The 72,089-nt window shown below is 47.1% G+C and overlaps 1 protein-coding gene and 1 long non-coding RNA gene across 5 annotated transcripts; one reads left to right on the top strand and one right to left on the bottom strand.

Annotated features, from left to right (window-relative positions):
• Positions 1–38,813: 38,813 nt before the first annotated feature.
• KCNA6 (potassium voltage-gated channel subfamily A member 6) lies at positions 38,814–71,855 on the bottom strand. Of its 3 annotated transcripts, XM_049693860.1 has the most exons (3): positions 67,127–71,855; positions 65,849–66,021; positions 38,814–39,979 (listed from the first exon to the last, which is right to left on the bottom strand). In XM_049693860.1, exon 1 carries the CDS (start codon positions 71,820–71,822, stop codon positions 70,236–70,238), a length of 1,587 nt encoding a protein of 528 aa, XP_049549817.1. In that variant the 5' UTR covers positions 71,823–71,855; the 3' UTR covers positions 38,814–39,979; positions 65,849–66,021; positions 67,127–70,235. The 3 variants fall into 3 exon arrangements, with proteins under 3 accessions (XP_049549817.1, XP_033260163.1, XP_049549818.1); XM_033404272.2 differs by lacking the exon at positions 65,849–66,021; XM_049693861.1 differs by lacking the exons at positions 38,814–39,979; positions 65,849–66,021 and adding an exon at positions 56,355–60,218.
• Positions 53,170–66,283, top strand: LOC125960374 (uncharacterized). 2 transcript variants are annotated; one of them, XR_007469942.1, is made up of 3 exons: positions 53,170–53,337; positions 60,858–60,929; positions 63,367–66,283. It is a non-coding gene; the product is annotated as an uncharacterized LOC125960374 (long non-coding RNA). The 2 variants fall into 2 exon arrangements; XR_007469943.1 differs by having other exon boundaries at positions 53,170–53,445.
• Positions 71,856–72,089: the final 234 nt, after the last annotated feature.

The following is a 72,089-nucleotide window of genomic DNA, read 5'->3' as shown; positions in this document are numbered from 1 at the left end:
GCTGTTACTGGCAGTAATAGGCAGAGCAAAGGTCTAGCCTGCATTGTGGCAACTGAAATGGTTTCCAGTGTGGTTTTATAAATATGTGTGTTTTTTAATCCCAGTCATATAGAAGCAAAATGCCTTTGCTCTGACTTCATACAATGGAGCCTCTAACATGCTGCTCTCACTGATGACATGACATACATCTTACAGTCTGTTAAGCCACAAATAAACACCATGCTTAATTATCCAGTCTAGAGATGGATAGGGATGCCATAGAAAAGCTGTATTCAGAATTTCCAAGCCAGTTTTGCTCCTTTTCACAAGAAAAAAAAACAAAACAAACATTCTGAAAGCTTTGCACTTTTTTTCCTTTTATTCTTCATATGAATTCACTCTTTACAGTACCGCATACTTACTAGGAGCATGTTTTTTCAAGATGGAAAAGGCAAAAAATGCATTGTCCATACCCTTGATAAATGTATTGTCTTCTTTGTTGAGGAGACAAAACTTATAGGAATGTAAAACGACAGCTTCCTAAGGCAGTCCACTGAGCAGCGCGATCTCACACGTTCTAGCGGGAGTTTGGGATGGAAGGACAGGGGCCCATCAGGACAGCCACTGGGCAGCTTGCTGGAGAAGTGATCTTTGGAGGACCTGCAGAGGGGCAGAGAAGGGGGCCCTTCATGAGGGAGGGAAGGCTAGAGCAAAGATGCGGTCATGGGAATGTACAGACCTTTCAGGGGACAAGAAGCAGGTCAGTCTGGCAGCAACACACCCAGGAGGAGATGCTAATGATCGGCGGAGTGACGAACCGGGCTAGAGCGGGGCAGGGGCAGACCAAGCAGAGGACTTGCTAGATTATGTTTCCTTCAAAAACTTGCTATATATAATCCTAACAGATTTAAGTGGGAAAGTAATGTTTCTTCTCATGTTCTATCACGGAAAAACATAAATTTGGGATTCAGATCTAGAGAAAGAAATTTAAGGTAATAAAACTCCGATTGCACAAATTTCCCCATGTAATTACCTTTGTAGAACTGATACACCACTTCCTATCCCTCATTCCAAACCCCTGCACGTTCAGGAATTCACTCTTGAACAACCAAACGTCGTCCGTCAATACTACATCAATTGTGGCCTCGGAAGGAAAAATAAGAGCCAGTTTGCAGCCAATGTTCAGTGAGAGTGAAAGAAGGTGGACTCATGACAGCAGCTATTATCCAACACATGGTAATGAATTGTTTTAAATTTTATCTTTGTACCATACTTTATGCTTTTCAAAGCTCTTTCTTGTGCATCGTTTTTTAGTCCTGTGACAAAACCTTGGAGATGGGGGGAGCAAGCATTTATTATCCTAATATGATAAAGTCACTGACCAGGAAAAACTGATTGGGGCTTGAACCCTCCATGCTCACGTGGGCATCAGTGGACCCAGGCAGCAAACACAGGTCTTCCGCCTCCCATTTCCCTGCTAGCACCACACTGCCTGAAATTGCTGCTACTTCATTTTCAGACATTTGCAGCTCGGAGTCCATTGTCACTGACTTGGGGGATTTTCTCTTTAAACAACACGTTCCAAGAAACACACTAATTACAGTAGGAGGAGGGTGGGTTATTCAGAACTTTCTTATTTTGAGGGAAATGGTGGCGCGATGGTTGAGAGTCTGCCTGCCGATGCAGGGGACGCGGGTTCGTGCCCCGGTGTGGGAAGATCCCACATGCCGCGGAGCGGCTGGGCCCGTGAGCCATGGCCGCTGAGCCTGCGCGTGCGACGGGAGGGGCCACAACGGTGAGAGGCCCGCGTACGGCAAAAAAAAAAAAAAAAAAAGAAAGGTTGGTCATTCCATCTTCCTGGATTTTTCAAGTCTAGGAAACATGCCTCTTTATCAGGCCGGTTTGGATTCTATCCTGCCTGGAGACAAAAGATGGACTGTTTGATGTCCCGGGGGCTCTGTAAGCTGCAATCATTCTGTGATTCTTTCCTCTAACGGTTGTCTTGGTATTGTCAGGAGTCCAAATCTCTTATTTAAGTGCATCAGAGAGAGATGCAGCTGGATGTGAGCAATGTGTGTATGTAGGATAATAGTGTAAATATTTTATAGACTGCAGGACAACAGGATGAAATACTTCTGCTTGGACAAATGAATCCCATCTTCAAAGCCACTGCAAAGAAGCTTATGTATTGGGCACAGTAATTTTGCAAATAACTGAACACACTGTCCTATTCACAGAACTCAGCACTTCTCCAAAGTCTTAGCACCTTCTCAGCAGTGTTGGGAGCAGCCCTACCTATTGTTCTGAGGAGGAAATCTTCTCTCTTGGCAGTCTGATAGATTATGCAACTCTATTTCAGTAATTAACTAATTGAGTCACATGTGTTTGTTCTTTCTGAGCTGTTAAGCCTCCTTCCTGCCTTTACTCTCAGAGCAGCATTCAGCTACTTCCCCACCTCAGAGCAATGACCCATTTGACTGACCCGGTTCTCAAAGGTGTCCTCATCAACACTCTCCCTCTGACTAATACCAGCATCTCTTAGAGGTCACTCTCCAGCCCTCACTGCAGACTTTGACCCATGGTGCTCTCAGATCTCAGATGTCAGACATATCTCAGAGACCAGGAACTAGCAGCAAGTTAAGACTGACTACCAGCATCCTCTCTCATCACTCCTATTCAACATAATCCTGGAAGTCCTAGCCAGAGCAGTCAGGCAAGAAAAAGAAATAAAAGGCATCCAAATCAGAAAGGAAGAAGTAAAATGGTCTCTGTTTGCAGATGACATGATTTATATATATATATATACCCTAGAGACTCCACACACAAAAAAAAACCCATATAAAACTAATAAATAAATTCAGTATCATTGCAGGATACAAAATCAACATACAAAAATCAGTTGCATTTCTATACACTAACAGCAAACTACATGAAAAGGAATAAAGAAAACAATCCCTTGCACAAAACCATCAAAAGCAATAAAATACCCAGGAAAAAATTTAACCAAGGAGGTAAAAGATCCGTACACTGAAAACCCCAAGACATTGATAAAAGAAATTGAAGAAGACACAAATGAATGAAAAGATATACTGCATTCATGGATTGGAATAATTCAGATTGTTAAAATGTCCAAAGCAAAGCAAAGATTTGCTACCCAAAGCAAAGCAAAGATTCACGGTAATCCCTATCAAAATTCCAATGGCATTGTTTTACAGAAATAGAAAAACATCCTAAAATTTGTATGGACCCATAAAAGAGCCAAAAGAGCCAGAGCAATCTTGAGAAAGAAGAACAAACTTGGAGGCATCCTGATTTCAAACTATATTACAAAGCAATAGTAATCAAAACGGTATTGTACTGGCATAAAAGCAGACAAATAGACCAATGCAACAGAATCAAGAGCCCAGAAATAAACCCACACATACACAGTCAACTAATATTTGACAAGGGAGGTAAGACCACTCAGTGGGGAAAAGATAGTCTCTGCAATAAATGGTGCTGGGAAAACTGGGTAACCATGTGCAAAAGAATGAATCTGGATCCCTATCTCACACTACTTACAAAAATTTATTTGAAATGAATTAAAAACTTAAACATAACCATAAAACTCCTAGAAGAAAACATAGGGAAAATCTCCTTGACATTGGTCTCAGTAATGATTTTTTGGATATGGCAACAAAAGCACAAGCAACAGAAGCAAAAATAAACAAGTGAGACTACATCAAACTAAAAAGCTTCTGCACAAAAAAAGAAACAGTCAATAAAATGAAAAGGCAACCTGTGGGATGGGAGAAAATATTCACAAATCATGTATCTAATAAGCGGTTAATAGCCAAAATATATAAGGAACTCATACAACTTGATAGCAAAAAATAAATAAATAATCCAATTTAAAAATGGGCAAAGGACCTGGATAGAGTTTTTTCCAAAGAAGACTTACAAATGGTCAACAATTTCATGAAAAGATGCTCAACATCAGTAATCATCAGGGGAATGAAAATCAAAATCACAATATCACCTCACACCTGTTAGAATGACTATTATCTGAGAGAGAGAGACATAACAAGGACTGGCAAGGATGTGAGTAAAAGGGAACACTGGTGCACTGTTGGTGGGAATGTAAACTGGTGCAGCCACTGTGGAAAACAGTCTGGAGTTTCCTCAGAAAATTAAAAATGAAACCACCACATGATCCACCAATCCCACTTCTGGGTATATATAAGGAAATGAAATCACTGTCTTGAAAAGATATCTGTACTCTCATGTTTATTGCAACATTTTTTAAAATACCCAAGACATGGAAACAATCTAAGTGTTCATCAATGGATAAGTGGATAAAGAAAATGTGAGATTATATATGTATATATATATATATATATATATATATGAATGTATAATACATATAATGGAATATTACTCAGCCATAAAAAAGAATAAAATCTTGCCATTTGCAACAACATGGATAAACCTAGAGGGCATTATGCTAAGTGAACTAAGTCAGACAAAGACGAATACAATATGACCTCACTTATACGTGGAATCTAAAAAACCAAACTCCTAGAAACAGAGGCAGAGTAGAGAGAGGGTTAACAGAGTGGGAGGAGGGGGAAAGGAGGCAGCGGTCGAACAGGGAGATGTTGGTAAAGGGTACAAACCTCCAGTTATAAGATGAGTAAGCTCTGGGGATGTAATGTACAGCATGGTGACTCTAGTGGACAATACTGTACTGACACTTGAAGTTGCTGAGAGAGTAGATCTTAAAAGTTCTCAAAGCAAACCAAAAAATAGGAACTGTGAGGTGATGGATGTGGTAACTAACCTTATTGCGGTAATTACTGTGCAATATATACATATATCAAATTATCACATTGTACACGTTAGACTTACACAATGTTGCATGTCAATTAGACCTCATAAAGCTGGCAAAGGGGGGAACACTGAGAACCCTCCTGTTTGGCGTCCTCTAGGCTTCCCAGTCTCTCCCTCCCATGCTCTTGCCCAGTTTCCCTTTTCTTGCTTCCACATGTTTAATCATTTCTGACATGACCTCCTGTCCTATCCCTCACTATCAGAAGACACCTTTGCTTTTTACTTTACAGAGAGAAACAGAATCTATGGGAGGAAAACCCTCATACCTTACTAACATCCAACACACAGCTGGACTCAGCCACATCTGTACCTTCTCTTACCTGGGCTTTGGATCCTCTGCCCCCTCACCTTCTCAGGAACCTTCACCATGGATTATCTCCTTCTCCCCCTTGTATTTTCAAGTTCCCTCTTAAGTAGATCCTTCTAGAAGGCTTTCCCTCCATAAGTCCTTTTTGAAAAGTCCTTATGTCTCTGTATTTACACAAACGTCCACATAGATGTGGGTTATATAGACATCCACTTGTGCCATAGTTGATTACCTCTTAATATATTGTCCAAAACACCTGTGGGCTGGTGTTGAAAAACGTGTCTCTATTAAATATTGAAAAGAGACTAATTAATATTTATAAAATGTGAGACATAAAAGCTTTTCAGTATAGCTTTACTGCATTTGTTTTCTGCTTTTACACAGTGTATTATGTCATTATATGGGCTTCTGACTTTATATAATAGGATCCCTTTACAGAATATGTGTTGCTTTGTCACTGACCTTTTTTAGTCAACGTTATGTTCCTGGAATTCAATCATGTTTCACTGCTGTGCAGTACTTCATATCACGAATATATAACGATGTACTTATCCATTCCACTCTATATGCACATGTAGGCTATTTTCCATTTGTTTGTTTGTGTTGCTATTATAAACAATGCTGGTATGTCCTAGTGTGCTATGTGCAAGAGTGGCTTTAAGGTCTACCTAGGAATGGAAGAACTGGGCCATCAGCTCTTTCGTTTAACAAGACAATGCCAAATTATTTTCCCAAAGTCACTGCATCAACTTGCACTCCCACAAGCAGTATCTAAGTATGCTGCCCCGCATACTCACCCCCACTTGCTAATGTCCAAACTTTAAATTTTGCCATTCTGATGAAATGCACATAACAAAATTTACCATCTTATTTTTAAGCGTACAGCTCAGTGGCATTGAATATATTCACACTGTTGTACAACCAACACCACTATCTATCTCCAGAACTCTTTTCATCTTGCAAAACTGAAACTCTGTCCCCATTAACCAATAACCCCTCATTCTTCCCTCTACCCAGCCCCTGACAACCACTAGACTTTCTGTCTCTGAATGTGAATACTCTAAGTACTTCCTATAAGTGGAATCAGACAGCATTTGCCTTTTGTGTGGCTTGTTTCACTTAGCATAATTTCCTCAAGCTTCATCCATGCTGTAGCACGTGCCAGAGTTTCCTTCCTTTTTAAGGATGAATAAAATTCTGTTTTACGTAAAATAGATAACTAGCGGGAAGCAGCCACATAGCACAGGGAGATCAGCTAGATGCTCTGTGACCACCTAGAGGGGCGGGATAGGGAGGGTGGGAGGAAGGGAGATGCAAGAGGGAAGAGATATGGGGACATATGTATATGTGTAACTGATTCACTTTGTTATACAGCAGAAACTAACACACCATTGTAAAGCAATTATACTCCAATCAAGATGTTAATTAAAAAAATTCTGTTTTAAGCATAAACCACATTTTGTTTATCTATTCATCTGTTGATGGACACTTGGATTGCTTCCACGTTTTGGCTATTGCAAATAATGCTGCTATGAACAGGAGTATTCAAATATCTCTTTGAGAGTCTGCATTCAGTTCTTCTGCGGATATACTCAGAAGTGGAATTACTGGATCATAAGGTAATTTTATTTTTAATGTTTTAATAAAATACATACTATTTTCCTTTGTGGCGGCAACATTTTACATTCCCACCAACCGTGCACAAGGGTTCCAAATTCTCCACATTCTTACCAGCACTTATTATTTTCTGTATTGGTTGGATTTTGTTTTGTTTTGTTTTCATAGTAGCCATCCCACTGGATAACTCATTGTATTTTAATTTTTATTTCTCTGATTATTAATGAAGCTGCAAGTCTTGTCATATTGACCATTCTCTCAGTGAATACCTGAAATTCTTTGCCCATTTTTATTTTCAGTTTTCCCATGCACATTGATTTGTAAGATTTCTTTATATATGCTGGATATCAATCCAGTTCTATTGTTACAAATTTCTTTTCCCAGCTTGTGGCTTAATTTCACTTTCTTTATACCACATTTTTATAAATAGAAATTCTTAATTTTAAAATAAACAATTTAATGAATATTTTCCTTACAATTTGTAGTTCTTCTGAATTATTTAAGAAAACCTTCCCTAGTCAAGGCAAAAGAAAAAAAAAGTATCTTAAATTATCTTCTAAAAGTTTTATAGTTTAACTTTTACATCTAAGTCTTTGCTCTATCTGTAATGAATTTGTTTATGTTATGAAGTAGAGATCTACTTTGTTTTTTATGCATATGAATATCATACTGCCCAAGTAATCCTTACTGAAAAGACCTTATTGTTCCCCATTGAGCTACTGTGAGACTCTGTTATGCACTAATTGTAAATATATGTGTGGGTTTATTTATTTGGGGGGTTCTATTGTCTTTGTTGGGAAGTCCAATGCTGCTCTTACTGTTGCTCCTTTAAAGGTAATGTGTCTTTTTATTTTTCTCTCTCCTTTCAGACTTTTCTCTTTGTCTTTAGTTCTCTGCAGTTTCCCTCTGATGAGTCCAGGTGTGGATTATTTTTCATCTTGGGTAAGTTATTAGGTATTTTGAATATGGGGACTAGTGTCCTTCATCAGCCTTTTTCTCCTCATATATTATCTATGCCTCATTTGCTCTTTGCTCTTTTTGGAACACTTTTCTCCAAATTTCTTTACTCTCTTCCATATTTCCACCTTTTTTGTCTTACTGTGTTACATTTTGAATAATGTTTTTCAATCCATCTTCTGGTTTACAAATTCTCCCTTCATCTGGATCTTATTTGCTGTAAATTCCAGCTATTTCATTTTAGTTCTAGTTATTATGTTTTTTGATTCTAGAAATTATATTGGACTTTCTTTTCAATCTGCTAGGTTGCTTTTTATGATTTTAACCACTTACAGACAATTGACTGCTTTTGTATTTTTAAGCCCAAATGAGACATAGCTCTTTTATAATTTGAGTCAAATAATTCCAATATCTAAAATCTTCATGGGTCAGTTCCTGCTGTTTGTCATTTTTGCTGGTTCTCATTCATATTACCTTGATCCTTTTTTCCCCTTAATTGTGTTTTATTATGTGTTTTTCATTATCCTTAAAAAAGATATTTGTGGGGGATTCTTTGAGGTGCAGGATAAAGAGTATCTTCATCCAGAAAGTACCTTTGTTTGTTTTTTCCAAAATCTGGGTTGAACTACCATTCTAGATCCACTTCAACCAGGTTCACTGTTTCAGGTTCTCAGGACCACCTAGATGATACCAATCCCAGCTGCAAATCCCTGGTAAGGCATCTCATAACCACAACCTCCCAGGAATAATTGTTGGACCTCTTTCCCTTTGGGCCTCTTTCCCTTCAGCCTCCGTTCAGCTTTCTCTGGGTTGGACTTGTGGTCAAACTTCTCATTCCTCTTACTCTGATGCTTTATCCCTTTGGATCTCAGCTCAATAGAGGGAAGGGTTTCCTATTATACTTCACACCTGAAGTTCCTCACCTCCTTTCCCCTCACCATTTACAGCTGCCGAAACTGAAGCCCAAATTTGCTAGGCTCAAGAATACTCTCAGAGCAACTTTGGAGCTCTGCTTATCTGTTTCTCACTTTTCCTTAGATTTTTCCTAGTGTTGATTATTACCTTGTCAGCAATGTTCGCCGATAAGGACAATTTTATTTAATATTGTAGCTAAACTTCTAATTGTATTTCATGGAAGTGTTGGTTCAAATAACCTAATATGCCTTCGGAATTGGAATCAATCACTATCTCTTTTCTCACTACTGCCTAAAGAACAGAATAAATAAATTCTTAAATGTCCCTTTAGAAATGTTTTTGCTCCTGAAAATCAATTCTGTAGAGAAGATATCTCTCAGTGGAGGAAGGAAGACACTTTGAATGTGTCCTTAGAATTTCTGTGTGGTTAGTAGGTGTCAATGGGAGAGGAGGGAGGAAAGAAGAAAGGAAGGAAGGAGCAAAGGAAGAAAGGAAAATAGATACAACTAGATATATGCAGATCCTATTTTAAAGTCTGATAGAGATTGTAGAATAGAACCAAAGCTATCAAGGCCTTAAGCCATTATTTAGTGATGAAAGTGAAATCACCATGTCCCAATAAACAGACCCTATCATATCACAATTCTTTCCTGGTACTCTGACTAAATATTTGTAACCTGCTTATGTAAAGCTTATTAAATGTGCTTGCGAATCTAAGACATTGACTTAAGTTACAACAATGGAATGCAAGGAAGGTAGATGGAAGAATTTCATGGAAGTGAGTATTGTTAAACCAGGAAATACAAACATTGGGTGGAATCTCCTTCACAGATGGTATTTAAGTTTTCCCATGATTCTTTGATTCTCTCTGTATCTATAATAAAATCATGTTCTCCTGCAGAAAGAATGGGAATGGGCAAGATGCCCTTGGAGTTTCCTTCCAACCTAACGATTATAGTAATCTAACTCTTTAAAAATCAATGGCTGAACCTCAATTTGGATCAAAAGGAAATCTTCCTAAGAGGCCATGAGACAGTTTTTAATAGCTATGGGCAATGGAGGAAACCCTGACATTGTCCTCAGCTCAAATTTCATTGTCACTAAGGCTGCTGCACCAAAATGGCATTTTAAAGAGTCTTAAAATAAGTGCCGATCTGAACAAGTGGCCAGAATCAGCCTACATTCCGAGATTCTCTGAGCTCCTTGGGTCTCTGAGTTTATTATAATAGCATAGTGTCTGTTTTGCATATTTTTGCTGGCATTTCCTTTGGGCAACATCTTCTTCATCCATCACGGCTTGGTCTGCCGCAGTTGGTGGGAAGGATTTTGGCTTCGATCAATGGGTTCTCTCTGCAAAAGGGTCGTGGTTGGTTAGTGTTTTTGGACACCCAGAACATATCCTTTCTCTGGAGACCAGTAGACTTTACCAGCATGCTAGAATTTTTCAGTGTTATAGGTAGTCTTCAAAAAACTTTGGGTTTGAGAGACTTTGCATGAACCCATGAAATCTGCATTCACCCCAAGACCTTGAAACCTTCTCTAGGATTGGTAACATCTACTGTATAGGTGTCCCTACCTTCCATGTCTCTTTTAACTAATCTGTCTGGCAGGCCACAGTCAGATGAATGTTCCTGGAGATATTCTAGGCATGTTTTTTTCTTAATTAAGAATATCTCTTCATTGGGAATTCCCTGGAATCTGGTGGTTAAGCCCCCATGCTTCCACTGCAGGGGCATGGGTTCAATCCCTGGTGGGGGAATTAAGATCCTGCAAGCCACGTGGCATGGTCAAAAAAAAAAAGAATATCTCTTCATTATCTTTCATTTTTTTGAGGTTCCATCCATCCAATCTTGTTCCCCACATCTGCTGTTCAGCTCCACCAGCCACTTCGCTCAGGTAGGTTCCCCCACTCTCCCACTCCCATGCCACGTTTATCGTCATTTCTCACCTTTGCTCTTGTGTTTAGAAAGGGATGGACATTGATCCAGGACCTCCTTGCTTCCTTCTTCCCTCCACCTCCCCTCTACCTCCCACACTGACCCCCGTCACCCGCTTCATCAGAACCAGACTTGCTCTCTTTGATTCTTTGTCATCATCTTGATCGGTGCCTGGAAAACACCGGTCTGCAGACGAATGGGGTAAATACTGACCACATCCTGCCTTCTCTCTTCTATACCCATTCTTCAGATAGAATAACAATAACAGCAACTAGTAAGCGTTTGAATGATGTCTTTTAATCCTTGCCACATCTCACTTTACTGATGAAGAAAGCAAGGTTCGGGGAAGATACCTTTTTTCAGTTACTCAGCTGCGGAGCTGAGACTCAGATCCAGAAAAGTCTGGCTCCAAATCAACTACCCTTCAAGCCTTGTGATGACCAGAGAATTTTAGTCCCCTCCATCTCCTCTGTTTTCCTTCTTTCCAAGATTCCCGAGTAGATAATTAGGTTATTTAAGAGGCAGTGCAGGGCTTCCCTGGTGGCGCAGTGGTTGAGAATCTGCCTGCCGATGCAGGGGACGCGGGTTCGTGCCCCGGTCCGCGAGGTTCCCACGTGCGGCCGAGCGGCTGGGCCCGTGAGCCATGGCCGCTGAGCCTGCGCGTCCGGAGCCTGTGCTCTGCAACGAGAGAGGCCACGGCAGTGAGAGGTCCGCGTGCCGCAAAAAAAAAAAAAAAAGAGTTAGTGCAGTATAGAAGAAAGAGACAGGTTTTGGAACCACTCAAACCTGCATTAGAATTATGTCTTCAAAACTTACTAGAGGACTGGCTTTGGGCCAATGGCTTAACCTCTCTGTACCCTGATTTTCTCATCTCTTTTTTTTTTTGTATGATTCGATGGTTGATTTTTTTAAATTTAATTTTATTTTTTTTTATACAGCAGGTTCTTATTAGTTATCCATTTTCTACATATTAGTGTATATATGTCAGAAATGAGGTTACAATGACTTAGAACTCAACACAAAGTCTGGTATATCATTGACGTTCAGTGAATATATGTTGATTCATTTTCTCCCTCTTTCTTTCCCTTACTACTTTTCTTTCTCTCTTCCCTCTTTTTTATTATTTTCTTTAACTCTATCTCAGATTGACACAAACATCCAGGACTACTAGGGAACAACTGGGGAAATTCGAAGGACTGTGTATTTTTAGGTATAACAATTGCACTATAATTATGTTTTTAAGGAGTTCTCTTTTTTCTTGAGATACATACGAAGTATTTATGGATGCAGTGATGTGACGTCTAGGATTTGCTTCAATAAAACCCAGGGAAGTTGGAGATCAGGAGACAGAGTGAGTAGAAGTGTGAATGAAACAAGACTGGCTTGAGTCGACACTTGTTGAAGGTACATGGGGATTCATTACCCTCTCCTTCTCTACTTTGGGGTATGTTTGAACATTTCCAAAACAAAACATTTTCTAACATGTCCAGTGCAGAAGGTTCAAGCCTCACATCCTCCTCATCTTCACCAGAGTCCCCAGTTCTCCCCGACGGCATTCTGGGCAGCTTTCTCCTTGCTTCCCCAGCACCTCCTGGGTTATTTCAGCCTCCAGGCCAGCCGAGCACCACACTGCCTTGGCCTCCACAGTTGGCATCTGGACAAATATCTCTTCCTGACCCCAGATGGCATCACAGCTTCCCCAGTCTGATCCTGTCAGCATATTTTTTCCAGGCACCTGATTCCTGGATGTGGCAACAATAAAGCCCACTGAGGTGTTTGGCTGGTCCCCCCGGGAGCAGGTATTTCCCATTCTAACAGCGTCAGCCATCTGAGCACGCTGCTTCCGAGAGCTCCCAAATAACCGCCGGGTAAGAACTTCACAGACTGCGGTGCTTTCTGGCCACAGTGTCCCTGAGGGATGGAGAGCCGCTAGGGTAGGCGGTATAATAATATTACTGATTATTAATGGAAAAGCAGGTGCAAATAAGCAATTTGTTGGGTTGCATTTTACTGGGAAGCTGGCATGAAGGAGGAGAGGAAAGCAAAGAGCAGCACACACGGAGGTTATTTACTCTGCTGTTGGTTTTCCTATACGGACTCTTTAGGTTAAATAGATATCAGATTCCAGTTTGATCGAAGTAAAAAGACAAAAGGCTGAGTTATCCGAGTCTTGGTGATTTTATAAGGAACAAACAGAAAAAAGATAAACAGGTAGGTCAGACCAGGTCAACCTGGAGGGCTGGACCAGTGATCTCAGTGGGTGGTGCCCAGGTAGTGCTTCACGAGTGGGCCCTGGCAGATTTGTGGGTGTTCTCCACGGTGTCACACATTTACTGGGTGTGTTGGGGACCTGGCCCCGCCCATGGGGGTGTGGTTTACTCCTCAGATCACAAGACAAAATCCCAATTTCCTTCATGCTCCAATGATGCTTTCAAGAGGAAACACTTGGAGAATAGGCATTCCAACAATTCTTTTCTGAGACAAAGACCCACCCTTGCTTCCAGCATCACGTGTCGTTTCATACTTTGGAAGTACTTCAAGTCTCTTCTCTCATTCGAGCCTCGCAAGCCGTGATATGAGGTAGGTACCGTTACCCCTACTGACAGCTTGGGAAACTAAGGCTGAGAGACATGCTGACAATGTGACGTGTCCAAGGCCATGGTCTCGGTGGTTGCAGTTGGAACAAGAACCTATGTCTCTTGCCTTCTGATCTGTGCTTTTCTTCTGACACCAAAATTAACAGTTTTTTATGCCCAAGGCCATCAGGATCTTTAAGGAAATGGGCTAGGGACAATGGCCCCAAAGCAGACAAAGTGGACTTCTATCAGGCTCCCGCTCTGGGACTCTTACCTGACAAAACCCAGGCAACATTTACCACTGATAATCATACTAGAGGATCAAGATGAGACCAAGAACAATAGTGGTCTTGGATGACTCTGTCCCCTGGTCAGTGCTGAACGGAGCCCATGCCCCCCTCTCTGCCAGAGAGTGACAACCTTTCAATGCAACAAAGTCGCAATGACAACCTGGCATGTCTCCAGCACTGGGCTGGCAATCGCTGTGCTTTCTCATTAACCTAGATGCAATGTTCCTGCTCCAAACTTTCCTCCTTTTTTTTTCTCCCTCCCTCCCCAATTTTCTCCAGTTACCATATATTGAGTACCTGCTCTGTGCCAGGCACTGGGCCGGGCCCTGAGGATACAGCGGGGACCATGACCTGTGTACCACGATATGCTCAGGTCCACCTTGGTCAGGATTTCCTGCCTGGAACGCCCACTTCCCTCCTTCCTGTTAATCCGTCCCCTCCATTCTTTTACAACGTTGCTCAAAAGCAGGCTTCTCTGTGAAGCTTCTCCCTCCCTGCTTCTCCTACCAATTCAGGCCACTCTACCCCCCAGCACGGCTCTGTCACTTTTCGTTACAGGCGGCACAGTTTTCATCTGGATACTGATTAAAAGAACACACATGAGGAGGTCTTTCAGGTTGTTTTCTTAACTCCATTACTATCTGCCTGTGTAGCCTTAAGCAAGTCACTGAAACTATGTCTCAGTTTAACCCAGTGTAAAGGGGGGATTGTAGAAACTGCCTGATTGACATAGCAGATCATGAACACTGAAGCCGATGGAAAAGTACAGAGGACAGGCCACATTCATTGGTTTAATATTTATGGTGTTGCTATTGACTATCAATCACGCCTCTAGATGCTAGATCGGATATAAAACTGTGCTGTCTAAGACTTACCAGACAGATGGGGAGAGAACAGCAATACAAAGCCATGAAATGTGCCATGGAAACTTAGGGGAGGAAGAAAGAAACTCTGATTGCGCAACTCAGAGTTGCTGCCTTGGAATAGGTGGTAGCTGAGCGGGATCACGAGAGACGGGTGAGACGTGGAGGAGGACGGGAGGAGGTGGAAAGACAGCTTTCCCTTTGGGGAAGGAATATCACAAGCAAATGGCTGGACATGACGAAGGGGGGTAGCTTGAGACCCCGAGTGGCATGTGGTTTAGTTTGGCTGGAGTGTAAGGGTGCACGCGGAAGAGTCATCCAAGGTAAGTCCAGAAATGGGGACTTGCAACACTGTTGAATTCTGGGTTTCGGAGTTTAGACATCATCTGAGAAGCCCCATAGAACCATTGAAGATACTTGAGTACGGACGTGCTCGAATCACGAGGAGGTGCTTTTGGAGGATTCCTCCAGCAGCTAAGTAAGGACAGCCTAGAGACGATGCTACACAGCAAGTTACAAAGTGCAGTAGTCGTAATTTGCTGGCTTAGTAACTGTATCTTCTTGTAAATGGGTCTCCTTCCTCTGTATCTTCTCACAAGTCCCATGTATTCATCGTGGTACGTGGTGGAGGGCTGTTGATCCTAACTGGTCGGTGGGTGAATTCCAGTTCTGTGTTTATCCTCTGAAGCCCCGTGCAGTTGCTGTGCAAGGTGTCAGCAAAAAACTGGGGGAGGGGAGCAAGCACCTCTAAGCTGAAGATGGGTGTGTGTCCCTCCTTCCCCTGTTCTGTTCAGGCTGTTCGCGGAGTCTTACAGCTTCATAGTCACTCACAAATAGACATGATGAGACAGCTGCTGGAGAAAGCCTCTGGCAGGGCTCTGAGCAGATGTCCCAACCACTGGGATACGGAACCTGAGACCCTGGCTGGCATCTGAGTATTGGAATGCTGAGCCTTCTCCACTCTCTGGTAACAGGATCTGCTGGACTCATTGTAAGATGAGAATGATTAAAAAAATATACTGTTTGCTTTACATATACAGTCGGAGTCGATCGTGAATGTTCCAGCATCCCACGGGCAGGAAATGAAGGGCTTAGCTACAAGCCTCGGAGAAGAGCAGCAGACACAGAACAATAGTTTGTTGTTGGTTTGATGCTTGTTGTGTTGGGGAAAGGACACGGAGCCTGTGAACATCAGAGCCCCACTAGTCAATGGATGCTGACGTAAACTAACTGACTACTTTGTGTGCTGGGTCCAGAAAACTGGGCCAATTTTTCTCATCCCATACACTATGACTCAGTATGAGGTCCCCAAATGACCTTCAGGGCATCCCAGTACCCTGGGTTTCCTCTTTCCTGATTTTTGACTGGAACGGGGAGGGGAGGGAGTATGGGAAACCAAGAAGCAGAGAGAGCAATTAGTGAAGTGCACATCGGTATACGAATTATACCGATTATATACGGTTATATACGGTTATATCGATTATATACGATTATATACGATTATAAAGCAATAAAACAGCTACCATTTATTAAGACCCTATTATGCATCAAGGACTCTGTCAGATACTTAACAAATGTGACTTAACTGAATATTGATAGCATTCCATATGTATTTCTATTCCCATTTTAAAGACAGGCAAACTAAGGCTCAGGGGAGCTTGGCCCTTGTTCTATGTAATATTACATTAGAAAATAGGTGTGAAAGGGAGAAGTTATACCATAAATATCACATAATAGGAGCAGTAACATTTCTTCAGGATTTATATTTACAAAATTCTTTCACATGCACTGGACCAGATCCCCAAAAGAAAAAAGAGGAAAATCAGGAAATGAGATCAGAAGGGAAAGAAGATGTACTGAGATATTTTCAGGCACCAGGTATGTGTTTTATCTAGTTTAATTTTTAGGTGTTATCATCTCTACTTTGCAGAGGAGTAAACTCGAGTTCAGAAGAGTTAAGTAAGCTGTGAGATGCTTATCATTCATGAGTGATAGAGTCAGGATTAAATTTAATAGTGAATTTGATTAAAGGTGATTAGGCCAGAGCTGGGAGAGACACTCTCTGCATCCCAGGGAGTTCCTGATTATTGCGATTTAAAAAAATCAATCAAGTATCTATTCAGAACCTGCTACTGGGATCAAAAGAATTGCTGAGCCCAATGTCCACACTTCCAGTTTGCTAGAGGGAAATATTCATGTAGACCCTCGAGTGTGAGGCAGAAGTATTGGTGGACAAGGGTTCTTCCAAGTGACAGTTTGGAGGTGAAAGTGACCTGAGGTGAGACGTGGGTACAGTGCGGAAGGGGGAAGAGTGGAAATGTCCTGAGATCCTGCCGCTTTGCGAAGATTATAAAGTAAAGCCTGGGATTAACCACAAGTAAGGAGACCTGACTGGTAGTAATCTGCATAGATCCTTGATAACTGCAGTGTGAGACCAGCTCACAACAGAAAATCTAAACTCTACAAGGATGCTGACGATAGTAAACAAAAGCAGAAAGATATCATTGTCAACAGCATAAGAGGGGCTCTTGGGGAAATTAGTAAAACTTTTTATTATTTTTGTAAAAAGTATGTCTTTTATGATCCTTCTGAGAAAGTCAGGAGGGTGGCATATTGTGCTATCACTCAATTTTAGGGAGAAACTATCAATACATACCAAACACACACAAAAAATATGAACACTTGGTCTACTCCTAATTTGCTCTCAGAGCAGGTGCATAGTAGTAATAATTATAACTTGAATATTATAAACAGAAGATCAAATAATGCATCTTCATAATTATTAGTCTCAACTTTCAAGATAAGCTCCTAGGTCCACTATTTTCCCCATTATTTTCTCTGAAATTTTGATCCCTATTGACAAGGGATTTAATTTAAGTCATCCTTTCCTGCTAAGGAAAATACTCCTGTGAGTGATAATGGCGGAATTTCAAGTCAGTAGGGAAAGGATGGACTACACACACACAAAAATGATGTTACCTCGTATCATAAACAAAATGATTAAAGAGTTAAATATTTAAAAACCCAACTATAAAGTTCTTAGAGAAACTATGAATGGACATTTTTTATAATCTTGTGGTAGGAAGGTCTTTCCAAGCATACACAAAATCCAGGAGTCATAAGAGAAAAGATTAAGTATATGAGTCTCTGTAGGCAAAAAATTCAGTATAAAGAAAGATTAAAAAGCATGCAACAGTCTGGTCAGAAATGTTTACAGCACACATAATAGACAAAGTACTAATATTAAAGAACCCAAAACTCAGAAAAGATACAAATAACCCAGTTTAAATGTACAAAAAATATGATAAGGCAATTCACCAAAAAAGAAATCAAATGACCAATAACCTTAGGGACAGGGGCCCAAACTGACCAATAATCAGGAAAATGAATATTAAAATATTAAAATGTTTTTCCCCATCTGACTAGAGAAAGAATGTAAGTGTTTAAAATACTTAGTGTTGGTGAGCATACAGGGAAGTAGATATTCCTACATACAATTGCAGGATGTTAAATTTGACAAGCTTTTTTTTTGAAGAATAACCTGTCAGTGTCCATTAAAATCTGAAACATGCATATGCTGCTAAGAAGTAATTTTACTTTCGTCATCGTTCCAGAGGAATTATTGCACCTACGCATAAAGATGTCCAACTATAGGTAATGGCTACAAATGTGCAAGAACTAGTAGGAGAAGGGCTAAACCATGCTGTTGAAAATTATGCAGTTGAAATTAACTAAAAATAGAGTTACCATATGATCCAGCAATCTCACTCCTGGGCGTATACCTGTAAAAGACAAAAACTCTATTTCGAAAAGACACATGCACCCCTAAGTTCACAGCAGCACTATTCACAATAGCCAAGCCATGGAAGCAACCTAAATGTCCATTGACTGATGAATGGATAAAGAAGACATGGTACATATATACAGTGGAATACTACTCAGCCATAAAAAAGAATGAAATAATGCCATTTGCAGCAACATGGATGAACCTAGAGATTATCACACTACCATATATAAAATAGATAAAAAACAAGGAGCTACTGTATAAGCACAGGGAACAATATTCAGTATCTTGTAATAACCTATAGTGGAAAAGAATCTGAAAAAGAATATACAGATACACACACATGTATTTTTTTCAGATTGTTTTCTGCACCTTCCAGGCAGGTGCCAGGGAAGCAGAATCTCTGTGAGTTTGGTTGGTCAGACCTCAGAGCTGGAGCTGCTGTGGCTCTCGCTTAGGTAAGTGAAGTGGAGGCTTTGAGGAAGAGAAGGAGACAATGGCGTCAGAGGACCGAGTGACTGCAGTGGCTGCAGGAGCATAGGCACCATCACTGGGGTCCCCCTAGCTAGGAAGCAGGGCCAGTGTCCAGGGCCCGGGGGACAGGTGGAGCCCATTAGACGCTAGAGGTGAGTAAGTGATATTGGCAGGATTTGTGAATTTTTACTTTTTTACCGAAGACTATATTCAAGGATAGCATGTATTATCTTTAAAAATGTAAGACGTTGAAGCAGCATTAAAACAGCAAAGAGATAGCATTTTTAGCCTTCTAATTTGAAAATATTTAAAAAATAATAACAGCAACTCTAGAGGGAAATGTGATAAAATAGGCCTTTCCACATGTAATTGGAGGAGAAGTCAGTCTCTGTGGAAGGAATTAATTCAGGATGCACCAGAAGTCTTTAAGATGTGTGTACACTTCAATCCAGTGCAAAGATGTTCATTGCAGCATCACTAATAACAATAAAAACTACAAACAACTGAAATATCTAACACGATTAAATAGTTTGTACCCTCTGTGCGTATTCTATACAGTCACTAAAAGTCATGTTTATGGAGATATTTAATGACTTTATTATATGCTCAATATATAATTTTAAGTGACTAAATCAGGATATGAAACAGTGTACATGCCCTGCTCACACACTTTAACTATACTTCTCTATTGATTCTCTGAATAGAGCAGATTTTTCCATTTCCCCTCCAGAGTGTGTGTGCCGAATGCAAGCCCGTTCGCTGCATGTATTATTTTTTCCCCTAGTCTCTCCTGGCTGGCTGTTCATTGACCACCTTCTCCAAGAAACCTCCCAGACCAGATTCTTAATCTGCGTTCACTGTCCATCTTACACATTCTTCAAGCTCCTTGTTCCCTCCTCTATTTTAACAGTTCTCACCTTATACTGTAATTATCTGTTTGCTTCTCCGTCCCAGCTACCTACCTTCATACACATGTGTACACATTTTCACATACACAAACATGCAAACACACACACTTTCCATTCCTTTTGATCTTCATATTCTTAAATTTTTACCAAGTGCTTGGTACATGAAAGGTGGTACTCATTAATTTTTACTGAATGAATGAATAAATTTCCCCAGACACTTGGAAAACAGAGGAAGGGCAAGTTCTCCAGGTGTGCTCTGGGTAGTTTTCCCAGAGCTGAACTAGGGAGAAAGGGCTGTGTGCTTTTGTTCTATGAACAAGGGCCAAGGGGGACCTGGTAGCATTTCAGCCCCAGAGTTATGAAGATGTGCATTTGATCAACAAAAGTCTTGTCATAATCCCAGCCCCAGTCTTTTCATGGAGGTTTTCATAAGGAACTTGAAGTATAACTACAAATTAGAAGAGGGACTTATCTTGTTGAAAAACAGAGCTTTTGCCTTGAGATACAAACCATGGATTTTTTTGTCTTTGTTATACACACATTTTAAAATTTTCTTTTGGAAGAGGAAAAAAATATAACATTGTATCTCTAATTACTTGTGAAGTAGCATGGGATGATACACAAGGGAAAAGATATTTTGCAAATCATTGATCCACATTAAGAATTATTTTGCCCATTGATAAAGCACCTTGTATATTGCAAGAGAGCAGAGCAGCATCCTCTCCCATACAGATCATCGGAGAATGTGTTTTGAGGAAAGCCTTTCCTTCTCTGGGGTTTCCTGCAATATTTTTTATCAGATCTTCCATCACAACAAGTGGGGCTCAAATATGCTCTGTTGAAACCTCATTTATTGAAGCTTCATTTTCAAGTTGGAGAGAGAGTTTGGTTCCTATTGGACTAAAGGAAACTCTGTCTGCTTTATTCAAGCATTTTCCTCCTTTACTTCTTCTCTTCCTTCTCCTATCGCTGCCAATTATGTGAATAAAGATGAGATGTTTCTCCTCCCAAAACCCTCGTCATCCGCAGTTGGTACTGTGCTTTAGCGCAAAAGCTGGAGAATTGTGGAGGTTTAAAAATGAGCAGAGCACTCTTCCATGTGTTTGTTGGCAGTCTGTATATCTTCTTTGGAGAAATGTCTATTTAGGTTTTTTGCCCATTTTTGGATTGGGTTGTTTGTTTTTTTGATATTGAGATGCTTGTAAATTTTGGAGATTAATCCTTTGCCAGTTGCTTCATTTGCAAATATTTTCTCCCATTCTGAGGGTTGTCTTTTGGTCTTGTTTATGGTTTCCTTTGCTGTGCAAAAGCTTTTAAGTTTCATTTGGTCCCATTTGTTTATTTTGGTTTTTATTTCCATTTCTCTAGAAGGTGGGTCAAAAAGGATCTTGTTGTGATTTATGTCAGAGTGTCCTGCCTATGCTTTCCTCTAAGAGTTTTATAGTGTCGGCTTTACACTTAGGTCTTTAATCCATTTTGAGTTTATTTTTGTGTATGGTGTTAGGAAGTGTTCTAATTTCATTCTTTCACATGGAGCTGTCCAGTTTTCCTAGCACCACTTATTGAAGAGGCTGTCACTTCTCCATTGTATAATCTTACCTACTTTATCAAAAATAAGGTGACCATATGTACATGGGTTTATCTCTGGGCTTTCTATCCTGTTCCATTGATCTATATTTCTGTTTTTGTGCCAGTACCATACAGTCTTGATTACTGTAGCTTTGTAGTATAGTCTGAAGTCCAGGATCCTGATTCCTCTAGCTCTGTTTTTCTTTCTCAAGATTGCTTTGGCTATGCGGTGTCTTTTAAATAGACATTTCTCCAAAGAAGATACACAGATTGCCAACAAACACATGAAAGAATGCTCAACATCACTAATTATTAGAGAAATGCAAATCAAAACTACAATGAGGTATCACCTCACACCAGTCAGAATGGCCATCATCAAAAAATCTACAAACAATAAACGCTGGAGAGGGTGCGGAGAAAAGGGAGCCCTCTTGCACTGTTGTTGGGAATGTAAATTGATACAGCCACTATGGAGAACAGTATGGAGGTTCCTTAAAAAACTAAAAATAGAACTACCATAAAACCCAGCAATCCCACTCCTGGGCATATTCCCTGGGAAAACCATAATTCAAAAAGAGTCATGTACCACAATGTTCATTGCAGCTCTATTTACAATAGCCAGGACATGGAAGCAACCTAAGTGTCCATTGACAGATGAATGGATAAAGAAGATGTAGCACATATATACAATGGAATATTACTCAGCCATAAAAAGAAACGAAATTGAGTTATTTGTAGTGAGGTGGGTGGACCTAGAGTCTGTCATACAGAGTGAAGTAAGTCAGAATGAGAAAAACATTGTAGCCACACAATAATACTTTTCACTTAAGAATTAATTTGTTCTATAGTTTGCAAAGTTTGTTCTGGGATGTGCTTTTTTCATTTTAAAACATGATTATCTTATTAAAAAAAGAAACATTAGAAGAAAAGAGAAAAACAAATACCATGTGCTACACATATATATGGAATCTAAAAAAAAAAAAAAATGGTTCTAAAGAACCTAGGGGCAGGACAGGAATAAAGAAGCAGATGCCGAGAATAGACAAGAACACGGGGAGGGGGAAGGGTAAGCTGGGACGAAGTGAGAGAGTGGCATGGACTCATATATACTATCAAATGTAAAACAGATAGCTAGTGGGAAGCAGTCACAAAGCACAGGGAGGCTGATGTCCTATGGACATTGTCTCCCCTTACGGAAGACATCACTTGGACTTCCTGGCCAAGGAATTTAGTATCAAAGTTCTGTTGTTTTTCCTCTTTATTCTCTGATGCAGTTTATACAAGATAGGGATTGTTTCTTCCTTGAAGATTTGGTAGAATTCTATGTAAAAACTACCTGAGTATATTGTTTTGTTATTTATTTGTTTCGTAGGTAGTTTTTAAACTACTGATGCAAATTCTTTAATAGTTTTAGGTTTATCCTTAGTTTCTTTTTATTCACTCAGTTTTGATGTTATATTTTGTCTGGGTTTTCAAATATATTGGCATAAAGTTAATCATTGTTATCTCATAATTTTTAAATCTATACTGTAAATACAATTAATTCTTAGTTTTCATTTCCTTTATTTTGTTCTTATATGTTCTCTTTTATCTAATCAATATTGCCTAAGGGTTGTCTATGTTTTTACTTTTTCAGAAAAGAGCTGTTTTAGTTATTTTCATTATTTTTTCTTATTTCATTAATTTTACTATTTTCTTTATTATTTCTTTTTTTTTCTATTTCCATTAGATTACCCCATTGCTTTTTCATAAATTCTTGAGTTAGACTCTTACTCCATTAGTTTCAGCATTTGTTATTTCTAATATACATCACTAGTGGCATACAAGGAGATTCTGGGGATACTTTCAAATATGGACTTTTAAAAATGAGCACTACTTATGTACTTAATAAAATGTGTCTTTCAAAGAAATATAATAACTACTACCTCAAACTTAATAGTTCACGGTTGGTATTGCTTAAGATAAGGCAAGTAGTAAGTTAAAAGTCAATAAATGTAAATAAACATGAAAATAATAGTAAAGTTGACCACTGTTTCATGTTTAATTGAAAAGACTTTGAATTCTCTAATTAAGGGTGAACATTCTAGATGAGGACATTTGGCAAAAGTTGTTAACCATGTTGCTTAAATTTTCCACACCCTATTATTTTTTTTACCTGTTCGATCTATTAGTTTTCAGAAAGATGTTAAAATCTCGCACTCTAGATGTATTTGCCCATCCCTCCTTATAATTCTGGCAATAGTTGCATTATATAGTTTGAATGGGAACTGCTAGGTGCAATTCAGCCTAGAGTTATTTTATATTCCTCATGAATTATTCCCTAGTAATTGAAGAATGATCATGATCTCCAAAACTCTCTTTCTCTTGGGTCTTCTTTGGCTTCCATTCGTATGGCCACCCTGGCTTTCTCTGAGCTATCATCTTCTTGGTATGTATTTTGCCAGTCCTTCATTTTCAACCTTGGTCTGTCGTTAGGTTTTCGTATTCTTCCCATCACATCAGGCTGTTCTTTTTCTGGTTCATTCTCCTCCTCCAAGGTCTTTGGCAGTCTTCGGTTCTGGAATGCTAATGTGTCTACATGACTCACATATCCAAATATCCAGATGGAAATCAGAAGTCTTCAAGGGAAGTTTGGACGGTCATGAGAGCAAGTGAGAGCCCCTGGTTTGCATCTCGAGATGGGGAGTAAATAGCATGAACTCTGCAGACTCCTACCGGCCCAGGGAGTCCATGTACAGCTCGTGTGTGGTGGCCAAAGTCACCCCAGGAGCTAGATTGTCCTTTCCTTCTCTGGTTCATCCCTTTTGTTTGTTTCCTAGGAACTCAGGAAGGTTCCTGCTGCTGTAAGCATAGCCTAATAAATTCAAAGCTCACGTCTGCATTTCCAAATCAAGCTTACGGATGACTCAACCATACTAAACAGAAAACCATAACAAGACAGGTGCCTGATTTGGAGAGTTCCATTTGGTTAACCTGTGGGTTTGGGGTCAACATGAGTTGCTATCAGATCACACGCTACTGTTTGTCACCCTCCTCCCAACAAATGGCACCAACCCCAGACTCTATTTGCTGTAGCTAATGAACAGTTCACATCTTATGCTTCCTTCTTTCGACACAGGTGTCATTCCTCACCTTCAGAGAAGTGTTCTGTGGGCCTTTTGCTGAGTGGTTGCTTTCAGAGCCGGGAACAAAATTGGCTCAGAGGGCCTGGATATATTACTCCCTACAAACAAAACTTTTTGCTGATGACAAGGAATCACTCAGAAAGGACATTCAGGAAGCTGATATATATCAATTAACCATGGCATAGATCCTTGCTTCGTTGTTAGTTTGATTTGGGGTCCTTCTGTAGAATTTTTCTTGGTGTGGACTAGCTGGACCTCCTGTTAGGTAAGGGGCACCTGAGGCCTCATAGCTGGCACAGAGGAAAGAAGAGTGCCCCAGAATCAGGATGCCCAGGTTAGAACTAGAGTTTGGGTTCCACGTGGACTTGGAAGTGTCCCTTGTCTTTATGGTCCCAAACTGAACATCCATAAACTGGAATGTAGAATCCATGCTCTATTAACCTCATCAGTGTGTTGACTTTTTTGCCTGTCTCCTTATTGAATGCTGCTTAAGCACAGGCCCATGACTCTGGGGCTTCTAAAGGAAGGAGATCAGGATCCTACAGAGCCTGGAAATCACAGGGTTAATAAACTGAACAAAGACAATGACTAGGGGACTCATGACAGGGGCCCAACTCCTGCATCACGTGGAGCCATAGGGCTGGTTGACAGAGACACGTCTGATCAGCAACAGGACAAAGCCCAGGTGCTCTGTCTCCTCTAAGAAGGATGAGCACGTGACTTTTGTCCAAACTGGGAGCTTTCTGAGAGCAAAAGCAGACACTATTCGTAAGCCTGGAACTGGGTGTAGACATGGCCGTCCTGGGAAAACCAAGATCGGTGGTCACCTTACTCATGAGATGAAGAAATAGTAGGAGGTACTTTCCTTTCACATCTATGAACTTCTCTATGTAGAGTTTGGTAGAAGTGTTAGGAAATCCCTGTTAGGTCAGAAGGCCCTGGAGAAAGGAAATGTCTGGAGTGGCCTGCTGCCTTAAACACCCCAGTCTCAGACCTCATATCCTACAAAATGCCAACCAACTCAGAGCCAATTAAGCCTCCAAGCCTCGTAAATGCCTGGAACTCAGGTCCTGAGAATCTCCCGTGTGGGGGCCTGAGTCATTTGGATGAGCAGAATGTAAATAAAGGCCCATGGAGCCATTTCATAAGAGGTCTCAGAGCCCTTGTTACAGCGATTTCCTTGGACGATACCGGCCGTCCAGATGGCAAGCCTGGTAAACAAGAAGTCCCTGTTCTCCATCAGCGTCAGTGTGTGCCTCGCTCCCGGGCATCTGGCGAGCTGGGGATGGGAGCTCCGTTTACAGCTTGGCCCTCCTCACTCGCCAGAAATGTGCCCTTGTGTAAACACCAGAGCCTCTTCCAGGAGGACACGTGGACCTAGCAGTGGACACCTTGCCCCCGGGGCCTGGGAGAACAGAAGTATCCCTCCCTCTTCTCCGCCAGCCCTGTCCCCAGCCTTGCAGGCCATCAGCAGCCACGGGGGCCCCCAATGCAGGGAGACACCCAACTGTTTCCGTTTCTAAATTCCACCCGCCTGCCAATTTTTCTGAATCTGTATTCAGCTGCTGCCCTCTTATACTCCTTGGTTCTGCTTCTTGCCAGCTGTGTGACCACAGGCAAGTCATTAACCTCTCTGAGCCTCCCTTTCCTCAAACAAATAATAAAATAATACCACTGATCTCACATGGTTCTCTCCTTGCCACTAGGATTCAGAAAATACATGTGACAGAAGGACATGGGTATGGGTATGGTAAAGTAGAGTTATCATATGATCCTGCAATCCCACTCCTGGGCATATATCCGGAGGAAGCTCTAATTTGAAAAGATACATGCACCCCAATGTTCATAGCAGCACTATTTATGATAGCAAAGACATAGACATTGGCAGGTGAATAGATAAAGAAGATGTGGCACATATATGCAATGGAATATTACTCAGCCATTAAAAAGAATGAAATAATGCCATTTGCAGCAACATGGATGGACCTAGAGATGATCATACTGAGTGAAGTAAGCCAAACAGAGAAAGACAAATATCATATGATATCACTTATATGTAGAATCTAAAAGAATGACACCAATGAACTTATTTACAAAACAGGAATAGATTCACTGACATAGAAAACAAACTTATGGTTACCAAAGGGGAAAGGGGGAAGGGAAAAATTACGGGGGGTGGGATTAACAGATACTATTATATGTAAAATAAACAACAAGGTCCTACGGTATAGCACAGGGAACTATATTCAATATCTTGCAATAACCTGTAATGGAGAAGAATCTGAAAAAGAAATATAAATATATATATATATATATATATATACGTATGTATGTAACTGAATCACTTTGTTGTACACCTGAAGCTAACACAACATTGTAAATCAATTATACTTCAATAAAAGAAAGAAATAAAGAAAATATATGTGAAAAACTCATATATGCCTGATGTATCCCAGGACCTCTCTATAATGTTACGTCCTATCCCCTCCCTGGCATTGCCTCTTGTCCCAACAGGAAATGGGTAAGAACCCAAGGGCTGGGTCAGTCTGCAGTCTCAAGGGCAGGTCTGTTGTGAGCAATATTCTCTGCTCACTGGTCCTGAGCGCCCCCTCCTACCTGCTGGTCCTGAGCGTCTCACCTGTTGATTCTCAAAACTCCAGTGACTGCGTAGGGAAGGAAAACTTGCCCCGTGAAATATGAGACTCCCTGACATGACCAAAGCAGGCGGCTTTTATACTCTTTTAGACAAAGAAGCAATAAGTTTGTGAAGAACTGACAAAACAAAGGGGTTTGGGCTTGAGGTAGCAAATTAGGGAAGACATACCAAGATCTGTCTACACAGCCTTCTCAGTTCTGAATTTCCTGTCTCTGGGATGCCTTCTACCCTCCCGGGACAGGGAGGGTAACTTCACATGGGAGATTTATTTCCTGCTTTCAGGGGGACAAAAGAGAGTCCAAGTGTTTTTCTTGCACTTGCTTTCTCAAGTAACTTTTATTCATCATGATCAATGAAAGGCAGTGGCATATTTTGGCTTGTATATCCCTGAACCCCATCCACTGCTTACTTTTTAACTTTCACCTTGTGTGTCAGGATTCGTGGTCTATTGCCTGCTCCCACCTCTGACTTATTGTCAGTACCTAACTGGTGGTCCTTCTCTTCTGTTGCCCATAATCTCCAAGCTTGGGCTCTCACTTTATGTCAGATGAATGAATGATCAAATGAATACCAGGGCAATAGAAGTACTTTGGCAATTGAAAAATGACATATAATCTTCTAGCATACGCACGGGATTTGAGGCATTCAAATTCATCCATCACTGCAGGGGATTTGTACTCACAATTAAAAATACTCCCTGGGGCTTCCCTGGTGGCGCAGTGGTTGAGAGTCCGCCTGCCAATGCAGGGGACGCAGGTTCGTGCCCCGATCCGGGAAGATCCCACATGCCGCGGAGCGGCTGGGCCCGTGAGCCATGGCCGCTGAGCCTGCGTGTCCGGAGCCTATGCTCCGCAACGGGAGAGGCCACAACAGTGAGAGGCCCGCGTACCACAAAAAAAAAAAAAAAAAAAAAATACTCCCTGACATTATTTTTCCAGTTCTGGCAGGAGGGTGTGACCCATAAGCCTTAGAAGCCAGAGAGAAATTTTGCTACCACTGAATATAAAATCCCTTCTGAAGGGGATCCAGGCAGAGATCAGACTTTGTCCTCCTAAACAGAGCCTGTCCAAACATGTGGCCCAGAAGACAAGATGCCATTTTCCACCCCTCATTCAATCCCTGGGTCTCCAAGTGGATCAGCCGTGGCCTGGGCAACTTACTCTGCCTCTCTTATCAGTGCTGGCTCGGGGTGACCAGTGTCTGCGGGGGAGGACACAGGGGTGCATGCAGAGTTGTGGACCCCACTCCCGCTGGCTTGCTAGAACCAATTGTTAAATTTTTCAGGAATTCTGCAACCCCGTTTATAACAATTCAGTTGCTTGAGATCGGCCATAGTGGGGGTATTTATGCTAATGAAATTCGCAAATGCTCCAAACCTGGGCTTTTTATCCCTAGAGGGCTGGTTGTTTAACATTTACCCACGCCCTCTGGCTGCACAGGAACATCCCCTCTGAGCACCAAGAGAAGCCAAAGCAGCATGCAACCTGTGAGCTGAGCTGCTGCTTCTGCAAAACAGAGCAAGTCGCCTCACCTCCCACCTCACGGGCGGGCACAGCCTCATCCACGGGTGCAAGAGAGGGCTTTCTTCCTGCTGGCAAGGTTTGAAGGAATACGGAGAGGGTGGCTCCCTCCAGACCTGAATCACTGCAGGTGCCTCCCTAAATACAAACGTGATCTTGCTATTTCTCTGCTCAGAAACCTTTGATGACTCTCTATTGCCTCCCGGTTATTGTCAAGTAAAATCTCCTTCATTCTCTTATCCAATCTACCTTTCGAGTTTCCTCTGCTCCCACCCAACCTTCCCCTCCTCTCTACGCCCCAGTCACCAATTCTGACCACTTTTCAGACATGCCAGGTGGACAGCTCCCTCTGCCCCTTTTCTTGGGTAGGAGCACCTTCACTTTGGGGGAGAGAGTTGAGCCCATTATCCGGATTCAAGATCTGGAATGAATGGGGGCGGCCAGGGACTAAAAATCTGATAGAGGCATTGCTTCAAGGCTGGCTCTTGAGACAGGCTTCCTGCATGAGAGACTCAGTTCCACCACTTCCCTGCTATGTGACCTCAAGCAAGTTACGTAACAACTCTGAGCCTTAGTTTCTTTATCTTCAAAGGGGGAACATAGTAATACCTGTCTCAAGGGATTGCTGAGAAGATGAAATGAGCTCTTGCACATCAAGAGCTTAGCTCAGTGACAGATACGGAGTTAGCATTCAATAAACACTAGCTGACATCACCATCATCATCATCACCCCCATCATCATCACCATCACCACCATCACCACCATCATCATCATCATCATCATCACCATCACCACCATCATCATCACCATCATCATCACCATCACCACCATCACCACCATCATCATCATCGTCACCATCACCATCATCATCATCACCCCCATCATCATCACCATCACCACCGTCACCATCACCACCATCATCATCATCACCACCATCATCATCATCACCATCACCATCATCACCACCATCATCACCATCACCATCATCATCACCATCATCATCATCACCACCATCATCATCACCACCATCATCATCACCATCATCATCATCATCGTCACCATCGCCACCATCGCCACCATCACCACCATCACCACCATCATCATCATCATCATTGTCACATCACCACCATCATCATCACCATCATCACCATCATCGTCACCATCACCACCATCACCACCACCATCGTCATCATCGTCACCATCACAACCATCATCATCACCATCATCGTCACCATCACCACCATCATCATCACCATCACCACCATCACCACCATCATCATCATCGTCACCATCACACCATCATCATCATCATCATTGTCACCATCGCCACCATCATCATCATCACCACCATCATTACAACCACCATCATCATCATCATCATTGTCATCATCACCACCATCATCATCACCATCACCACCACCATCAGCAGCAGCAGCATCTTCACCATCAACATCATCAACGTCATTGCTTTTATTAACCTCAGATCTTCATCATCACCACTATTATTCCCATAAGCAGCATCTTGGACTGTACTCAGTCTCTGCCCATGCATTCTTCTGTGTTCTTCTGTCCTCAGTTGGAATGTCTTTGGACCAGGAAAATCTCCAAAAGGGTGGGGTCGGCACATGGCAAGTGCTCCCTAAGTGTTAGCTGCATCTCCACCACCTCCATCATCATCAGAGAGAAGAAGACTGGCACGAGGGTCCAGGACCCAGATTGTCAGGGTTGGACTCCAGCCCCTCCCCGCTTATCAATTGTGAGATGCTGGGGACTTAAACTCCTCTGTGCCTCTGTTCTCTCTTCTCTAAGTGAGGATAAGTACTAACACCCATCCCATAGGGCTGTCCCAAGGATTCAGGGGCCCACATCAAGGGCTTGGATCTGGTTCACAGGGATCACTAGGTACCTGATAGTGGTGTCCGAATTCATAGCTTTTGTTCAGGGTCTGGCAGTCCCGCAGATGAGTCCCAGCAACTGTCCCCAGCCCCACACGCTGCACCTGACACGCAACTGCGCTCAGCTCACTGCAGTGCACCAGCGCTGCTGCCCCTCTGCATGGAACACTCTCCTTTTCCCCGTTTCTCCCGGGTAACGGGTGTTCAGTGCGGTTGGAAGTTGGTGCTACTGAGGCACTGGCTGATGGACTGCTGTCCCCAGAACCAGGGTCCTTTATTGCCTCGTCCCCACAGCTGCCCCTTGACAGACACACAGGCCACCGCAAGTGTGATGAAATCATGTAGATCAGTCCCCCCGCCCCGCACAAAGACCCTTGGTGAGGACTTTGGCTTCACTGGGAAGAAGGGGACGCAGCCCTCAATCGCCTCCTGGAAATGCAGTGTCTCTCTCTTTGCTGATGTGGGTTCTTTACTGCTCGTGGTCTGGATCCTGCTGAGAGAAGACATCTTCGTGGGCAGACTCCCAGAGCCCTCCAGCTGGTCCGGCGCCTGGGATGCTGATTTGCTGATCTGTCCACCCAGAGTCTGAGGGCAATCCTACCCTGCGGGGTTGGGAAGGCCGTTGCTCCTGGGCCTGGGAAGGAATATAATGCTTTCTCCACATTTTGAGGCAGAGACAGCTGATGGCTGTCTCTGGAATTCTAGCCTGGGAGCAGAGTGCCCAGGTTCTGCTCTCTGTGACTCGCGGGCTGTGTGATGCTGGGCAGGTTACCTCACCTCTCTGGGCTTCAGCTCCCTCTTCTGCACAAATGTGGGGCTTAGGTCTGATGATCTCTTCAGCCCCTTCCTGCTAAGCTTCTGAATAGATTGTCATTCTGGGGCCAAAACTGATCTCCTCTGTGTGTGTTGGGAGGGGAGGTGTCCCTAATTTGTCACCTCCCTGAATGCTCTGCTGGTGGGGGCCAAAAAGACAGCCTCCCCAGGGATGCCTCTACCATGGCACGTTTTGCTTCTTTTATTAATTCGTTCGTCAGATATACATTCAGTGCTGCTCTAGGCATTGAGGGATTTGTTGTGAACAGAGGAAAGGAAATCCCTGTCCTGATGGAACTTATGTTAAAGGAGTCAGATAATGAACAAGAGATGGGAAGATGCATGACGTGTCAGATGGTGAGGAACTAGAAGCTCAGCGAGGAGGGGCACTCGGGTGCGGGGAGAGGATGGCAGTCTTACAGGGAGGGGCAGGGGAGACCCACCAATGAAGTCAGAGTGATGGAGGGGAGAATCCAGGAAAAGGGGGTCCCGGGGCTCAGGTGGAGCCTGACGGAACAGGCGACGCTGGCCTGACTCTGGGCAGGTCGTAGTGGGGAGGCGACGGAGTGTGGGGTCTATTTAGGGGCGCGCAGTCCCTTGCCCTCCTGAGGCAGGGATGCCCGGCTGACCTGGATGGTCCGCAGTGCTGGCAGAGCCCAAGGAGGGCTGCCTTAGCCGGGGCTCCTGCCAACCCCAGGTGGACCCACAACAGCCTCCCAGCCGCTCTTGGCCGACCGGCCGTGCAATCGTCTGCTAACCAGCTGGAAGCAAGGACCCCCCCGCCTTCCCTGTCTCCTCCTTCTCACCTCTTGGACGAGGGGGCGCCCAGCACCCCAGTCGTTTCCAGAGCAGCCCGTGGACTCAGTTCCAGGAGGAAAGAGAAAAAAGGGGCGGGGAAGGCTCAGGACCTCTCGCGAGGCCGTCCTCCGTCCTTCCCTAAATGCAAAGCAGAGAGAAAGGAGGCTTCAGTCCAGCTGGGGAACACTTTCACCAACTCTGTCTGGAATTTTCCATCCTGTCTCCTCTCCCCACCTGCTCCATCCATCCAGCCCCACAGGCCTTGTCAGGAGAGGTTAAGTGCCTGGAATGGGCATGGGAGGGCAGGGTCTTCCAGACGCCACTGCACCTCTGCCCATTAACGCCTCTGTCCAGGCGGCTCTGAACAGAACCTGGGCTTTCCTAGAAGCAACCCTGCCCTGGGTCCACGGTTCCTCCACCTTCTGCCCCTGCAGTGGAGCCTGAGGCCACCAGATCCTTGCCCAGCTGCTTCTCCACCCCCGGCCACCGCCTGGGGCACCCCTGGCCCCTTTCCTCACCCAGGGCTGGCTTCCTGCCCGACCCATTGTCCAAAGCCTTCCACAGCCCAGCTCACTTCTGCCAGGTGGGACCATGGAAGGGGGCGATGGGGAGAGACGTGCGTGTAGAAATTCAGGGAAAGGAGAGGAAAATGCAGTAAATTAAACCAGTGGCCACATTTGAAGGCACTGTCATCGCAGCTGCTGGGCTGCCAGAGCCCGCTGCCCTGTCCCTGAAGCCGAGCGATTTTGGAGGGAAGAGCAGGGTGGGTCTGCGTGGACGGGCCCCCGCCCCCGGCTGGGGTCCAGCCTCTGCCAGCCCTCCCTAGGACAGCCCTCTCATCTTCAGGAAGTCACCCACCCACCCACTGCCCTGGCCTCTCCCACCTAACTCCAAAATCCCTTTGGGGGTCACTGGACGATATGGCCTCCGTAAGGGCTTTATAAATAGACTGTGGATCCCCTGCAAAAAAAAAAAAAAAAATCTGTGGCTAAAAATAGCTCTCAGCATCTAAGGGAGGAAAAAAAGAAAAGAAACTGCAGCAAAATTCAACTGGAGCAGTGACTTTCCTGCCTCTGGTGTTCCGGGTCAGTTACAGCACTGGGGACGGCACCGAGCGAGGGGAGGGGGGTTGGGGGCTTTCAAGGACAGCCATCAGAAACTCAATCTTCGGAGAACGTCGCTCGCCGCTCCCTGACTGCTGGCCGTTGGACCCGTTCTTGGTCCCAGCAGCCAGGCTGAACTGGAGGCAGCAGCAGGGAGCCCCAGTGGAGCTGGGCAGGTGGCAGAGGGGACCTGCGGGCAGAACCTGCAGAGTCCCCAAAGATGCACGTTCAGGGGCAGCTATAGGTCGCCTTAGGATCCGAGGCTGAGAGCTCCTGCCACCCGAACAGCTGCAGTAGGGGTGGCGCCGATGCTCCGTCTTGTAGAGCAAAATCGTTTGCAGTCAACAAGGGACAAAGAAGCCCTCTGGGAAATTGTCTCTAGGAAAGTCAGAATTTATATCCAGATGTCAGTGCAGGGAAAGGGGAACCCCCATGGTCTTTCGCTTAAGGTCATCTGGGTGGCAGACAGTAAAGAGAGCTGTCTAAGGAGTGAGGGGACAGTGTGGGGATGCACCTCTGCTCACTCTTAAAGGTGCTTTGGGCAGGGGTTGAGGTGGGAGCTTGAAATCTAAACACACACACACCTCTTTGTTTATATCTGTAAAAGAGGAAGTCTGCTCATCTGCTCAGGCTGAAATGCTATCACAGTGAGCTGCAGAAAATTTCAGGCCACAGCGTTAGACGAGAGGCTTCCGGACCCCCATTTAATTGTAACAGGGGGCTCTCTCTGAGGATGCTCTGGGAACGCTGGGGGACCAGCGCCTGGCCAGCAGGCACTGTGTCGGCGTGGCTGTCTGCGCGATGCTCAGATGTACATGCCCGATGAGACTGGCTAACAGCGCACAAAGGGGGCGCTCGATAACTCCCGGACCGTGCTGCTTTGCAAGCGCAGGGCAACTAATACCCTCTGGGTCATTTCATCTTAGTCCGAGGATTGCCTGACTTTTTCTCCCTAAAAAGCTGCTTCACCTTCCCCACCCCAAGAGCACAGCCTGATCAGGACCATGACCTTGGGGTCGGCAGAGACCTCGGGGCAGACCAGCATCCCCCCCACCCACCTTGGCAAGAAACATGCTGGTCCAGGCAGCCCAACGCTGCTCACTGGCACCTCACACAAGCTCCTTTCTCTCCCTCGTCCTCTTGCTCCATCTTCGGTACAGGGAGAGCGATCTCCCTTTCATCTCAAGCCACGGTCACCTACTGCACAAGGGGGTGAACGAGGACGCACTTTGGGATAACAGGAAGAAAAGCAAACAGCTTGAAAAACCAACAGCATCCCTTCCCCGCCAAAGCCTAGTTCTGGATGGTGTTGGTGCACTCGGAGACTGCAGCGTTTTCTGAAAGGCTCTGCTACCATCTCCTCAGTACTTTTCCTCTTCCAGCCCCTCGGGTCTGGGAAGAAATCATCCTGCCCCACCTCGTGGCCAGAAGTGGCCAGAACCTCAGAGCACTAACCTGGGATGCTTCCCACCAGCGTGGTAATTAGCCAAGGGTTTAGTCACCACCACAGCCTTGTGAATAACAGTGGTGGGGGGTGGGGGGAGCATCTGTTTCCTTGGAGATTTAGCTGTGTTCGCATGCACTGCAGTGAACTGTTCCCCATGTTCCCTGTGAGCTCGACAATCCCTGGTTCGTATCTGCACGGGGCTCACCGCCCTGGGTGTAGATAGCACGTCATTGTGCCCTAGGACAGTGCCACCCACAGCCTGGTGTCCTGACCTGCAGCCTCGGCATTACCCGGAGCTTGATAGAAATGCACGTTCCTGGGCTCCTTCTCAGACCTACTGAATCAGTATCCCCGGGGGTTGGGGCCCAGGAATCTGCATTTTAACAAGGTCTTCAGGTGATCTGGCTCCACAATGAAGGATGAGAAGTCCTGCCCTGGACCATGCAGGCCCCAGTACCCTGCTCCCATTAATGTCCACAGCCTTTCTTGACTATTAAGGCACTAGACAAAAACAAAACTGAAAAACACATCTTCATTATTGCAATCAATAATGTATTGACTGGACTAATGTATTGATCGGAAGGAATCCCGGCTCCTTGCCTCTCAGGAAACCCCTCCAACCCCTCCCATCGTCATCGACTTTCTTTTCCACCAAAACCAGGTTTGGAATGGAGTTTTAGTCACGGAAGCATCTTTGAGAGACTAAGCTGTGCTTGGAAATTCAGAGTCATGAGGACCCTGTCACCAAGATGCGATGCGACATCACAGAGCCCCGACGAGCTGGCCCCAGCCCATCAGAAGTCAGCAGGACCAAAAAGGAAGCCAGACAGCAGGCAAGTGACTGTTGACATAGAAAATGCAAACTTTAGCCCCGCCTTTGAGCTTTTCCAGCCTGTTGCTGTGAAATGACCAATTGCTGCTGACACTTAAGCACGGAGGACTCCGAACCGTTTTGATGAGTTGACTGGTCCTAAGAGGTCAATCTCATTTTATTTTTATGGGTATTTTTAAAAGCTGCTTATGTGGGGAAGGGCAACGACTTTCCACATGCTTCAAACTGCGGACAGCAGAGAGTTGGTGAGAGATGAGCCACAGTGCAGGAGGACAAACCAACAGACCACTCTTCCCTGCAGGAGGGGCCTTGGAGAACATCAAAATATAAACCCCCTGCTTGACAGAGGCGGAAACTGAGGCCCAGAGGGGAAGACTCCCCCTGGAGGATAAAAGCTTATGCACAAGGTCACTATCCATCTGTCCCCTCCTGACCCCAAGCCCAATAGCAGGTAGGAGTTCAGGATAATTCAGCCTGACTCTTAGCCTGGTGGGATTCCAGAAAATCTCTGTGACCGAGTGGTATTTGAACTGGAAAATCACTTTTCCAAAAGACACCTGATCTCTTTGCCACATCATCCCCTGGCCCCTGTGGGTAATTTCCCACCGCTGACAGCAACCTGGGCAAAAGTCCCTGGATATCAGGCCTCTGAGCGCAGTTTCCAGGGCAGTTTCCTGCTGCTTCCCGCTGCTCTGTTGCATCTTCCAAGAGGTTGGGGATACCCCCTGGCAGGGGCCCCTCAAGTTGCCCACTGGAATTCTCAGGCCAAGGATCTGGGGGCCTTTGAAGCCTCGGCTCCCCCCACATCTGCCCTGGATCTCTGAGTAGCACCTCCTGGGGCTCCTGCACGGATGGACGAGGGGCAGGTCATCCTCCATTCACTGGACGTCCAGCTACACCAGGACTGCTGGGTAGAGACCCCAGCAGACTCTCAGCCCTGAACGGACTCACACATCACATGTGGCTGGACACGCAGGGACCCCGTGGAGTGACCGAGGGCTGATGAAAAGCCCTTCCAACCAAGAGGTGCCCGGCTCCCAGGGCAGCCCCAGGGTTTCCCAACCCACCTGCGGGAGAAACAGGAGCAGTGGTGGCTCCCTCTAGTGGCGCTGTCGGCAATGGCAGGTGGCTGGGGAACCATAAAGGGAGCAGGTAACTGCGGGAAAGGATGGAGCTGATGAGCGTGGCCCAGATTCTTATAGATTTTGGAGGAAGTTGTTTTGTTTTGTTTTGGGGAAAAGCACTGGCGATCTCTGGCTGCAGGCCTCAGAATCCGCAACAAGCCCAAGGGCCCCGAGCACTACCCTCCTACCCAAGACTCCTCTTCCAGCCACTCACTGCCTCACCGTGGACAAACCCTCTTCATTTCTCTGGGTCTTGTTTTCCTCCACATGACCTCCCATCCCTGAGATGCTCTGAGTCTCAAATGAGCCCACAGTCTACTGCTCACCCAAGAGGAAACACAGCATTGCTCATACAACCTACACCTGGAGGGGGCCTGACAGTCACCAAGCACTGCCACAAAGAGCACAGTGACCGTCTGACGCTTGATAACAATCGAATCATTACGGATCTCCCTAGGCAAGAGGAGAGGGCTCTCGTTTTCCATCAGGGGCCTGGAAATCAATTTGCCCTCAGTTATCCAAGTGATGGAATTAAAGTCTATCCAAGTGGGAAGAGACATTGGCGATCACTGGGTCCGATTCTTCATTTCTCAGGCAAGGTGGAGGACCAGGGGATAAAGACATGCCAAGTGTCGACGTGCATCAGACGGTGAGTTTAGTGGCAGAGCCGGGACTGGGCCCCGGGTCTCCAGCCTCTCGGCCCACAGCTTCTGCCGTTCCGCCGTGTTGTCACGTGGCTGTCCACGCGTGAGCTGAAGGGTGGCCCTGAGACCTCCCCTCGGGCGGCCCAGCGGGCTCCCTGGCCACGAGCCAGCGTAACTGAGCTCAGGCAGCAGCGTCCTCTGACATCAGCCCACGGCGCCCACGAGTGGCCTGGTGAATCAGTTTTCTGCTACCTCACCTCAAAACAAAGACAAGAGTCACTCCTGGAACGGTGCCTCCCAAAGGCAGACCGATGGCAGAGAGCAGGACAGTCTGAGGGCGGCCTGTGACATCGGGCCTCCTGCTGTCCATCCATCCACTCTGGACAAGGCCTCCGTGGGCCCCTCCAGGGGCCAGGATAGAGGTGTCCTCAGCCTGCCACTGATGTTTCTTCTTCTCCCAGACCGATTCCGGTTCTCCTACTGGAGCGCCCCACGCACCCTGGCTTTTCTTCCCCCATTGTCTTGGCCTCAGGTGATTCTGGTCTCCTGCGTCCCACTCTGGTGTGACTGCCCAGGAGGTGACAATACCTTGCCTGCCAAGGCCAAGGCCAGCCGGGTCCCCAACCTTCCCAGGTGCACGAGACTCAGAATAAATCATGGAAATGCAGATGCAGCCCGTCCTGGATGTGCGGTCAGGGAGACAGACAGCGGGGACGGCAGCAGATGACACTACCCACCCACCACCCCCCCTGCTGCCGTCCACCCCCGGATTCCTGGAGAGAAGGAAGTGGGGCTGGGAGGGAAAGCCAAGCTGTGCCTGGGGACAGAGTCTGGTGGGTGACGTCACCCGCAGGGCAGCTTCCGGGAGCGGGTCGCTGGGTCTCCAGCACAGCCACAGAGGGTGGTCCGGCCCCTGGGTCTCCCCTTTCTCCCCCGCAAGCTGGGAGTCATCCTCGCCTTCGCTCTTTCTCTCTGTCCACTTCTCACCAACCCCACCATGGACAGCCTGGTCCACCCACCAGCCGCTCTCACCGGGATTATCCCACCCGCTTCCCAACTGGAAATTCTGTTAGAATTGAAGTCCAGACATGTCCCTTCTTCCGCTCAGAACCCTGCAGGAATGGCTTCCTTTCCAACTCCACATACAAGCACAGTCCTTTCAGGGCCTCTAAGGCCCTGGCTGGACAGAGCCCACCCTCAGCACCCAGTCAACCCTGACCTCGCGTCCTGCTGGCTCACTGCCCTCCAGCCGCACCGGCCCCCTTGCTGTTCCTGGAACACGCCAGCGAGGCTCGCACCTCAGGGCCTTTGCACTTTCTGTTCCTCCATCTAGAACGCCGCCCTCACTCCTTGACCCCCTCTGCTCTTTACTCAGACATTCCCTTCTAGGTCAGCCTTCCCCTGTCTCCCCTGCTTTAATCTGGTCCTCACACTCCCCTACCCGCTGCTGTATTTCACGGGCCCCTTTCTGGATGTTCCTCGGTGGCGTTTGTACTCACCTAGCATAGAGTGTATTTTAGTTACTTATTCTATCGATTGCCTATCTCCTCCAGCAGAAGCTAAGCTTCTTAAGAGCCTGAGTCCTTGGTTTTGTCCATTGGCCCACAGCAGGCACTCAACGAACACTTGTTGAATGAAGAAGCAAACAGATCACAGACACAGTTTGGGAAACAGACCTTCACAGGAGATGTCAGAGTTGCGAGGCTTCTTCGGTAAGAGGAGAAGCCTGGGAGACAAAAGTGTGTGTGTGTGTGACGCAGCGATGCTTGCGGCCACCCTCACTTACAGGAAACAACGTGTAAGCGCTTGATGACTTATACGCGAGCGTGTTAACGGCATATATTAACCAGAGCCAACATTCATTCAATCACATCCTCACTCACTCATCCACCGGACACTTTGTGAGGGACAAGTCCACGTCCGGTGCTTTGCTAGAGACATCGGGTGGGCACTTCGCTGAGGAGATGGTCCCCGCTGCCGGGGCTTCTGCAGTTTGGTGACGAAGCCCCCTGCCCAGCACACAGATCTGGGAGGGTCCGGGCATTAAAGCAAACGGTAACCTCAGCAACACCTAATTAGGAAAGTCAATTCAAGGCAAGAAAATCAGCCTGCGTTTTGTCACCAAGAGGAAAGGATACTTGGACGAGCGGCCACTGGCGGGAACGTCCCCTTCCAGAGCACCCTGGAAGGATGCTGGAGGGAGGGAGGGAGGGAGGCGAGGAGGAGGGATTTCCCGGAAGTAGAAACTTCTCTCCTTCCCCTGGGGAAGTGGGTTACACACTAGAAAGGAGCCTCCGCTGTCCTGGGACGCCCTGCGCGTGGCATCATATGGCCTTGACATCTGTCCACAGGCACGTCTATAGGAGAGGCGGGCCGCTCCTCAACCGTGGGTGACACATCCTGCTCCCTTGGAAGACATCCCCTATCCGGGGTGGGGTCACAGCAGAGGGTGATCAAGCGTCCTTTCTGATGCCATCTGTGGGTGGCACCTGGGGCGCTGGCTGGGTGCCCAGGCACCTTGGATAGCTGCCTTTGTCATGACTTAGCATGACGTGTCTGCTTAACTTAGCTGTTGATGTTGGCACACAGCGAAGCGCACGGCCTCCGAGACTCTGCGTGTGTTTATTGGTGGTCCTCCATGGCCACCCTTTTCCTAGACGGGCCTGCAGCACAGCCATGCACTTGCCCACATCGCTCGACCCCTGACCTCTCCACACCTGGTCTCTTCGATCCACACCACCAGCTCTCACCTCCCCGCCCCAGCTTCACCCCCATATCCTGGGCCCCATCTTTAAATTAGCCAGTGGGTCTGGTCCCAGCTTTTTCCAGCCTGGTCAAGGCTCGCGGGAGGCCACCGGAGGGGGTCTCGTCTTCTGGAGGAGCTGAGGGTCCGGACCCTCTTTTCCCAGCCACTATCAGAAGTGGAGGTGTAGGTCTCCTGGCTTGGACCTCTGTGCCAGCCTCTTCCCTTCCTTCCTGCCAGGGATGAATCAGAAGAAAAGGAGGTGAGTTAGTGGTGGGGGGCTGGGCTGCACGAGGAGAGTGGCCCCAAGAGGCCTTGGACGGACGGCCAGCCCCTTTTCTTAGCTCCTGTGCATGCTGGTCCCCCACCTGGCCCCATTCCTGGCCTCTCTGGTTTACCCAAACCCTACCTGCCACCCCACAAGCCCTCCAAGGGTCCCTGCAACCCATCAGCAACTGCTGAGCTGTGAACGGCTCTTGCAGAAGCTGCCTTTGTATACCGTGGTCATCAACACCCCACCTTTAATGGCCTCTCAGTCCCCCAAAATTAAGCCCAAGCAATCCGCTCAGCTTCCAGGCCCAGGAAGGTGACGTTTCATACAATTTACTAGCTGGGCTCCCTTCTCTCTGACACCTGCACTGTCCTGCTGGGTCCCAGGGCCAACTTTGACCCTCAGATCCACCAGGCATACGCTTCCTCCGTGAAAGAGTCCTTGCTACAGCCTGGCTCTCCCCTCTGCCACCCACTGGAGCCTCCTGCCTCCCCCTCCCACTTTCCTCCATCCCCCATCCCTCCCAGCCCAGCCGAGCCTCAGTGCCGCCCGTGAGCCCCTCTGGCCGCACCAACACGACTGAGCTCTCTCTTCCCTGATTTCCTGCTGCCCTTACAGTCAGTCCCACGTGATATCAGACGTCAGTGTTTTCTACTGGAAAGTAGGTGAGATTTGGGACCCAGTGTTCTGTGTTCAAGGTGTGCCTCTACCGCGCCCTGGGCTGAGAAAGCCAAGTCCCAACTCAGCCACCGGATGTGAAGGCGCGTTGCTGTAACTCCCACAAAGCCCTTCAGGAACAGGCCAGGGTTGCCTTGGACATGCTCCTCCAGGTCTCCTCCCCACCTCCACAGAGCCAAACATCTATCCCTCTGCCACTCAGTCAAAAGGGGGGAAGTTTATCTAACCTGAAAGGACACATGTGCCCCCATGTTCATTGCCACACTAAGAGCCAAGACACGGAAGCAACCTAAGTGTCCATCAACAGAGGAACGGATAAAGAAGATGTGGTACATAGATACAATGGAATACTACTCAGCCATGAAAAAGAATGAAATAATGTCATTTGCAGCAACGTGGATGGACCTAGAGATTATCCTACTGAGTGGAGTAAGTCAGACAGAGAAAGACAAGTATCATGTAACATCACCTACGTGTGGGATCCAAGAAAATGATGCTGACAGTGCAGAGAATATATTTGCTAGTGATGATGTGGAAACACTGAGCACCGACTTAACCAAAAATTGTGGCAGCAAGTGGGCATACGGGTTCCTCTCAAGACAATAGGTGCTGTCCCATCACACCGAGTAGAAGTCAAAGTTGCTACAGCAGCCCATGAGGCTCTACCCCTCATGCCTCCCCACCCTACCAAGCTGACCTCATCCCCATCGCCCTCCCCTGCTCCCTGTGCTCCAGCGGCAAGGACCCCTCTGCTGTTCTGGTTCTCAGCTACACCCTCTGTCCTCCCACCTCAGGGCCTTTGCACGTGCCGTCGCTTGGTCTAGAAGGCCACCTCCCCACACACCCACGGGGCTCTCCTTCCCATCCTTTGGGTCGTTGCTCAGATGCCATTTCTCAGTTGGGTCATCCCTGCCCCCGCTCCCTTAGTGAACACTGCGTTTCTTCCCAGCATGGCCCACATCACTCCCACGGGTGCTTACTCCTCTCCATATTACGTATAACCGTCCCTGTAGAGCACTGCCTCTATATAATGAGAGGCTGACAGCGATGTTTTCTTTCAGTGTTTCCTTACCCTCCCCACTGGAGTGAGAGCTCTGTGAGAACAGAAGCATTTACAGAGAAAAACGAAGGAAAATACCGGAAACTAACTGTTCAAATAATTGAAAGCGGTTGCCTTATCTAAGGACTTGAGTTCCTGGGGAGGAGAGAAGCAAGGCCTGCTGAGTTTCCTCAGAAGCCTTACAGTATTATTGGGCTTTTCAAATCATGGGCGGGTATGACTTTAACAAAAATTAAAATGATTCCTAAATATACTGTTTTTCACCTCCCCAACCCCTAATCATATTTCATTCCAATGCCAAGGAAGTGAGGGCTAGATTTCCTATTTTTTGTGTTATTAGTCCTAGATGTTATCTCCTTCCTCTCGTCCACCTCTCTCTCTCTAACCCACCTCCTCCGATCCATCCCCAAGGCCGGAAGCTCCCACCTCCTCCATCGCTGTCAAATCCAATCACTTCTTTCTATCTCCATCACTATCACTCTAGTGCCATCTTTCACCTGGATGTTGGCAAAAGTTTTGTAACGGGTCCACCTGCATCCATCCAGTCCATCCAACCCAGTGTCTTGTGCTGAGACTGCCTTGCTCCAAGCGTGCCCTTTCCTTTGTTCCCTTGGCAACCCCGTCTCTTGTACTCACCGAGTTAATCCCACTACAGGGCCTTCGGACATACTGTTCACTCTACCTGGAATGACATTTCTGGAAACTTTGCCTATCTAAACTTCTTTATATAATTCACATATCATTAAGTCAAAACCTCCCATTTCAGGCTCTTATAGAACTGGTATGTGAATGTACTTTGTAACGCTTGTCACAGTTGCAGTTTTATACTGGGCTTTACTGGATGAACAGGTGCCTCTAGCCCCACCATCAGCACTAACACACACACCACATCATCATCATCATTGTCGTCATCAGTTCTGTTAAAGGAGGAAATCATTTGTTCCGTTTATCATTCTATCGCCATTGCCTAGCACACAGTAGGAGCTCAGTAAATATTTATCAATAATTTGTTAAAACACTACCTTTTGCTACTGCAACAGGCAATATGTATTGCTTGGGTTTGAATAACATTTATTAATCTGCCTCACCTCTGCCCTAAGACTCTTAGGACTTGGAGACTGCATGCTTTTTTTAAAAAATAACTTTATTTAGTTATTTATATTTTAAATTTTGGCCGTGTTGGGTCTTCGTTGCTGTGCGCGAGCTTTCTCCAGTTGCAGCGAGCGGGGGCTACTCTTCCTTGCAGTGCATGGGCTTCTCATTGCGGTGGCTTCTCTTGTTGTGGAGCACGGGCTCTAGGCACGCAGCCTTCAGTAGTTGTGGCACGTGGGCTCAGTAGTTGTGGCTCGCAGGCTCTAGAGCGCAGGCTCAGTAGTTGTGGCACATGGGCTTAGTTGCTCCACGGCATGTGGGATCTTCCCAGACCAGGGCTTGATCCCGTGTCCCCTGCATTGGTAGGCGGATTCTTAACCACTGCACCACCAGGGAAGTCCAGCACGCTTTTCTGTAAAGCCCTGCCACTCACTTCTCTATAAGCCTGTGGTTCCCATCTTTACATATAATTTCTGGAAATATGTATTTATATAAAATCTGCAAAAGGTTGTGTTGTATGGGGTTTCTATGCTGGAGCACTAAGGTATGATGAAATCCTTCCTTACACTTTGCCTTGTAGATATAACATCCATATCTATCTCCAGCACTTCACACATGATCCTTCAATATGTTACCTTCCTTCATAATTCAACACACATTCAATTGGCTGAATCCCAGTGAACAACTGATTCAGCACTTTCGGCAAACCTAACGATTTTTATCTCCTCTCAGCTCTGCTAACAACTTTGCTTGGTGCTGTCAATTTCTCTGTGTTCCCCTCATTTTTATAAAACAAGGGCAAAAAAATGCAACAAAGTAGCAAAATTATTGCACATGCATAACTATACAGAAAAGATGGTGACATGGGCCGGCTGACAGGGCCGCCATGAGAACGACCATCTGTCAGCTAATGCACAAAATAACAAATCCAACATAAGATAGGGCATCGGGGGATCTAAATTTGAACACCTAATTTGAGCACCACTTGTTTATACTGCCTGTGCAATTAAGGACTACCTAGTAATCCTGTATTAATTTAACCCTTTACTGAGTAAAGCAAGTTTGAATTCATCCATTTTTCCCTACTTATTCAGAATCGTATGATAAAACAAACATTCTTTAACGTTCCTTCTAAAAAGAATAAGCCTGCCAGGTTGTCTCCTTTAAATTAACTCCCCTTCAGACACAAGCTAAAATAGTCAGAGGGAGTCTTAAATTTTTTACGTCTGCGATATATTACAATTGAACAACGCAATTTGAGGATCCTCATGCGTATATTTTTAAAACACCATTTCCTTTGCCCCCAAAATCAGCTCTTGGCAATTGCTATCGGGGGAGTCACATCTTCAAATGGGCTGCAATTCCCAGAGCTTGGGCCATGCCCCACGTGCAGGGGAAAGTGAGGACCAGAATCTGGATGATCCTGCCTCTTGCTGGATCCAGTGCAAACCACTGACCATCTCAGTCTCGTGTCTACACTGGCTGGTCTAGACTCAACAGCTGTTTCCCAACCATTCCGGCATTCCTGTGAGTGATGTGGAATTTGGCATCCCCTGAAACCTTGAGCTGGATCGAAGTTGCTGCTCCTCTGGGGTACGTCACCAAACCCTGTGCAACCCCTGAGAGATGGGGAGGCCGCATGCAGCAAGGCGAGGGCTACGTCAGGCTCCAGACACCCACAGGGAGACTGTCGGTCTCTCCCAAGTCTTAGGGTTCACCATTATCTTTAACAGCATGAGGCCAAGACATGGAAGCAGCCTAAATGCCCATCGACAGAGGAATGGATAAAGAAGATGTGGTACATATATACAATGGAATATTACTCAGCCATGAAAAAGAATGAAATAATGGCATTTGCAGCCACATGGATGGACCTGGAGATTGTCATATTGAGTAAAGTAAGTCACACAGAGAAAGAAAACTATCGTATATTGCTTACATGCAGAATCTAAAAAGAAATGATACAAATGAACTTATCTACAAAACAGAAACAGACTCACAGACTTAGACAGCGAACTTATGGTTACCAGGGGTGGAAGGGTCGGAGGAAAGGATAGATTGGGAGCTTGGGATCGACACGTACACACGGCTATATTTAAAATGGATACCCAACAAGGACCCACTATATAGCATAGCACAAGGAACTCTGCTCAATGTTACGTAACAACCTAAGTGGGAAAATGTAAAACTGAATCACTTCGCTGCACACCTGAAACGATCACAACCTTGTTATTCAACTATACTCCAATATAAAATAAAAAGTTAAAACAAAAGAGCATGTGGACATTATAATTAGCAACAAAAGGCAAACTACACAAGATGCCACTTAATGCCCGTCAAGTTAACAGTCACCCTTCCCAACTAGAACATTCAGAGCTGGTTGGTGACATAAATACTCTCACAGAGAGCTGGAATCTCTTCTGTTTGTCTTTTCATTTCTATCCATTGACCAAGGTGGAAATAATCCTTCTGATTCTAAAACGTACACACTCTTTGCCTTTGGAGTCGCACAGAACCGGTTTTAGCCCAGTTACTTATGTGGTGACCTCGTCTGATAAATGGAAATAATAATTGAAGCTGTCTTACAGTGTGACGGTTTACGGTAATATTTTTGTGCAGCACAATGTTTAGTAATTGGTAGCTGTGTCTATTATTGTTATTAACATACCTCTGGTCTTTTTCCTATGCATATATACATGTGTATAAATGTCAATGTGCACTTTTTATGTTCCCACAAGGTGCTTTTGTGTGCCAAAAAGATTATTTAGAGGATCCATGGCTTTGATAAACAAATATTCAATTTATGAAGGTTATAAATCTTTCAGTTGAGTTCTTCCGGAAGCTTCTGAGTTTAACGGACACATTTTACTACCTCATTAATAAGCAGAGGTTGCCTGTGGTGTTTTTCGAAAGCCTGAACTCCTTTAGAGTCTTGGAAAGCAATAAGAGGAAAGCACCTTTAAAGATACATGTTATGAATGGAATGTTTGCGTCGCACCAAAATTCATATGCTGAAGCCCGAGCTCCCCACCCCAAGGGCAGCTATCTTTGGAGACGGGGCCTCTAAGGAAGTAACCAAGCTTAAATGAGGTGCGAGGGGTAGGGCCCGGTCCTGTGGGATTGGTGTCCATATACAAGAGACACTGGAGCTCGTGTGTGTGCCAAGAAAGGGTGATGTGAGGACACAGCCAGAAGGTGAGAAGGCGGCGGTCCTCAAAAATGGGAAGAGAGCCCTCCCCAGAAACTGAATCTGCTGGCACCTTGATCTTGGACATCCAGCCTCCAGAGCTATGAGAAAATAAATTTAATAATTTAATTACTTGTTTAAGCCACCCAATCTGTGACACTGCATTATGGTAGCCTTAGCAGACTGATACAATATGAGAAGTAGAGATTCCTCCCTTACATCCAGGAAAAAAAAAAAAAAAAGTCAGAGGTCAGAGTAGGAGAAGAGCAGGGACCCAAACCCATTAGATGGTAGCATCCCCAGAGATGGCCAGACTTCGGAGGGAACGGCTGTTGGTGCACTAAGGTGGCCAGACCCGAGACTGGGGTTCCCAGGACCCACAGTTAAATTTGAATTTCAAATGATTCTGCAATATTTGGGACATTCTTATCCTACAAAATTTCACTGTTATCTGAAATCCGAATTAACTGGGCATCCTGTATTTTATCTGGCAACCTACCCAGTACGGGTACAATTTTCTGAAGGGCATTTTAGTAATACAAAATGTCAGAATCTTTAAGGCGTACATAATTGTTAGCACAAAAATTCCACTTCTGGGAATTTATTCACAAGAAATCATCAGCAAATAGATAAGCATGTACAGGTAAGGATATGTGTTGCTTACAATCACGAAAAACAATTAATAGAAGAGTGGTTAAATAGTAATGGTATTTTTGTGTAAAATCTAAAATTTTGTTCTAAAAAATTTTGTTCTAAAATTTACACTTTAAGATGAAAAGATTTCCAGAATATATTATTGCATTTTAAAAGGTAATAAAGTTTATGTTTGATTTCATTTTTTAAAGTATTTTATATGTACAAGACACATAAATACACACTCACAAATCATCTGGAATAACTATACCAAGATGAAAGGAATGATCTCTGGGTTGTGGGATTATTGGTGACTTATTTTGCTCTATACACCTTTATTCATTTTCAGCTGAACTTTGAACAACTCAGGGATCTAGGGTGCTGACCCTCCACACAGTCAGAAGTCTGAGTCACCCTCGTCCACATCCTCGGGTTCAACCAGCCTTGGACTGTGTGCTGTAGTGTGCATTTACTGAGAAAACTCTGTGTGAAAGTGGACCCATTCAGTTCAAACCCACGTCGTTCAAGAATCAACTGCATTATCTTCATAATCTGGAGGGGGGGCGGGGAAGAACCAGTAACTTAAAAAAAAAGAATTATGCAAAAGCATTCTTGGATAATCTTAAAATCTGCAGCAGCAAGCCCATGTGTGGATTTAGGAATTCCTCACCTAAAGTCAGGTACATGTTTCTTGTCCTAGTTTGGTGTTGATTTACCTAAGCTATGACATTTTTCTTTTGCTAAAGGGCGGCAAAGAAGAACCTGGATGTAATAGATACTTGCTGTTTTGTTTGTTTGTTTGTTTGTTTGTTTGTTTGTTTGGGGAGGGAGACTGCTGCATTTTTGGTTACCCAGCACCTATGCTGTCTCTTCTTTTCCTTTCAGAGAACCAGCTCTCCTCTGGAAAAGCAATCTCCACACTCCACACTCAGCCTGTAGGCTTTGGGTGAAAGTGACTCCAGCACTGGCTCCAAGGCTGTGCAGGTGACCCAGATATGTCCAGTCAGAGCAGACCATTCCCCTGGTCTAATAATCTGCCCAGATAAGAGAATGAGGTGGAATTCTGACCAATGAAAATCAGATCATGGATTTTTCCAGGTCAATAAAAGACTCTGTTTGTTGGGCTAGAACCTGGGAGGATATGTCTGGAGCTACTAGCCATCTTACCATCATCTACAGTCAACATGGACAGCAGAATTACATTAAGAGGGATGAAAAAATGTCACTTCCTGGATCATGCTGGACTCGGAGACCAACTTTTTAAAAGAATTCTATTATTTTCAAATAACATACTATGGATCTTAGACTTATCTTGAATTTTCCAGCACAGGCTCTGGATAATTTAATTGATATAGGAATTAAATTAATTGAGTCTAATAGCACTAGCTAAAAGCGCTACTTATAGGTATGGGTAGAATTTCATGGGCGGAAATACCCTAAACAAGTGGAGGGTTGCTAGGCAACCTGTAGATTTAGGACATGTTCTACATTTAATGATTTTGTCTTGCTTCCCGTATTGGTCTTCTCAGGACAGCCTAAATGTCTCATACTCAGCTTTTTTCAATACATTACAAAACTTCAGCAGTTAGAGCTATTCATTAAATTACCTGGGCATCCTGGACTTTCATTTGCTAAATTTGGTAAAATTCATTTGCTAAACGACTACTAAAGAGTCATTCGACCCCTACAACCTTCCATGCTTCGTCCTGTTCTATGGTATCCTGCTAAGGGAAGCCCAGTTGTAAATGAACTTTTATTAAACCCTTTTTGATTAAATTGGTTTGAGCCAGCGTTTTAGTCTCTTGTAACCAAAAGAAAGCTAACTGGCCCCATTTAATTATAGAATCACCAACACCTAAGTTCTATAGCCTAATTAAAATAATAACAATACTTTATTCATCACTTCCTGTGTTCAAGATATTTTAACTACATTATCTCATGAATAAGCCTACCCAGCCTTTGAGATAGACATTATTTTCTCTATTTCACAAATAAGGAATCTGAGGCTCCACGAGGTTAAATAGTTACCCCAAATCACATAGCAAGATGGAAAGAACCAGGATATCAAGACACCAGCCCTACATTCCGCCACTGCGCCACACCACCTTCTGGTCTAGACTTAGAATTTTGGTCTCACATCACAGACAGAACTCTTTTGTTGGGCTTGGGTTCACTACTAGTTGAGCTAAAATAACCCCCAGAAAGTCTAACTTCCCACAGATAGCTCTGGTTGAAGCCAAGCACAGGAAAAGCTCACAATAGAACCTCATTTAAAGTGGGTGGAGGAAGTCTCCTCAGTGCTACCATTTTCCTCTAACTTCCCAGAAGCTATCAAGACCTGAGAGCAAGTTTGGGGTTCACTTGAGTCGTGTCAAATGCCCAGCAGCATCATGCAACCTCCAGAGCATTAATCAAAGCTGACTCCATCGGTGACGTTGGCTGGATAACTGCAAAGTTTCCACTTTATAAGCACACTGTCTTACGCCGTCTAAGATGGACATGAGCTATCTCCAGATTTCCAATAAATCATTTCTGTTTCTTATACTTATATGAAAATATAATAAAATGGTTCGTGTGCATTTACCCGTGAGATGACATTCAATATGCAATTCATCTCGTTTGTTATTTCTCACAGTAACCCAACATCCCTCCCAAGAAACCGAGGTACAACACATAGGTGAGACTGTTCAAAGTCAGGCAGGCCAATGGCAGACAGATGAATCTGCCCGCTTTTCAGAAGCAACTGAGTCACCTGGACCATGGAATCACATTTCATTTAGGCTGCAAAGCGATCGGAGGTCAAGGGAAGTGCTCTTGCTGTCCCCAGGTTCTGCTCTCCACCGAGAGCACCCACGATAATACCTGCAGCCTCTGGTGTGTGGATGTTACGATGCTACAGTTCCCCAGGACAGCAAAGGTGGGAGATGGACACCTGTAGAAGCCTGGAGGGATGGAGACTGGCAGGCAAAGCTTTTCCTTCTGAATAACTCTACTTGTCAAACGGCTCCCCTTGATGACTTCCTGGCAGCCCTGACTATTTTATGGAGGAAGTTCCAGGCACAAAAGAGACGCTGTTCCTTCCCACCTGCTCCCGGCAGCCTGAAGGAAGGCATCTCTGGCTCCCTGAGGGTCAAGGGGAGCCAACGTGGCCAGAAGAGATGGGGTTTGTGAGACCCATGCCCCTGAGGTCAGCAGGATAGTGACACCTACCCCCACCCCACCTTCTCTCCACATCCTCCAAGAGCACGTGGGCCTCTTCCACTTTCAAGAAACTCTTAGAGGCAGACAGTTTCTGCAGCCTGGTGCAGCAGCATCCCAAATACGATGGCTCTTTTCAATTCGACCTCCAACCCGCAGAGCCCACACTCAGCCCGTCCATCCAAAGCTCCCAGCAGATGCTCAGTACGTGACCCAAACCTCTTCCACTTCGTTTCCCACAGGCGCCTTCCCTCAGGAGCACATCAGGGGCACTGCTTTGAGAGAGGTCTGTCCCCACACAGGCAGTGAAGGATCGCCTCGTCCACAATAATAAAACTGACCCCAAACAGCTGCCATCCATGATACACAGTGTCAGCGATGAAACATCCCTCCCGACTACAGTGGACCACTCCTACACCTCTCCCCACGATGTGCTGGGCCAGGGCCCCCACTCTCTAGCCTCTTTCCCACTCCTGTCCTCACATCAGCCAGCATTTGGGATCATTCCAGAACAGCATCTGAGCAGGTCCTGTCTCTGATTGACAACGTTTGCTGCTCCCACAGGCATCAGAAGTTCCAATGCATCGAACTCCTAACAGCTTCATGGCTCTTCACCATCTGAGTCCAGCCTCTTTCTCCAGCCTCCCCTGCACCCTTTGCCCCACCCCATGTGTCCCAAGTTCCCAGTGCCTTGAACACATCCTCCTTTTCTTGGGTTCCCTTGCCTTTGCTCAAGCCGTTCCTGCTATTAAGAATTTTCTTTTTAATCCTGAAAACTCCTACTCATCCTGCAAGGCCCGGCTGATGCGTTGACTTCTTTGGGAAACCTCTCCCGACCCCCTCCAGCCCCCAGAATTCCCTGCTCTTCCTTACCAGGAGCACCTGCCTCCCAGGAAGGTTAAATTCCTGATTCTTTTGAGTTGCCAAGGTCTGGCTCATCTCCCTCTACGTCTGGGCTGCCTGAGCCTGAGAGGCATGACCACAGGCTGCAGGGTGACACCCAGCTCTTTGCAGGATCATCCCCCTCGGGGCCTGGAGAGGTGAAAAAAAGAAGGCCACCCCTCCCCCGTTCTCTGCCCCCAACTGCAAGCATGAAGGCGCTAAATAATCCCCAAACCAAACCAGCTTCAGAATTAGAACCCGGGGAAGAGGGCAAGTATTATTTATTTTGCCCAAGGACAATTCTTTCTTTCATTGAGCAATGATTATGTGCTAAATATATCTTATCTCCATTAGAAAACCCTCACGGTAGTTCTATAAAATAAGTGCAATGATCCCCATGTTATAGCTGAGGCGCACCAGGCCCCAAGAGAGAAAGAAAGGTGCCCGAGACCTCAATGCTAGCGAGTAGGAGAGGCAGGATTTGAACCCACCAGGTCTGAGGCTGCATCCGTGCTCTGCCCGCGAAGCCCTCACACGGTGCCAGGCGACCATGACCCCTCAGAGTCACCGCACGCTTTCATAGGAGATTCGTTGTAGAGGCATTGTGTCTTAGGTAAGAGAGGAAGTGAGCTAGCACTTTAGACTTCAGACCCAGCTCTATTACAAAGTGGCCACCAAAGCCATGTGGCCTTGGGCTGATCAAGTAATATCTCTGGACCTCGACAGACATTTCTCCAAAGAAGATATACAGAGAGCCAACAAACACATGAAAGGATGCTCAACATCACTAACCATTAGAGAAATGCAAATCAAAACTACAGTGAGGCATCCCCTCACACCAGTCAGAATGGCCATCATCAAAAAATCTACAAACAGTAAATGCTGGAGAGGGTGTGGAGAAAAGGGAACCCTCTTGCACTGTTGGTGGGAATGTAAATTGATACAGCCACTATGGAGAACAGTATGGAGGTTCCTTAAAAAACTAAAAATAGAACTACCATATGACCCAGCAATCGCACTACTGGGCATATACCCTGAGAAACCCATAATTCAAAAAGAGTCATGTACCACAATGTTCATTGCAGCTCTATTTACAATAGCCAGGACATGGAAGCAACCTAAGTGTCCACCAACAGATGAATGGATAAAGAGGATGTGGCACATATACACAATGGAATATTACTCAGCCATAAAAAGGAACGAAATTGAGTTATTTGTAGTGAGGTAGATGGACCTAGAGTCTGTCATGCAGAGTGAAGTAAGTCCGAAAGAGGAAAACAAATACCGTATGCTAACACATATATATGGAATCTAAAAAAAAAAAAAATGGTTCTGAAGAACCTAGGGGCAGGACAGGAATAAAGGCGCAGACGGAGAGAATGGACGAGGACACGGGGAGGGGGAAGGGGAAGCTGGGATGAAGTGAGAGAGTGGCATGGACTTATATACACTACCAAATGTAAAATAGATAGCTAGTGGGAAGCAGCCGCATAGCACAGAGAGATCAGCTCAGTGCTTTGTGATGACCTAGAGGGGTTGGTTAGAGAGGGTGGGAGGGAGACGCAAGAGAGATGGGATATGGGGATATACGTATATGTATAGCTGATTCACTTTGTTATAAAGCAGAAACTAACACACCATTGTAAAGCAATGATACTCCAATAAAGATGTTTAAAAAAAAACATGAGAAAGGGAAGCTGGATGATGGATCAGACCCCTTCCCGCTCTCATGGTTGGGAGGTTTTCCATCTCTTCCACCGAGAGACTATAGCCCAGACCACACTAGGGCCTTCTGTCCCAACTCACAGCTTTTTGGAAAGAGGCTCAGGGGGGTCACAGTGACGGGCCCTTGGACCCACTAATAGCCATTCTGTCTGATGACACCCAACCAGAACGGTAAAGGTTCACCAAGCCAGCCATTCCAGGCCCTGGGAAACTACACCTTTGCTTCCTTTGTTTTGGGAAAGGAGAGCCCGTCATACACCTCTTCCCTCCTTCCAAATCCTCTCTCCTCTCTCCTGGCAGAAAAGGCTGCACAGAGTTTTTGTATAAGAGCAGCAGGCCAGAGCGGGGGCCCGGCCTTGAGAGCAGAGGACACGCCTTTCCTGAAAGTTGGTCCTCGGGGATCAAAAGTCATGAGGACGTTAACTGACCCTCCACACCAACCCTCCAAAGCAATTAACCTGCGGTGGGCAGGCCGGGAAGAGAGAAAGAAGGGCACTCGGAGGGCGTGTGCCAGGTGGTGGTGTCACGTGTCACAAGGCTGCTGAGCAGGTGAAAGGAAGGAGGGGACCTGCACCTGCACCTCCTCCTGCGGGGCAGCACTGCAGCCTGCAGCGCCCAGAAGCCAAACCCCGCCTCCTGCCCGCCCCGCCCCCCTCCCTGCATCCCAGGGACCAAGGAGGCAGGATTCTGACACAGAGAGCCTGCAGTCCCTGGGAGCCGGTCCAGGGTACAGCCTGCGCGAGGGAAAAGGTTTGAACAAGGAGAGGAAGGAGGAACGAGAAACAGAGGTCGTTGCTTTGAGTCGGGGGAGAGTTTGAGCCAATAATTGGTGTGCTGGGCAGAGGACGGCAGCAGGCGTGTGCAGGTACCTACTTCTGTCTTCCTCTCCCTGGTCCACCTTGTTAAGCGCCAGTCCATCCCAGATGTCCAGAGAGGAGACCCACCACTGCAGGGGCTCACAGGAAGGACTCAGGTGGGCCTGAAGGTTGTTCTGGGGGCGGGATGGGAAGGGAGTGGGTGCAGGAGAGAAGCTCTGGTGGTGAAGAGGGAACTGGGATGGGAGGTGCCAACTAGGGAGAAGCAAAGGGGGGCCCTGGGCGGCCCTGCCCACTCCCGCCAGGCGCTAACGCAGAGGATCAGCCGTGAAGGGCTAGGTCTGGGGCTGGGGGTCAGACCCCTGTGTCCCTCGGGGCCGTTATCTGTTACGTGGGGTGGAGCTTGCAGAAAAGATGTGTTGGCACATTTCACGAGGAGGCTTTCTGGGGAGGAAGAGGGGCTGCGGTAGAAGGGATTCAGATAAGAATGGAAAGGAAGAGCCTCCACGCTAGAGAGGCAGCTGGTGGAGGCTAAGATTCTCTCCTGGAAGATCCTCTGGGAGGGGAGGCTGCCCTTTCCCAAAGGGCCTGGCAGGACTGGGCTGGGCTGGGCAGGGAACCTCCACTGTGACTGAGGAAGAAGCTGTGCAACCCTGGCCAACTCAGTAAACCTCTGCGGGCCACGGAAAGTTATAAAAATGCCCGCTCTACTGACCTGAGTGGACTGTTGTGATGTTCCGTTGTGAAAGAGCTTTGTAAAATGTCAAGGGCACTTAAATGTGAAGGTGTAAGTCATTATCGCCAGAACCTCTTAGACTAGCGGTCCCCAACTGTGGCTGCACCCTACAATCTCTTGAGAAGCTTTTTTAAAAATGTTGCTCTTGGGGGCTTCCCTGGTGGCGCAGTGGGTCCGCCTGCTGATGCAGGGGGCGCGGGTTCGTGCCCCGGTCCGGGAAGATCCCCCATGCCGCGGAGCGGTTGGACCCGTGAGCCATGGCCGCTGAGCCTGCGCGTCCGGAGCCTGTGCTCCGCAACGCGAGAGGCCACAACAGGTGAAGGGACCGCGTACCGCAAAAAAAAAAAAAAAAAAAAATGTTGCTCTTGGACCCCATCCAAAATTAATGATTCAAATTGGGCTGGAGCAGGAAGGAGTTAAGACAGCAGAGGGGGCAGGAAGTGATACTTTTTAAAAAGATTCTCAGGTGATTCTGAAGCCCTGGAAAGGTGGAGACTCACCACCTAAGACCTCCCCAGGCTTCCTGAAGATTATCACGTAGTGCACACGTATTAGAGAGGCTGATCCTCGGCTTCTCCCAGATCTCCTGCATCAGGCAATCTCTGTATTGAACATGCAATAAGGCAGCCTGGACCCTCATTCTGTGATAAGTCTGTCGATTCCCTCCTTCCCTGCAGGATGCATAATCACACCCGCGGGTATCACACTGCTCCAGACAGCGTGGGCGGAGCTGCTCTGGGAGGGGACGTGCCCTCCTCGAGGCATATGACATGTGTTTCTGGGACAGGGTCGTGCTAGACAGCACATCCCATCCCATTCCTGCTCCACTGGGATGACAACCCAATTATAACGTGACAAATTTCCCAGCCATAGAGGCTGGGAACCTTAAGGAAAGGAGGATACCATGATGAGTTATCCATAATAATAACACCCATTCGCAGGGTTTTATTGTTTTGTCAATAGATGTCAGGCTTTTCTGCTCCACACTCTCCCTGCTGGCTCTGTTCCATTCCTGAGATCATACAAGCGCGTGTGTGCGCACGTGCGCACACACACACACACACACACACGCATACAAATGCACATAAATGCAGGGGTGAGGAGGATTCAAGGAGCGGGGGACTCACACTAGGCAACCGTGCTACTTGGGAACGTGGCTGGTGGAGAATCACGTGATGCAGATGACCTTAGGACCAATGGCTCTCTGGGGATTGTTCCCCATCTCATGGAGGCAGTATTAGCATCACGGTTGAGAGCAAGGATGCTGGAGCCAGGCTGCCTGGGGTGAAATCCCAACCCCCACTTTCTAGCCGTGTGATCCTGGACCAGTGGCTCCCCTGGGCTGGGGATGCTCATAGCGCTGCTGGGAGAGTAACTGAGTCGGTATACGCGAAGCTCATAGAAATGTGGCTGCACACACTACGCTGGGGAAGTGTTTGCTGCTCTTAATTATTGTTGTTTCTGTTGTTGTTCTATGATAGGTGAGGAAGCTGAGGCCAAGAAAATAATTTGCTCCATTTATTCATGCCGCTTGACCCTTGTAGGAACACAACCTAAGGAGACAGTCATAAATGCGAACACTTATCTATAGGGAGAATGTTCACTGTAGCATCATTTAGAACAAAAAGCTAGAAAACAACCTGAATGTCCCACAGTAAGGGATAGGTTACCAAAATGATGGTGCACCTATGTGACGGCTGTATAATAATTGCATGAGAGTGACTTCCCTGGTGGCGCAGTGGTTAAGAATCTGCCTTCCAATGCAGGGAACATGGGTTCGAGCCCTGGTCTGGGAAGATCCCACATGCCACGGAGCAACTAAGCCCGTGCGTCACAACTACTGAGCCTGCGCTCTGGAGCCCGTGCTCCACAACAAGAGAAGCCACCACAATGAGAAGCCCACACACCACAACAAAGAGTAGCCCCCGCTCGCCGCAACTAGAGAAAGCCCACGTGCAGCAACGAAGACCCAATGCAGCCAAAAATAAATAAATAAATTTATTTTAAAAATAATTGCATGAGAAAATTAGAGACATAACATGGAGGTTTTTTTTTTAATGAAACACAAAATGGTCTCAACAGAGATACAGATGCAGAGACAGAGCTAGTCTGGAAGAAAAACCCAGTAAAATACCGACACTGAAAGTCTCTGGTTGTGGGATTAGGGGTACTTTCATTTCCTTCCTTATATTTTTCTGAATTGTACTAATTTTCCATAATGAGCAGATACTACTTTTTTTTTTTTTTTTTTTTTGCGGTACGTGGGCCTCTCACTGTTGTGGCCTCTCCCGGACGCACAGGCTCTGCGGCCATGGCTCACGGGTCCAACCGCTCCACGGCATGTGGGATCTTCCCGGACCAGGGCATGAACCCGTGTCCCCTGCATCGGCAGGCGGACTCTCAACCACTGCGCCACCAGGGAAGCCCCAGATACTACTTTTAAAGTCAGTAAATAAATTGTTTGTTTCAAGCCATCTGCTCAGGGTCAGACAGTATACTCGGAGCTCACATGGGCTTTCTCTGTCCACGGCCAGGGTTCTGCTGCTCTGTCAGGTGCACCAGCAGGAGGAAAGGAGACTAAATGGATGAGGATGATGAACAAACACCAAAAGGCACCAGGACCTGGTGCGCCCGTGCAGGACTGGGACCCGGCTCGGGGGGACCCTGGCCCCGATGTGCAGCCCCAGCTCCCGGGGCTGAGCTGGACAGGCGGAGCTGGACAGGCCTTACTATTTAGAACCACTGCACAGTTCAGTGGGACCATCCCAGCATATGATTGCAACGCCTGCCCTTGGTTTCCCAGAAGTGGAAAGAACCAGCTTCTACTTTGAAGATACCAGAGAACTGTACCAACTTTTCTTTGCTTTGTCTTTTCTACAGGCTCCCTCTGCAGCTGGGGAGCCAGAGACCCAGAGGATATAGGTCAGCATCCCTGCTGGTCTGCATCCCCTGCTTTTCCATAACATAGAAGCATATCTCTGTGCCCAATGTTTTTCCAGTCATAACGCCAAGGTGCTGACGCAGCCAACACCGAGGAATGTTTATTTGATACTTTGAAATTTAAAAGATCTGGAAATCACTGAATAACTAAGATAGACTTCATCTAAGAAAAATAGGAAAGCAGGGAGGGAAGCAGGGAAGAGGGAGAGAGAAAAAGTAACAGAAAAGCAGAAGGAAGGGATTTATCATACTTGGTATCACATAAAAAATTAAGACATTGCTTTCAAAACTTTGCTATAACCTGCTCAGTATATATATATATATATATATATATATTTTTTTTTTTTTTTTTTTTTTTTTTTTTTTTTTTTGCGGTACGCGGGCCTCTCACTGTTGTGGCTTCTCCCGTTGCGGAGCACAGGCTCCAGACGCGCAGGCTCAGCGGCCATGGCTCACGGGCCCAGCCGCTCCGCGGCATGTGGGATCTTCCCGGACCAGGGCACGACCCCGTGTCCCCTGCATCGGCAGGCGGACTCTCAACCACTGCACCACCAGGGAAGCCCTGCTCAGTATATTTTTAAGTGTTAAGTTCTGATCTTGTAAAATAAGAGACTGGAGTAGATAGCCTCTGAAATTAAATAATTCCATATAAAGTTGAAATTTTAAGTTAACTCCAACTCTCTTTTGAAAAGATCACTCTGGTGGTAAAAGCCAAGCAATGAAGTTTGCCAAGTTATGGAGGGAACCAGCTGTACATTTAATGAACAGGCTTGAGCAACCATAGAATTTCCCAGCAAAAGCTCAAAAATTGTCTAATGCAACCACCTTACTCTACAGATGGAGACACCAGGACACAGGATAATACCGACAGCTAATGCCAGCCCGGTGCCAGGCACACAGCTTGCTCAGGGTCACAGCAAGTTAGTGACAGACCCAGAATTAAATGATGCCCGCCTTCCCCACAGTCCAACTGTGTCATCTTTCCCATCCCGCCTCTCCTGACACGGCGATAGGCATGGAAAACGCAGTGCTGCACCTGGCAGATTCAGCACCTCGAGAGCCAAAATGCAGTAAGAAAGAGAGGAAAATGGTAAAGCGTCTCTTAGAGTTCTCACTTTTGAACATACATTTTGAAAAATATACCCTACTTCTGCTAACAAACCAAAAGGCTCTTTCTTTCTCAGATCTGGTCAGCGATCCCCACCCTTTCTAATACCAGAGCATTCCTTTTCCCACCACTGTAGGAAGGAATTAGGATGGTAGGTAGTAGGCCACAAAATAGCTGAGGTGCATTTTTCTATAGACTAGGTATTCTCCTGTAAATTTAACTATATTTTGTTTTTTGTTTTTTGTTTTTGCGGTACGTGGGCCTCTCACTGTTGTGGCCTCTCCCGTTGTGGAGCACAGGCTCCGGACGCGCAGGCTCAGTGGCCATGGCTCACGGGCCCAGCCGCTCCGCGGCACATGGGATCCTCCCGGACTGGGGCACGAACCCGTGTCCCCTGCATCGGCAGGCGGACTCTCAACAACTGCGACACTAGGGAAGGCCCTATTGTGATTTTTTTAATGTGAAAAGGCCCCCTTCTATTGAAAACACCTCTGATAGGAAGTGACTCTATTATTTTTTTATTTTATTTATTTTTGGTTGCATTGGGTCTTCATTGCTGTGCGCGGCATTTCTCTAGTTGTGGCGAGTGGGGGCTACTCTTTGTTGCGATGCGCAGGCTTCTTATTTTGGTGGCTTCTCTTGTTGCGGAGCACAGGCTCTAGGCTCAAGGGCTTCAGTAGTTGTGGCACGCGGGCTCACTAGTTGTGGCTCACAGGCTCTAGAGCGCAGCATCAGTAGTCGTGGTGCACGGGCTCAGTTGCTCCGCGGCAAGTGGGATCTTCCCGGACCAAGGCTTGAACCCATGTCCCCTTCTTTGGCAGGCAGATTCTTAACAACTGTGCCACCAGGGAAGCCCCGAGTCTATTATTTTTATACGGGTGTGCATGCGCGCGCACACACACTCATGGCAAAAACAGCAACTTTTTAGAAGTGCATCTATTGGAAAAAGTGAGGCCGACAAGCATTAAGATGGAAGGCCATGATGGATTTCCTTTAAGCCTAACCTGATTTCATTTTTTCCACACTCCTGGAAACGGTAAATATTTGGGGGGAAGGGGAAGGAAAAGGGTTACGGCATCCTTTTAAACTTGGGTTTACAGCAGTGAAAGCTGTCCCCGGTGAAGGATGACCAGCGTGAAATCTACCCCTCTCTTGGAATCCTGAGGATTTGGGGCTGACGGTAACTCAGAATGCTTTTCAGACTCTCCACTTGAATTCTAGCCCTGAGATACTGTGATGAAATGATACACAGAAAGCAATGAGAAGAGGAGAGACTTTCTTATCTGTCTCCCAAAGCGATAATGGTGGACATGATTCCAACTCTACAGTTATTTAACTTTCGGCTAGTAAATCTCCCAGACATGAGCTTTCCCCCGGGAGCTGAAACTCGCTGGGAAGAATCTCAGAAGAGGGGCAGGAAGGGATCTGGGGCTGACCGTGGGGTCATGATGTCGCAGACAGCTGACAGATGTAGAGCCCGTGCTGCGGGGCCTATGTTGACCCAGGAAAGCCACGTGGTCCCCCCTTAGGAATGCCTGCTCTCAATTCTCTCCAGTCCCAGCCAGCAGGCATGGGGGACGCCTAGTTATCCGACATCAGGAAGTCATCTTCAGATCGGAAATATCTAAACACTGCAGTTTGCCTTTTTCTCATTTTAGACGGAAATCGTTAATTGTTTCACACATCTCCCTGCTTACATAATCGGACAGAGCACATAACTTTTTTTTCCTCCAGATTGAATGATTTTATTGCAATAATTCTAACATCGGGTGCTGAGCGCCTACACAAGGGTGATGGTAGACAGCCCCAGGGGACAGAGGCGGTGTCGTATTTATACATTGCCTTAGTGTGTTCTTGATCGCTGCGAGGCCCCCTGCTCTCCTGCAGCCACATGACTGTCTCTGTCTGGAGCTGTGACTGTCTCCTCTCCCGCTGCCAGCCCTCGCCTCCATCCCCACTGTCTACGTCTGACAGCCACCCTCCTCCCACCCCGACCTAACAGTCCGCTGTGACTCAGTCCAACGCAATCCCACAGGAGGGTTTCCGAGAGCGGCCACACGCGCCAGAGTCCACTGGTCACCAGATGAAGAAGGCCGGGTGCCACCTGTCCCTGCACGGGGCACCCGTTCCATCTCTGATATTCCCACCTGCGGTGGAAATGCACACATAGGGAGATGTCTTCCTCCTACAAGGAGCCCAAGGCTGTGGGCACAGTGCAAGCGACAGGGGCCCCAGCCTCCGTGGGCACCTGGCAAGAGCACCCGGCCCTTCCAAAGGGACAGGACCAAGGAGACCAGACCTACTGTTTTCCAGAAGAAAACAGATATCCAGGTCTGCACGTGAAATCTCCCAACTTTTCTTGTATTTTGTTTTATTCTTTTATTCTTCCCACCTTTATGGAAATGTAATTGTCATGTCCAATATTTCTCAGTGTCTCATCATATTTGGCCCACACATTACCGGCGTAAGACATCTGGTCAGGAGTAACGTGCAGAGTCTCAGGTTAGGTGCTTTGTGAGAGCTGTCTGGAATGCTGCACAGACATTTAGCATGACCCGTCTTCTAAAGCAGAGAGCAGTCCTGCACGGGCCACAAGCTTTTTTCCCCCAGCACACCCGACTTTTGTCTCTTCCCAGAAATGCCAAATTGCCCTAAAGCAGCCGGCGAGCATCTGTCTGATTTATGGCTCAGCTACCATGGCCTCTGGAAACTTAGTTCTTCCTGCCCCTAGTCCTGTGATTTATAAGTGATCTGTAACCCAACGGTAACTTCTCTTTCTCTCCCAGGGCAACAAAAGGCAGAGAAGAGCCTAGAAGCGGATTTCTGTTTCCCAGGGCATCAGAAGTTGGCACTGCTGGGTAAGAGGCCAACCTTCTGTATTCCTTCCTTCCTCTATAAAATACAGAAGTCTCAAATAACCTCCAGCTTTCCTGGTTTCTAACCTAAGACAGTTTCCTGCAGCCCAGGCACTAAATTTAACAGAAAAAGTGAAGCCCTAAAAGGTTAAACTGCCCCCTGGAAAGTCAGGGGAGAGAGATGAAATTAAAACGCACTAATTCCATGTCCTCCTGGACAGCTCTGCGGAGGAGTTTGGTTGGGTAGGAAATGAATAAAGTTGTTTTTTTTTAATGTTTAAATAATCCTTAGGTTTCCATTTTCCATAGAAAAAGATACTTGCATTGGAGTCAGAAAACATTGAGCTCAGCTCTGCCCCGACTGCCTGTGTGACCATGGGTCAGTCACTCCTCTTGTCCACATCAGACCCCTCCTTCACGAAGGGGGGCATTTATGACCACTCCCAGCTCTCTCATCTGTCCATCTATGACCCTGGATACTGCTCTACCCAATATGCCGATGCTCATGGGATGGGGTTGAGTGAGACGCTGCATCGTATTTGGTTGGAAACCAACCAAAAAGATTACCGGTATATCCACCATATTCTTACAAGACATATTCAGATTACTTTCTCTATATTTAAGTGATGTCTTAAGTGTAATTTATTTAAAGAGATTCTGCTGTGAATCCTTTAGGAAAAGAGCCTTCTAGTTAAGCGTGCTACCCTGAGTCTATTTTTATGTCATATTTCATTTCAATGTTGGTTTCAGAGAACAAAACTGCAGTCAACTGGGACCCCCTGTCTTTGAGGTGCAGGTGGCTGGTCACCCCAGGTTGCTGGTCAGTGTCGCTGAGGCCCCCTAGGCTGCCTGGCAGAGGGGAGAACGGGGCTCTGCTGAGAGTGTCTGGCCTGCTAAACCCTTTCCCTTGCAGCCTCACGACAACTAAGTGGGGCAAGTGGAATCTGCTTCCTTATTTTGCAGATGGCAAAGCAGAAGCTTGGAGAGGTTTAAACGAGGTGCAGCTAACAGACAGTGATTCAGACCCAAGTTCTCTGACCCCAAAAGCAAGGCAGCTCTGAATCCAGGATGGGGAAGGCAGTGTCGCATGGGACACTGTGGTGGCTGTGGGAATGAGCTGAGGGTGCATACGGCATTCTGGCCGGACTCAGGACCCCCAGTGCAGCAGTGGTCCTTCAGTCACAGTGGAAGCAAACAGAGACCCACAGGAGTCAGGGGAGCAGCGTCTTCCGACTCCGGGGTCTCCTGCCCTCTGCCTGAAAGGAAGAAAGGGCAGCTGGAAAACAGCCCAGGAATGTCAGCGGGTACCCCACCGGCAAAGGGGAAAGGGTGCAGTGGGACGTGAAAGAGGGATGCTGAGGGCGAGGACGGGGGAAGTGGGAGTTTGAAAGCCGCTAGAACAATGGATGAAAACTCTGAGCCAGGTCCAGCTTCTGGGTTCTGTCCCGAGGATTAACTGTGAGAGCCTGCATTTGTCCCAAGGAGGAGGACGTGAAGAAGTGTGTGAGGAAGGCTGTAGGAGAGTGACCCGCCGAGGTTGCTAAAACGTGAGGGGAGGAGAAGAGTGATGGAGTGAGGAAAGGTCCTCTAGAGAGATGCGGACGCAGCTCCGTGCCCTCAGAGCCCCAGAAAGAAAAGAGCATATGATGCTCGCTGGGTTTCCATCAAAAAGACAAGCTGGCACGTAAATGAAAGCCTATGGGGGACTTCCCTGGGAGTCCAGTGGTTAAGACTTCGCGTTTCCAATGCAGGGGGCCCAGGTTCAATCCCTGGTCAGGGAACTAAGATCCCACATGTCGCACGGCGCGGCCAAAAAAACAACTAACCAACAACAAACAAACAAAAAACAGCCTATGTACACATTTAGGAACCACGAATTCATTCTCTCTTCTTGCTTAGTACCAATCAGACCCTCACTGCGTTCTGTTCATTACATCTCCCCTGAGGGCGATGGACCACAAGGAAGCCGGGTGCCCTTGAACCTGCCCTCTGCGCCTCAACTGTCTGATCTGCCAAAGAGGAAAACAATGCCTAGCCTTCCCACTGCATTTGGTTGTTGAAGGATAACAGCATTGATAATAATACCAACCTCTGGGTCGTGCTCACATATGGCTGCCTATCACACTGTGTACATAGTGTCACATGGTGTCACAGATTACATAACATTGTACCTAAACTACCTCATCTAACCCTCAAAACAGCCCTGTGAGACTGGCCCCGTTATGCCCCCGTTTTACAGAGAGGGAAACTGAGGCACAGAAGGTTTCAGAACTTGGTCTACATCACCCAGCAGGTGAGTGGCAGAGGTGGGATTTGAACCCAGACGATCTGGCTCCAGAGTCCAGGCTCCCAACCTCTGTTACACGACACGACGTCTGAAAGGACTGAACGTGTTCGAGATGCTTTTTTAAATGAATGGCGCCATTCTCATTCCTGTTAGGACCACTCCCACGGGAGAGGATGGATTCCCCGGTGGAGGCGGTACCACAGCCTCAGATCCACAACGTCACCGGACAGTGCCAGACCCCGGGAAGAGAAAGAAGGCGTGGTCCCGGCCCCCGGCCCCTCCTGGCCACGGGACTGTCTTCCTTTTTTTTTTTTTTTTTTTTTTCCAAAGCACAATGTCTCTGCTGCCAAGAGCGGGTTTGTCTGTCTCCTGGAAACCGCGGTTGTCAAGTCCTCGAAGCAAGAGCAAGCGTGTCAAAAATAGCACGGCCGCAGACGGCGCGGCTGCAGCTCCTTTGACATGCTGGTTTCACTCTCGCCAAAGAGCCGGGGTCTGTCTGCGTTCCCTGCACCTGTGACAGAGGCTGCTTAAGGCTCCGGGATTTTTCTAGGGCCGGGCAAAGAGTGTCCGCCAGGCGCGGGACAGACTAAAGGAAAAGCCCCTCCACAGTAACAAGGGTGAGGTCGGAGGTGTGCTCAAAAAGGAGAAAAAATTGTCCCAGATAAACCATAATGGAAAAGAATATGAAAAAGAATATATATGTATAACTGACTCACTTTGCTGTGCAGCAGAAATTGACACAACATGGTAAAGCAACTCTACTTCAATAAAATCCATTAAAAAAAATTGTCGTAAACCCCATCAGGGCTAGGCCCCCAATAGGTTAGGTGACAGCCAAGGTGCGACCAGTCTTGAGGGCATTGACTATGGTGTCTGCCTCTTCTTTCTCTCTTGTTCTGGGAACGAGCAGTCACTTGTTTTGGATAACCTTTCCCAAGGGCTCACTGAGAGGTTTCCACTCCTTCTTTAGGGAAGCAAGGGGATGAGGACCAAAGATAACTAATGAGGACCTGCTGCACAGCACAGGGAGCTCTACTCAGTACTCTGTGATGACCTAGATGGGAAAAGAATCTAAAAACGAGTGGATCTATGTATATGTATAACTGATTCACTTCGCTGTACACCTGAAACTAACACAACATTGTAAGTCAGCTAGACTCCAATAAAAATTTTTAAAAATATATGGGACGAAGGGGTGGTATGAATGCCTTTCTCTAGGAGTTCAGAGCAAAAGGAAGGGAAAGAAATGACCCTCTCCAACCCCACAAGGACCTCGAGCCCAGAACAGGAGAGCGGTTCATCGGGGAGACACGGTAACACGAGAACTAAGAGCCCATCTGTCCTCATCCCCAGTGGTCTGCATCCAGAGGTTCCCTTTCCCGAAAAGCCCTAGGCTCCAGTCTTATTGTGGTCCAAGAGAGCCGCGCACCCCGGGAAGCCCGGAGTCAAGTGGGATGGAGAAAGGAAATCTTTTGGTTTAAAGAATGGATTTCTTTTCCTTCCCTGAGTGACCTTGACAAGCTAGAATTAGACCAAACTTTGCTTCCCGGGGCAATAACGGACAGTCAAAGCCAATCAGAGCCGGCCCGGAGGTCCCAGCCAGATTGTCCCGGGAGGACGGTGTCCTCTGGAAATGTATCTTGGCATTTATGGAGAGATGCTGGGGGACAAAACACTGCCAAAAGCGAGGGCTCAGCCAGGGGAGAGAAGGCATGATAAACAGCAGGACCGGAAGGTGTCATGTGAGGAAAAGCAGGGCAGGGGTCGGGGGTCGTGGTGAAGGAAGGGATTGGCGAGCGGAAGGCAAGTAGGAGCAAGAGAGGAACGACAGGGACTTCCCGGGTGGGCCAGTGGCTAAGACTCAGCGCTCCCAACGCAGGGGGCCCGGGTTCAATCCCCGGTCAGTGAACTAGATCCCACATGCTGCAACTAAGACCTGGCCCCGCCAAATAAATAAATAAATATTTTTTTAAAAAAAGAGAGAGAGAGAGCGAGGAATGACATCCAATGAGCGTTCTTGGAGGAGGACGACCTAAGGGAAGACTCTCACCCCTACTTCTTCTGTTTCCTGGAAGCACCACAGCCTGCGGGGCCCCATCAGCAGCTGGAGGGTAGGGACCCGGCCAGGAGAAAAACACCTTGACTCCTGTGTAATTTCTTAAGGAATTCTGAGTTTCCAGGTACAGAGGTAAGGTGGCGGTTTCTGCCTTTGGTTCAGTACATGCTAACCAGGCTCTGTAAGGACCAGGAATGGCTTGGCCTGTCTTCAGAGCCAAAAGAAAGGGGCATGTCAGTCCCACAAAGGTTTCATTGTCAAAATTCAGAACAAAAGAAAACAAACAGCTCTTGGCACTGGAAGGGAGGAGCAGGCAGCAACTGTATGAAAGTTCTAAAGTGTCCCCGTGTGGCAGAGAAAAAAAACTGTCATTCCATCCTGAATACGCAGTCTGGTCCATCTTTAGAGAGGCTTAACCTCTAGATTTATAAAACCAAAGCATCTCCCAGACAAGAGGTGAAACTCTGAGGTTATTAGTCTCACGTCACTTTTTTTTTTAACAATTCAGTGACTTTTTTGGGTTGCCTTATAGAGCTGTACAACTGTCACCACAATCCTCCTTTAGAAAATGTCCCTTACCCTCCAAAAGCCGCCTGATATCCTGATGCAGGTGGGACTCAGCCTACACGACCTCCAGCAAGGAGATGCACAAGCTTCCCTCTGGACCGGTTGGTGAATCTTAACCCATCATGCCAAGGAGTGTCCCCCGCACCTTGCACCACTGACATTTATGTCCTTTGCTTTTCTTCTGCCTTCAGGGGACAAGAGAGACAGCTCTGAGACCCTTCAAGTGAATTAAGGGCAGTCAGAAAGTCGCCCTTGAATGAAGACCTTTTCTAGTCTAATTCCACGCTATGCCTTCCTCCTAAGCCCTCTTTTCTGTGTTTATTTCACTGTTTCCACTGTGCCATTGTCTTGAACCTTTCTGTAAGCTCCTTAAGGTTGGGGGACCCTGAGGTGAGCATAGTCCTATGCTACACAAAGTATTTCTCTGAAATGTATTGCTATCAGGTTCCTTCTCTCTCTCTCTCCTTCTCTATTTTATCCTTGCAGATTCAAGAAATTTTGTCCGAAACATCTTCTAAACCCACAGCAATCTCCCCTTGCTCCAGAAGCTCGGGACTCTGCCCACAGAGGTGAGTACCCTAGGGAAGGATGCTGTACCCAGATGACAGGAAAAAGGGGGTCCTCCAGCTGGAGAACAACCTTCTGAGCAAACACCCTAGGTCACAGCCGTCCTAGAGTCCAACGAGCAACCTCAAGGGAAATGCCCAAGGTGCTCCCAGCCCCTGAGAATGTAAGAGAGAGACAGAGAGAAAGATACACAGAGGAGGCAGAAGAAGTTCAAACAGCAGATGGGGGAAAATCAGAGACGTGAGAACGAAACACAAGGCAGAGGAAGTGACACTGAATAAAAGAAGGAAGGGGAAAGTACAGAGAAAAGGGGGTGATTAGAAGGGGATGAGGGGGTACTTCCCTGGTGGTCCAGTGGGTAAGACTCTATGCTTCCAGGGCAGGAGGCCTGGGTTCAATTCCTGGTCAGGGAACTAGATCCCACATGCGTGCCGCAACGAAGACCCGGCGCGGCCAAAATAAATACAAAAATTATATCTATATCTATCTATATATATATATATATGAAGGGGATGAAGGAGGGAGGTACCAGTGTGGGAACAGAAACAGAGAAGGAGAGTAAAGTACATGCAGACAAAAACACACAGAGAGCGAGGTGGCCGCTGAGGAAAGGAAACCAAAGCCTCCCCCTCCCCCAGACACACCCTCTCCCGCCCTCCCTCTGGCCCTTCCCACCCCTGTTCTCATTTGGCCTGAAGGATATTCCCCAACAGGAGAACCTACCTCGGGTGCCAAGACGGCCAGCTGTCCCCTTCTCTCCTGGGGCCGATCTGGCAGGAGTCACCTCCCACGTCTCAGCCGAGCTTCACAGATCCAGGAAGACCTCTGGGCGCTCCTGTGGGCCCGAGTCAGGCGTAACGATGACCTGAACCCCTCTGCTGGCAGCTGCGGAATCGCCACCCCAGCTGTCACAGCCACACTGGGCGCAGATTGTCGCGGCGCTCAGGGAGCAAAATCCACGTCAAGAGGCTCAGAGTCAGAGGGGGTCACTTGGCAGAATCCTTCACAGGAACTAGGTCAGGTCACCGCCTCTCAGTTTTTCTTCGACATCTTAAGATGAACCACCTATGAGATTCCTCCCAAGAGCTAGACTGTTCCTTGGGAAGCAGAAGCATCATTTCTCTGTCTCTCTCAGTGCTGGGAGGAGCCTCTCTCTGAGGACGTGAGTGCCCCGCAGTGCTATTATGGACTAAAACTAGTATGACCCTTGGCGAGGCCCAGCTTGACTACCTCGGGAGAAGCTAGTCCCCTCCAAGGCCATTTCAAAAACAATAATATGGACATTGCTTTCACCGGCAGTTGCTTGGCATTCAAGTTTCTGAAGACTCAGGGGTGGGATGAGGCAGCTTCAGTGACTGGGTGGGGAAGCCAGGAAGAAAGGTCCAGATAGGAATCTTTGGGGACCCACTTCCCCTTCATTTTCCGAAGGTCACGCATCCCTGTCCTAGCCCTACCAGCCCCTAAAGCCATATGTGAGAGGCGTCCCCCTTTTAGAAGCTGGGAATACGTAGTCTCCTGTTCTCCCTGGCTGCCCAAATCAGAAGATAGAGAGAACAGTCTGGAAGGTTGCTACGGCAACCAGAGTCCCTGGAGAGCCCAGCTCTCCATAAACCCTTTACTTTCGGGCATGCTCTGACTTGAAAAGGAAATGGTGATGAGGATGACACACACACACATACAGAGACACATGCATACGTGTTCCAACATTACCCTCGCCGGGAGCATCGCTTTTGCCTCTGCGTGGGCCTCCTCTTTCCCCCGAATTGCCAGGAGTAATATTCCAGAAGACATTTGGAAACCTGGCATTCTATGGGCTCAGAGCAAGTGTCTGAATCATGAGCATCTCCTCCTGCATTTCAGGTTTGGAGAAGCCAAGCTCCCAATCAAGATGATGGTGTCTGGCCCCAAAAGGATCCCACTGGATCGCTCCAAAGAGAGCATCCTCCTGGCCAAAAGGTAAGAAGAAAGACCAAGGCCCAGTTTGAGAGGCTAGGGAGGGATTTAAAGAGCTAATGGCCCAGAATGGCCTGTGCATGGGCTCTGGATCCAAGGCAGGAACTCTCGGGGGAGGCCTTGCCTGTGGGGGATGGGGAAACGTGGTAATGAACTAGAAACCATTACGGAAGTTCACACATTTGCATAGCGTCATCCCCAGCCTCCCAGATGAGTTCTCACGGGCCATTCCCCATGAGGTGGGGGTGGGGGGAAGACATGAATGTTCCCATTGAATGGGTGGGGAGACTGAGGCACAAAGAGGGACTGTGGCACCCAAGTTACCCTGTAAAGTGTGGCAACATCCGGACAGCGTCTCTCAAGAAAACCCTCAAGAGGCTGTCTGTCCCTCATAAGTTTGCTCTTTGAGAAAAGATTTTTTAAAAAATTCTTATCAAGGAGCCTTAAAGCCTAGTTTATAAAATTAAAAACTCATTAACAGTCCTTCCGGTTTCTGAACTGTACCCAGGAGAGCTCAGAACAGTGCATCACAGTTGATCAAGGCAACAAATGAATGACAATGTGATGAGGGGACAGAAACAGGGGTTCACAACGGAAGAAGATGACTTGGTCTAAGTGGCTCCTTACCAGTGAGAGCTGTGGGCTGCAGCTCCAGGGCCAGAGCAGGAGAATGTTTGCTTGACTCAGCAAAAGCCTCGAACAGTGAGGCTGTCAGCAAAGGAATAATGCTTCTTCCTTACTCTAAACCACCTGTCTCATTGCCCACGAAATGGAAAGGAAAAAAAAAAAGCCCACGCTAGCATCCAATGTGTGCTGCTACCTGTCTGTGGGTTTAGGCTGGAGTCTGCTTTAGAAAGCCTTCAACAGCAATCCTAAGTCAGACTCCCAGGAAGAAGGGTGGAGGACTAGAGAGGGTCAGGGGAAGCGAGAGAGAGAAATCTGCTGTCTGCAGAAGACTCCTCTGCCCCCCTAGATGGTACTGTCTCCGTGGCGCCTCTCTTCTGATGAGCGGTCAAGCCTGCTTGATTATATCCAGCCATTTCTCCCAGCTCTGTGGGTTCCCCTTTGCCAGTTCCTCTGCACAGGAAGAGTATTTGGCTCTGAGGAGCCTTCCCGGAAGCTCGAGAGGGTCAGGGGATCAGAGTGGGGAGAACGAGGTGCAGACCAAAGACTGATGTGTCCACCGTGCCAGATCGCACCTGGAAGAATCCATTGGCCCCTTTGGTCCAGGACTGACTCTCACATCCTCCAAATGGCCCAGTGTAATTGTAGTTTCTCTAATTCCATCCAAGATTAGAGATGTATAGCGTAGTATCAGGCTGGGCAGCTGAAGGCTCTCCCAGGGGTCCTCTTCAGGATGAGCAGCCGGTGTTACAGGGCGCTGGAGGAAAACAAAGGAGGAGTACTGTTTCTGTCCACCCATTTCTGCCAGTTACCGTGTGGCCAGAAGCTAAGACAGGTGCATGCCCCAAAGCCACAGACGCTAAGGCGAAAAAGGACCCAGGTGTGCCTGGTTTCCATCTCGTCAACATCGCTCTTCCTAGAGATATTACAAGTCCCAGACATGAAAAATCAGAGTCTTGAGGGACGAAGGTCAGATGGAAATCTCATCCATGTGACAGAAGATGGGCACGAATGGGTGGCACCGTTAGAGTTCGGAAAATGCCACTTAGATGGAGAAACCTTGGATGCTGCAGGGGTCAAGTAACAAGATTGAGAGTCCAGGTGTGTGGTCCTGGCGCCAGCCACTGGGTGTAGGGGTGGGGGGGGAGTCAGGAAGTCACCTGGAGCTGGGGTGCGAGTAGTGGAGAATGACAAGGAGCCCTAAGGGATTGTTTGTCCAGTGTCCTTCCTTCCGTGCAGGCCCGGCCTGCATCCGTCAAACTTCGGTGAGCATCCTCTTCTCTGCATATGCCCGATGTGGAGTGGGAAAGTAGCTGGGTCTCCGCTCCCGGGTGGCCTCCGAGAATTCAGCCTTGCCAAGTCCGTTGTCGGCTGCCTTCAGGTCCGGGGCAGGCTGCCCACAAGTGACGTGGGTGTACTGGCCTTGTTCTTCCTGCTCGGTCTCCCGGTGGTAGAAGTAGTTGAAGTTGGAGACGATGACGGGCACGGGCAGGGCGATGGTGAGGACCCCGGCGATGGCACACAGTGAGCCCACGATCTTGCCCCCCACCGTCATGGGGTACATGTCCCCGTAACCTACTGTGGTCATGGTGACCACGGCCCACCAGAAGGCATCCGGGATGCTGGGAAAGAGCGAATCGTCATCGTCGGCCTCTGCGAAGTAGACGGCGCTGGAGAAGAGGATGACTCCGATGAACAGGAAGAAGATGAGCAGACCCAGCTCCCGCATGGACGCCTGCAGGGTCTTGCCCAGGATCTGCAGCCCCTTGGAGTGGCGGGACAGCTTGAAGATGCGGAACACCCGGACCAGGCGGATCACTCTGAGGATGGCCAGGGACATGGCCTGCTGCCCGTTCTGGCCGCCGCCTCCACTGGCGGACTGCTGTCCCTGCTGCTGCACCAGCTCGGTGCCCAGGGTGATGAAGTAGGGGAAGATGGCCACCAAGTCGATGATGTTCATGATGTTGCGGAAGAAGGCTGGCTTGCTGGGGCAGGCGGAGAAGCGCACCAGCAGCTCGAAGGTGAACCAGACAATGCACAGCGTCTCCACCAGAAAAAAGGGGTCGGTGAAGAAGGAGCCCCCAAGGGTACTTAGTGGGGATGAGCCCCCTGCCACCATTCCCCCCGCGGTGATGCCAGGATGAAACGTATAGGAATCGTCTTCATCCTCCTCTTCCTCCTGGCTGCCCCTGGACACCGGGGAGACACCACCACCATTGCTTCCACCTCGACCATCTGCGCGGAACTGCGGCAGCGTCTCCAGACAAAAGATGACGATGGAGATGAGGATGACCAGCACCGAGACGATGGCGATGCCCCGGGCGGGCCCCGAGCTCTCCGGGTACTCGAAGAGCAGCCACACCTGGCGCTGGAAGGGCTGGGAGGGCAGTGGCTTCTCGTCCACGCCACCCTCGGGCAGGCAGCCCTCGTCCTCGCGGAAGGCAGCCAGGGCCTCGTCCCCGAGCTGGTAGAAGCGGATCTCCTCCAGGAAGATGTCCAGCGGCACGTTGACCGGCCTCCGCAGCCGGCCCCCCGACTGGTAGTAGTAGAGGATGGCGTCGAAGCTGGGCCGGTTGCGGTCGAAGAAGTACTCGTTCCTCAGCGGGTCGAAGAAGCGGACACGGCGGCCGGGGTCCCCCAGGAGCGTGTCGGGGAACAGCGACAGGGTGCGCAGCTGCGTCTCGAAGCGCAGCCCGGAGATGTTGATGACCAGCCGCTCGCTACTACAGCAGCCGCCGCCGCCGCCGCCGGCCTCCGGGAAGTCTCCGGCATCCTGTTGCTCCCCCTCCGGCCCACGGGCCTCCCCCGGCGCCGCCAACGTAAGGGATTTCTCCGATCGCATGTCCCCTCCGCGGTGCGCTCCCCGCCACTAGGACGGCGCCCACGACACGACCTCCCGGGCGCGGCGCCGCCTCCCAGCTCTCGGCGGCGCCTTCTTTTCGGGGTGGGGCTCGCGGTACGACCGACGTCGGGTCCCTAAGCCCCGAAGCCCTGGTCTTCACCGGGCTAGGTCTGGGGAGGTGACCTGGGCGCGGAGGGTTCGGCTCCGCGCCCCCAGTTATCCGCGCCCGATGCTAGATACAGCTTGTGGTACCTGGAACCGCAGCCT

This window comes from Orcinus orca, chromosome 11 (genome assembly GCF_937001465.1).
Source record: "Orcinus orca chromosome 11, mOrcOrc1.1, whole genome shotgun sequence".
Lineage (NCBI taxonomy): Eukaryota > Metazoa > Chordata > Mammalia > Artiodactyla > Delphinidae > Orcinus > Orcinus orca.
Note: the sequence above shows the minus strand (reverse complement) of the source record. Positions and strands in the feature narration are given on the sequence as shown.

Coding starts and splice junctions, on each gene's coding strand:
- KCNA6 (XM_049693860.1), bottom strand. CDS start 71,822: ATGCGATCGGAGAAATCCCTTACGTTGGCGGCGCCGGGGGAGGCCCGT.